This window comes from Quercus lobata, chromosome 12 (assembly GCF_001633185.2).
Source record: "Quercus lobata isolate SW786 chromosome 12, ValleyOak3.0 Primary Assembly, whole genome shotgun sequence".
Lineage (NCBI taxonomy): Eukaryota > Viridiplantae > Streptophyta > Magnoliopsida > Fagales > Fagaceae > Quercus > Quercus lobata.
This window is the reverse complement of record NC_044915.1, coordinates 20,794,962-20,867,050: the sequence shown is the minus strand read 5'-3', so window position 1 is coordinate 20,867,050 and position 72,089 is coordinate 20,794,962. Positions and strand designations below refer to the sequence as shown.

Below are 72,089 nucleotides of genomic sequence, written 5' to 3'. Positions count from 1 at the left end.
AGGGACTGAAATGGACCAAATTAAACAGAAGTAGACCGATGTGGACTGAATAGACTGATGTGAACCAAAATTGACAGCATGGACGGATGTAGACCGAATTAGACCAAAATTGATAGAATGGACCAAAGTAGACTGAAATCGACCAATCTAGACTAAATAGACCGATGTGGACCAAAATTAATAAAATGGACCAAAATAGAGCGAAATGTACTGATGTGGACCAAAATCGATAGAATAAACCAAAGTGGATCAAAATAGACCAAAATACTACGTTGATGTAGCTCACAAGAACGTAGCAATAATAAATGCTACACTTCTTCTTTTATATGATTTCAATGACAACTATGAATACAAAGGAACCTAGATACATTCATGAACAATTTTGTTAAGATAAAAAAGCCAATTGAGAACATAAATTTTATAATTTTTATTTTTGGCTATTTAATTGGATGCTATTTAATGAAAATTGTGAAAAGCATGTACCCTACCATTTTTAGTATTTTATCTAAAAGCTCTTTTGCTTACAATATATAGAAGAACAATGTGAATACTACAGTCGTGTCCTTCCTCCGTTTCCTTAGTATAGAAACAATACCATAACATATTAGTTATGATAATATATGTATAAATATTTGAAAGTTTTGAGCCATATATATATATATATATATTCCCATCTTAATTTTGCTGAATCCTCTATAAACCCATCTTATGCTATATATGCAACCAATTTCTTGCATGTTCAAAAGTATATCTCTGTGTTCAGTTTATTTATGTTTCAATTCGCTTAAACATTTTGTTTTTGTTTTTTTAACCTGTGACAGACACGTATTGTTCTATTGCCCACTACCTGATCTAGATAATGAAAAAGCTATCTGGGTTTCTCTTGTTAATATCCAAGTTTTTTGGGCTCAATCCTATTCACTTTCCTCATGGGCTGGGCTGGGTAGGAGCGCAACTTAATTCAACCAAATATATAGTCTCTATATATGACCCATAAACTAACTGATACGTACTACCAGTGATGCTGATGAATGATCAAAGTTGTGAAAATGTCATGTTGCCATGCTGATGCTGGTAATACTTATTGAATTAGTGTTGTATTTCAAATAGTATTCATCAGTATCTCTTTATTCCTTTTTCGAATCCAAAATTACTACAATAACTAACACCGAGGAATAATAGATGGATGACATTCTTTGATTCCAAATCTTTCTCTGAAAATTTGTTTTGTAAAAAACGAGGGGCTGACTATTAAAGTAATGCACGTGGAGATTCGTCACTATAACGCCAACAATGATATCACTCACAATATTAGTCAGTCAGACTCAGTCTAATGAGTCAGTTTAATCTCAGTGAATGAAGACTGAATTTATTTATTTATTTATTTATTTTAGAATGAGAATGAAGACTGAATTGAAGAAGAAGAAGAAGAAGAAGAAGAAGAAGAGGAGGACTTGTTTATTATTATTTGTTCTTTATTTATTTATGTAAAAATAAGCAACAAAACCCAAACCTCGTGTGCTTCTTGATCTCTCAGTGACTGACTCTGACACCTTATTGAACAAGCAAAAGCAGAGGCTTAATTAAGAAGAAGAATTGAGTAATTGTGACATCACCTTGTACATAAATTGAAGGCTTAATATGCTACTCTGTCAAAGCAACAAACAGATCGAGAGGGTCGAGATCACCAATGTAGTTGTATATAAACGAAAAATGAATGCTAAATATTGCTACCCCTAGCCTGTACACATTTTTAATGCAAAACCCAAGATCCTTAGCTGATACCATTATTATGTTTCTTTTGTACCATCCCTATCTTCAAGATATTGGTCCTTATTTTTTTGAGTGCATTGATAGCCAAGCTGGGACCTTTGCTATTTGCTTGTTTAGTACTTTTTTAACTTCTTTCACTACCTCCCTAGTGAATTACTGTAGGAACAATTTCTAGCCTGCACACGAGGCAAGGGGTGTCATACTTCATGGGAGTTTTTCCACGTGCCTTTCCAGTGGATTTTCTTTTTTTTTTTCATTTTCTATCTGCTTTTAGCATTACATATCATTTAATTTATGAAAAGACAATTCTGTGATGGCCTGAAAGTCTAAAGCTCTAATAATAGAGCATAACTCTTTTCATAATTGTTTATATAGTTTCTTATGATTGAAAATATCTTTTGCATTGAGGGGCACAATTTTTATTATACACCAATCACATTAAGATATGTTATTAAATATAATTATTGTGTCCTAGTCTTTGAGCAAAAAGTGTTGAAATTAATATTGGATCTTGTTATTGATTACCCTAAAGACACGAGTTAAGAAATAATAAATACTCAATTATGTACTGTAATGCAATTTTATGAAATCAAAAATACACTTGTCAATAGATTATTAGTTTGCACTCATAAACTCATTGTAACTGTGTGTACTTTTACAATTGTTGTGAACTTGATGATAATAAAAATTGTGTTAAATAATATTCCTCCAATCTCTTTCTTCTTATTATTAAAAAAAGGGCATCGGTAATGGCATCTATTGTCGCTCAAACTCTAAAGAAGTAATCAAACTTGTCTTCTTCTTTTTTTTTTATCTGATGACGATGTGGGATCATTAGGGAGTCGGGAATGAGGGATTCAAAATTGCAGAGCTTTTTAACACCTCCCAAAGCCAAAAGACTTTGATCATAGCCTCCTGTTATTTTCAAGCGTGCGGCAATGTCAGAACTCAGAACACTGTAATTTATGTGTGTGTGTGAACCTATAGAAAAAAAGAATCACCAGTCCCCATGGCTTCTTATATTTAAGGGGACCAACCAAACTTAGCCACTTAGGTCAACAATGCCGGGTGAAAATTTTTTGTCACCACAAACAGTCACACTCTTGCTTTATCCATGCAATGCAAGTACTTTTTAGTTTTTACCCACCTAGCAATGCTTTCAAACCTGAATGTGAAGCAGAAACATAATAATTTCTATGGCCACTCAATTGCAAACCAAACTTTGTGATTCAGTCTATAAATTATAAAGGGTTATGTTAACAAATGTCTTTAATACAGTTGTTAATAAATAATAATAATAAAATTTTGATATTACTATTATAGAAAATATAAAAAATTATCAACAAAATTTATTATTTTATCATTCTCCTAATAAAATGTCTCAAAAAATAACTCTTAAACATTACCTAATTATAAAAGCTCTAAAGCCATTTAATATTACCTTCCAAAAAGACCCACTTCATTTATTGTTTATAACTTATAACCTCCAAGAGTTAATAAGGTGTATCTTCAATTCATTCAATGCTTTTAACCAAAAAAAAAAAAAAAATTCAATGCTTGACTTGTCACTTGCCCCTATAACTGTTGGACAGGTAATTTTCTTTCTGTGCTAAGGCACATGCTTGCTTCATCTATGGCTACTATAGGGTAAGGATTGGAGTTGAAAATTGACCCACCTAGGACTAGGAGGCTAGGACACTATATGGATCTAGACCAGAATTTCATGGACCTCCAAGCCCATTCAAAAAGTAATCATATTTCCAATTCCTATGGTTTCCATGATAACGATGAAAAATATCTACAACTATCTCTTCCACCTCTTTTATATAATGAAAAATCTCATAGAATGTGATGAGTATTACTCTTTTTATCCATATCCACTAGGTTTGTACACGGTGCGCTATGGCCGGTTATGGGGGTATTTTTGCACCACACCTATAGGGTGCGGTTTTCCTTCGTGCTTGACCGCACCTCACCAATGGAGGGGTAGAACCAGTCTACAAAAGTTGCGGTGCACGATACCGATTTTGTGCGGTTAGTTCGGTGAACTCCTCAATTTTCTCATGATCCAAACAATGTAGTTAACACTCCCAAACCACAACATAATCATTAAATAACCCAAATATTCCACACACAGAAAAATAAATAAACAAATGAACAAACGCCACAGAAAACAAACAAAAAATATTTAATTTCAAATAAAATAAAATAAACTAAACTAAACCTAAGTCATAAAAGATGAAAATAAAAACTATCAAAAACAAAATACAGAAACAAACCAGTAGAAAGCATTGCAATGGGGAGCATTAAAAGTCAAAACCTTCTCTAAATAGCCATGACAAAAAAGGTGAGGGGAGAGAGGGTGAAACTCCAAGAACAATGGCATCAAGCAGTAGACTATGGTGACAACAAGTGGCGGAGGTGGAGGAGGGAGAGAGAGAGAGAGAGAGGCGGGGAATAGGGAAATGAACTCAACTAAGGATCTCATCTAATATATTTAGGGTTTATAATTGAAACAAAGTTGTTTCAGTTTTTTTTTTTTTTGATACCAAAGTGATGTCGTTTTGGTATTTTAGAGTTAAAACTTAAAATATTAAAACCCTATGTTTCCTATATCTCATTCTCTAGTGCCGTTTTGTACCCTTCTTCCTTCCTTGCCTCTTTCAAACTCTCACATTCACACCTTCTCTTTACTAAAACTTAGAGTAACTTTATATATAAATTGTGCGATATTTTAAATTATAGCATCTAGATATATATATACACCTCGGTGCAGTGCGGTTTCTCGTCAGAGTGCAAAATGACCTTCGATCACTGCACCGGCTACCTTTGGTATCCCCAAATCGCTATCGATCACTGCTCCGAGCACCTATGGTGGAGCTTTGAAATGGTCGGATTGGTTCGGCATAGGTCGATTTTATTGATATCGGTCAAACCCTGAATAGGCCTAATATCCACAATACGTAATTTCAATTTGATATTTTCATTTGAATCAAACATTCAAACATGTAAAAAAGCGTTTTTAATTTAAAATAATATTCTATGCCAAAACAAAAGGAAGCTAAGGTCAAATATCTAATACCATTCAATAAACATTACTAGTCTTAATACTTATATCCTATAAAACTATTTAGAGATGGATTTATTAAAGATAGTTGAATTTTAATAGCATATTAATACTTTCCCAGTTCCCTCACAAATTCTTCTTCTTCCTTCCTTCAAGTTCATACACACATTTATAAGTCTATTCTCACCTGCTCATCACATGTTAGAATGAAGGCGTAAATGCTCTTTTAGTCCCTACATTTTGGGGTCATTTCTATTTTGGTCCCTACATTTTCATTTTACCACTTTTAGTCCCTAAACCAATTAACGCATGACATTTAAGTCCTTACCGTCACCCAACTAATAGAAAAAGCTGACGTGACTGACGACACATTAAAATAATAATTAAAAAATCTATTTTGACATTAAAAATGCCACATCAGCATTTAAATTAAAAAAATTAATTTATTAATTTTAATTAAATTAAAAAAAATTAAAACAAAATTAAAATCAAGAACATCAAACTTAGAAATAAACCCAGCAATGACATCAAACCCAGAAGAATTAAAGAGCAAACCCAAAATAAAAGAACATGAACATCAAACCTACAGGAAAAAAAAGAGCAAACACAAAATAAAAGAACATGAACATCAAAGAACATAAACATCAAACCTACAGGGAAGGAAAAAAAAAAATGAACATCACCAAATTAAAGAGCATGAACAAGAGTAAAAGCTCAAGCTCAAGCTCAAGGACGATATTGAAGCTCGCCTCAAATGCCCTAACTAGCCCGACCAATTCGCCGACTTCAAAATCGACCTCCACGATGACCTCCACAAGCTCAGCATCCTCGCCGGAGCTCTCGAGCTATATTTGGATCTCGTCAATCTCAATGTGATTCCTTCGATTTTGAACCTCCTTGCTCACAATAACACCAATATTGTGGTCGATGTGGTTCAGTTGCTTCAAGATCTGACGAATCCTGATGTGTTTGAGGACGATGAGGAGAGTGATGAGCCGGCTAGGGTTTTGGTTGACGCGCTGGTGGAGAACAATGTGCTTGAGTTGCTTGTTCAGAATCTGCAACGGTTGAATGACCGATCCCGATGAGATGGCTTCCGATCCTGATGAGATGGCTGCGATGCATTGCATGCTCATAACAGTGGAGAATCTAGTGGAGGTGAAGCCTACGGTGGCAGAGATGGTGTGCAAGAGGACGAAGTTATTGAAGTGGTTGCTAGGTTCTGGGTTGCTAGGTTCTAGGTTCTGTGGTGATGAAGTTGTCCTGGTCGGGTTTTGGGTTCAATGTGAGTTTGGTGATTGAAGAAGTGTGGGTTGTGGCTTCTGGGATTTGATGATTTTTTGGTTTTGAACTTTCTGGGCTTATGGCTTGGGGATTTGATGATTTTGCTGGGGTTGAAAATGAGGACTTTGAGATTTATGATTTCTTTTTTGAGCTGAATTTTTTGGGTTTTTTTGTGTGTTTGTTTCTCAAGAAAATTCTTGGGGATGAACCCAAGGAACATGAACATGTTCTTCAGAAATAAATAATGAAAGAAATAAATTTTTTTAATTTAATTCTCTTATTTTATTTTAAAAGAATTAAAAAAAATGAAAATATCTTTTCTTATTATTATTTTATGCTGACTTGGCATTTATTAAATAATAAATAAATTTTTTATTATTATTTTATTGGTCACGTCAGTATTTACTGTGTTAATAGTGCACTTCGTTTGCCACGTCAGCTTTTTCTGTTAGTTAGGTGACGGTAAGAACTTAAATATCACGCGTTAATTGATTTAGGGACTAAAAATGATAAAATAAAAATGTAGAGATCAAAATAAAAATGACCCCAAAATATAGGAACTAAAAGAACATTTACGCCTAGAATGAACCTTGCCACGTCAAAAACCACTCATCACAAATGCCTCTAAGGTAATGTTTGGGTTCTCTGAGGCTGACGAGAACAAATTACCAATTAAAATTTGACATCTAGTGTAATGCCAAGAGTAAGAATGCCACCTGTTGGCTGTTGGGTATTAGGTCCAGCCAAGCTAAAGATGTTTCCTTGCATTATTTCATAATAAAGTTCCTAATTACTATATTATATTTGCTAACAAACAAAAACACACTCACACACACAATAGACATCCCTCCTACTAAGGGAAAAGTAAGAAAAAGACAAACAGTGAATTTATAACAATTGGAGGTTCAATATATATATATATTACTCTTTTTATAAGGATATAATATTGTGAGGTCATGTGGATGATGGTTGCTCTCTGAATACTAGCATGTAATCTCATACATATGTATGTATATATTTAAAAGATACATAGTATAATTTAAATATTATTATAGTCATTCTTATAGGTTTTTTTTAACTCTTTAAAAAGTCTTGTAAGAATGTTATTAGGCAGAAAATGTAAATTATCTATTTTTTAAATATTTTTATGTTCATTAATTCTAGAGTCATTAATTTTTATACACGATAACTCATTTGAATGGATATTTATGATATGGTTCCATTTGATTCCAAAATTAAGAAATAAGACTCTCTCTAAATATAAATATTTTAGGACACATGGTGCAAAATTAGACTTCAATTGTAGAATCTAATTGGATTTTCTCTAATTTTTACCTATATATATATATATATATAATGACTTATAAAATTTGAATTGTTTTTAGTTATACAAAAAAAAAAATGGCTCATAAATATAAAATCATTCAAACTCTCTCTTCCTCTAATTTTATATATAGTGTTAAATATATGATTATATTTTTTATGATTTATTTATATTGAACTCCTCGTTTTCTACATTAAATTAACTCATTTGACACAAAAATTTAAAAATTTCGATTAGATGGGACACGTGACGTAAAATTAAGTTCTAATTAAAATCCAATTTTTACATTGAATTAACTAACTTGGCACAAAATTTAAAAATTTTGATTAAATGGGACACGTGGTGCAAAATTAGACTATAATTGAATTCCAATTTCAAATCTAATTGAATTTTTTCTCAGTTTTACCTATTAATATATATATATATATATATATATGACTTATAAACTTGAATTGTTTTTAGTTCTACAAAAAAAAAGGCTCATAAATATAAAATCATTCAAAAATTAAGTTTTTTTATGGTTTACTTATACTGGACTTCTCATTTTTTTACACTAAATTAACTCATTTGGCACAAAAAATTAAATAAATAAATAAAAACTTAGATTAGATGGGACACATGTCGCAAAATTAAACTTAAATTGAAATCCAATTTTTACATTAAATTAACTCACTTGGCACAAAAACTAAAAAAATTTAGATTAGTTGGGACACGTGACGCAAAATTAGACTCTAATTGAATTTCAATTTGAAATCTAATTGGATTTTCTCTTAATTTTACCTATTATTACATATATAAATAAATTGGTCTCCCAAGAAAACTGAAGTCTGTAACATACTAACATTAATTGGATGCGAGATTTAAAAATAACTGATAAATAAATAAAATAGAATAATACAAAAAATTTATTAATTATTTTACAATGATTAAGTTAGTATATTTATATATATATATATATATATATATATATATATAATGTCCTGTCCTAAAGGCACAAGTTAAAGATCAATAAATATTCAATTATGATTAATATATATATATATATATATATATATATATATAAAAGTGTTTTTTTTTTTTGGCAGAAAGAAACACACTTATTAATGATTTTTATTTGCTTACAATCTTACGCCCACAAAATCATTGCAGTTGTGTTTCATATTTGTGTGCAATTTGACTTTATTTTTGAAAAATATATAAAAATATTATTTTATAAAACATTAAATGCCTTTTAACCATTACCATTAGAGTATTAGTTAACAAAAACATAAAAAGAGTTGTGTGGGTTCTAATTATTAGAACTCATAAAATCGTCTATTGTATATTACACAAGTTTTTTTTTTTTTTTTTTTTTAAGGAAAATATTACACAAGTTTGGTTCAAATATCAGATTGAGACCAAAATATAAAACCAAATTTGTTGTAACGCTGATCCACATTAGTTACAATTTTGTACTATTATATAAAAATTTTCGAATTCCAACGTCTAAGAGGTCAATACAAGGCAGTCAATCAAAACAATAAAATTAATTAAAGATTTTTTTCATTCGAAATTCTATTTGTATTAGCTTTTCATCAGTTATGAATTTCTATGAAATTGATATTACTCCACCGTCCAAACTTTTTTTTTTTTTTTTAGAAAGTACTCCGAAGTCCAAACATAACTTGTCACCCTTTACGCGTTGCAGAATAAATTATATCTATGACATTGATATTAAAAAAGGAAGATCTGATTATTCATGTGGATATTTCAAACTTGTTGTTTTTTAATGAAAGAGACATGATTGAACTAATATGATAAGTTAAGAAAGTTATTAGTTTATTATATAGCATTTGGGCATGTGGTCCAATAGTTTTTGAGCCATGTTAGGATGATTCTGTGTTGCAAGATTCCTTTTTTCTTTTCAAAGGGAAAAAAAATCATAGTATATATGGGTGGCACGATTGAAGATAAATTACAAAAAGAAAAATAAAGAAACAAAGAATAGGATAAAAATTATTATTATTATTTTGTGTGTGTGTGTGTTTTTTTTTTTTTTTTTTTTTTTTTTTTTTTTTTTTTTTTTAAAGAGATATCAAGAATGTCTAATTTGTTGTGCTATGCTATCCCTTAATTAAGTTCTAGCCAAAGTTTTAAAGTTTTCCTTTTTGGGCGGTTAAACCATTAAAGTGTAAAATGTAATATATAATTGTCCGACCTAGGCCTAATTGTAAACCTAAATCTAGCATCATGGATGCTTGTGATGCTTTAGATTGATAAGATAAGATATCTCATGAGCTAAAAGGGTTCAAGCTTTTTCCATCCGCTAGAAGATAAGATCAAAGGGGTGGTTTCCTTTTTATCTCACTATAAATGCCACCCCAAATCACAAGTAATATTTGTTGAGTCAAGGTAGTGAAAAGAATAATGGAAAGAATTGATTTGAAGTCTTTATTACAAAATTTACAATATCAATAGGGATTGCTTATATTCCAAAATTATAGATAGGTCTTCTTCACTTTGAGAAAGTTATTCAAGCAAAGCAATAGTGTATCATTGTATCATATCATATCTAATATTCCAATCTAGTTTTAGAAACTAAAGATAAGATATGGCAAAGCAAGGCTTAGAATTATCTAATCCACTGGCTTGCAAGGTCAATCAACGCAAGCTTTTGGGAAGTGTGCTAAAGCCTAAACTCCTAGTGATCGGGGTATCTCATAGCCTTTATGGCAACGATGTTTTGGCCAAGAGTAAGACACATTTTTGGCATGCTATAGTCTCCTCTTTTAATTTTAGGCACTTAGAAATTTTACTTTTATTTTAAGCATGATATAAAAATGTTAACATCACATCCTTGAGGGCAATTGATAGGAAAATCAAGTCTTGATTGATCAAGTTTCACATCATGTTATCTCTTAGAATCAAGCATTTGATGAAATCATTTTGCAAGCTTACAAGTATTAAGGTAATCATATAGAGAGTAGAGACACCAATTATGTGTGGATTATAAGATATAAGAAATAAAATTTCAATGATAAAATAACCCTCTTTATTTCATTTAAAGGAGATGACTCTCCCGTCAAAAAGAAAAAGAAGAAGAGAAAATCTTATTCCAACAAGCTTGCTATACTCTACTTGGATGAAGAAAATATCCAATTATTGTAAATCCTTGCCATCTATATTGTAGATGACATTTGAAACCAATTATAAATTGCCACATCCACAAGTATGTGTATAATTATGTATGTCTCATCAAAATTGATCAAGCTCGACCAAACAGGCCAGCCCTAGGCCTAGGCCACTTAGGCCACCACCTAGGGCCCCCTACTAGAGGAAGGCTCCAAATTTGGAGGCAAAAATTGATATATTTTAAATAAATAAAAAATCGAGATATATGGGAAAAAAATTAGTTTTATAATTTTTCTCTACTTTTAAGAAGTCCCAAAGTATTGAGTAATGCTAGAGATAATACAACTTTAAATATATGAGTCTTACAAATAGAGTAATGCTATAGTTTTACAAACTATTTTACAATATTTTTACAGATTGTTATTGTGACCAAACTTCTTATTGGTTCTCATTTGGGCCCACCGATAACATCACTTTTTTATTTATTTATAATCATTCACTATATCATCAGTTTGTAAAAGTTTTTGTAAAAGAATTTGTAAATCTATCATTTTTCCTTACAAATATATGTGTCACTAATCGCAAGAAATAATTCAGATAGGAAAATGCTAGAAATATTATTAATTTTACTTAAAAACTTTACAAATTGATGTGATAATTAATATGATATGTGGACGTCAATAACCTATTAGATGCATTTTTGAATTATTTTTTGTGATTAATGATACATCTTTGTAAGTCTTATATTGTAAAATTTATAATATCCCTAATATTATTCATTCAAATACTTGTTCATTATTTTCTTGATTCAAATACTTATTTATTATCTTCTTGAAGTGTCACTAATCGCATTTATTTTTACATCATTTGAATTTTTTTTTTTAAGTAAAATTTGTTATAGCTTTAGCATTTTTCCAAAAAAAAAAAAAATTACAAAATAAAAGGAATAGATTTTTTTATAAAGAAATTATGATATTAAATACTAGTTAAATATTATTTAAGTGATAACAAAAAATCCTCATTTAAATATTTCTCCTTAGGCTTTCAAAATTATTGGATTGCCCCTGCGACCAAATAAACTCAAAATGAATTGTTTTAAGAGCAAATTACAAATTACCACATGTATTCATGATCAATGACGACAACCCAAGACCAAGAAGTTAATATCATGTATAATATGTGTTCTTTGAATGGAAAAATTACTAAATACTACTCCAATTAAATTAAGAAACGTGTCACACCCATAATGCCCCCAAGTAAAAGAAGGAAAAGAAGAGACCATGGTCAAATAATTTGGTAGGTCACTCATCACTACAAATTTTAGGAAGGCGGGCCAAACCTTCTTCATTTCTTTTTAAGCTTCTTCTCATATCTGCTTAGAATGCTGTTTTGTTTTGTTTGATTATGTCCTTAAAAGCATATTATTTGCTTCAGAAAACAGAAACCAAGGTACCACCCCCCCATCCCCACTTGGATTTTCTGTCTCCTTCTTTACTGTTTCCTTAACCAAGGCTAAAGACTTTAAAGTCTATATATATGCACCCCAACCAAAAATTAATAATAATAATGTGATAGTGGAAACCATTCATGCATGATAAAATTATATTAAGGTCAGCCTCCTGGCAGAGAGTTCAGTCATATTTTGGGCAATAATGAAACTTTTCAAACTGTTCCCAAAAATTGTAAAGCAAATGTGTGGATTGTTTAGTAAGAACCTGATTAATTTTTTCCAACTTTAGTTCATGGGTGGCATAAAACTTTTTATTTTATTTTATAGATACGATAGCATTTTAAATTATAATGTCTTAGACATCAATTGATTTTTAGTCTCGGTGAGAGATTCAACTCCAAATATACCATACGATGTTGAAAACAAAAAGCTATACTAGAGTTTAACGAATTAGAACCCAAGACAGTAAGTAAAACTTGATTAGTTAAGATCATTATACTTTTCTAGTCATACTTAAATGGTAAAAGAATCATGATTTCATGTGCATTAAAAAAATTTCAGTCTTTCAAATAGCTTATTAGAACACGCCACGATACATGGTTGATTTATGTATGTAAATTCTTATTTGCTTATTACTTGTTATAGTCTAAATTATTTTCACAAGCATATGATTTATGTATGCAAGTTCTTATTTGCTTATTTTTTTAATGGGTTCGATTAATGTGTACTCTAAGGGCATAAATAAATCATCTATTTTAGAAAATATTTTGAAAAATTGAAAAAACTATTAAAAAGTAAATTACCTTTTTTATTTTTCAATAAAAGTTTCTCAAAATAATTTACTAATGTATGCCTTTAGGACAAAAATGAGTAAAACGTTACTGTCTAAATTATTTTGACGAGCGTAGCACACTCTAAATTTTACTGTTTTTATCTCATTGGACACGTGATCCTAATAATTAATGTCCGGTCAAGGAATAAGTTTTTTTTTTTTTTTTGAAGGAATGGAATAAGAATTTTCTATGTACATGATGGATTCAATGTCCTAATTAAAGCTGTTCCGTTGACATTCTCGGACTATAAGCCTAACCCAATGTTGAAATTTAATCATTATAAAATTATTGCCTTCAGTAAAATGCCATTAACATCAATCATATATAATGTGAAAGTTGAGACATTGTCACTTGACAATACCCTAAAAAGCTAGTTCAAACAGGCAACTAAATCTAAAATCTTTTAATGGATTTTTTTTTTCCTTCAATATAAAAAACAATATTCTTGACTATGAATTAAATTATTCTGCTTTAATTTATAATTTATTTTATTACATAGTCTAGAAAAGTAGAGCATCTGAATTGTACACACAAAACCAAAAAAGGAGGGACTGGGATGGCAAAGCAATCAAATCTGGTCGGTGACAGTGAGTGCCAAATAGGAGAGGAAATTCCAAATTCCAATTGTCAATTAAAACTTTAAAACTAAAACTAAACAATTGTAAAAAAATGTGAACCCCATTAAAAGCTTTTCAAACAAAGAGGCTGGTAAACGTGTTTAAATAATTTTTAATTTTTTTTAAAATATTGTGAATAAAAATACGTGTAATACTGTTTAAAAATTGAGAATATAAATTTAAATTTATATACTATACTATACCTATTTCTTGCTGGAATTCAAGAAACATGAGGAAATAATTAAAAAAAAAAAAATGAAAAGAAAAGGTAGAGAGGAGTATGGGAATTCCCGGGTACCTATACAAAAAAGTAGTGTTTGCCAAATGTCATCTCTGCCTAAGTCCAGGCTTTGTAGGATTCTCTTCAACCTGTAAACGTCCAAACATGTCATTTTCAATTTCTCACACACATGGTTATAAAGCCCTCCACTCCCATTGCTTTTCTTTTGTGCAGCGTATACATGTACATCTTTGATGTTACTATTCCAGTTACACTTTAATCCAGCCAAAAATTGAAAATGAAAAACTATATATTTAGCAACATTTTGTGTTTAATTAAAGACCTGGTCCCATAAGGCATCCTTCTTCTGTTTTATGATACAACATTATTAGGAATGAATATATGTCACCTACATTATCCACCGCAAGAGGGTCACCAAGTAATAATTATTAACCTTAAGTTTTATTAATTAATTATACTTCAAAGTTTAGAGAAAGGGTTGGTTTTCATTTAAAAATCAGATGGAGCTTTCAAAACCCATATTTTAGGTTGAAGCTTTGAATAAGCCCTTTTCCAGCTGGGTTACAAAACTTTCTTGTTGTCAGTTACCTTGATTCTGATTTTTTGAGAAGTAATGGCTAGATCGTTTTATACGAAAGTGTTTTTTTTAATAAACTTATGGTCATTGCTTAAAAGTTTATGTTGCTGTTAAGGTCCACTTAGACAAATATCACACAAGATCTTCTTTTATATATAATAGTCACATTTAGTGCACTGAATTTGGGTTTATACTAATTGGTTGATAGACAATCTTATCCCAAAATTTGAGGAAACTTGATTCTTGAACTCAGATTAACAAGTTTTATTTGCAATTTCATACTCTCTCTCTCTCTCTCTCTCTCTCTCTCTCTCTCTCTCAATATATATTCTTTCTATTTAAGTAGGGGAACATGTTTAGTCATATAAATAGCTTATAGTGGTTAACATTATATTCTTTCTACTAACTTTTAAGCAGAACATATATGTTAAATAATTCTCATAACTTATCTTAAGTAAACAACTAAACATAAATCGGGGATGCTTCATGGTTGGACCATTAATGATCATCGCAAGCCCCAATGGAAGAAGGTGTTGTCAAAGTTTCAAGAAAAATAGGGGTTGATGAAATTGGCAACAAGGACCTCATGATGTGATGGGCAACGTGCAAGGTGATGAAAGCCAGGAATTTGAAATGCCAATGAAGACAGTGACAAGATCTTTGCCAGGTCAATGAAATGGGAGAAATGAAGCCGAAATGTATAGGACTTTAGGTGAAAGCCTTCATTCTTAGCCCAAAGTAAAAGGCTTCACATCAATAAGAAAATGAAAGATCAAGATCCGTTTTCATAGTACCTTTTTCCCTTGGTGAATGTTGTTCTATAACCATAGGTTGTTCCCGGGTTTCAAACAACAAAATCAATCAACAAATAATGATTAAATTTTAATATTTGTTTCAAAATTCTTCAATTACTTTAAAATGTTTCATTTGGTCTTTATAATTTCAAAATTGTTAAAACATGTCTTTATTTTTATTTTAACAAAATGAAATTCATATACACATCATAGGTTCCATGTAATTAAACTGGCCTAGATTTTCATGAAGTTCATTTGTTATGTTAGTATTTTTCATCTATCATATATTATAATATTAGAGTATAACAAAAGTTTAAAGTTTAAACACAAATTATTCAATTTAATTATAATTATGTTTATTGGGGCTTAAGATGGAAATAAGTCACCACAACTTCTTTATTAACAAGCAAGGTATGTTTTATAATCTTTACATGTTCACATATTAGAATAGAAAAATGCTAGAATCATAATAAAATTTACAACTTTTGTTACAAGTTGTCATGTAATGAGTTATGAGTGATTAAAAAAAAAAAAAAGTGGTGAAAACATGTGAATTCACACCTCCACCACTTATAACTCACAGTTATGACAAAAATTGAGAACTTTGTTATGATTGAGCATTGTTCCTTAGAATAAGATAATGACTCATTTTAAACCTATACTCTTGTACTGTGTCAATGAGTCTTTACCATCTAATAGGTTTCTCTTTTTAGCCCCAAAAAAAACCCTATTAGGTTTCTTTCTTCAAGTAATCGCTTCTTTCTTTATTAGAAACGCCCGTGGTCCACGTTATTCCTTGAAAAGAAAATATTAACCCAAGCAAATTGAAGCCTTTATATATATATATATATACACGATAAATTGATTTGTTTGGAGGGATTCTTTCCTTTTTGTTTCTTTCATTCCCTTTTAATGAGACCCATTTACAATTTCTTTTTAGCAATTAGAGTGATGCATGGGTACATATGAATGCAGACCAAGCTCACGAATTGGCTCTTTGCCCAATTACAAGCCCATACTGAACCATGCAACCCTTCTCCCGTTATGTTAAAATGTTCGGCAAAATATGATTGATGAGTAAATCTTAATTGTGACACTTCATTTTCTTTTTGGGATACTCAGAGCATTTCCTAAAGGGCTAAAACCAAAATTATAGGCAAATTGGGAGTGAAGCCTTGAAAAGTTGAAAATCAAGTCCAACGGTATTTGCAAACTATACAACCATTCAGAGATTTTACTAGTTGAGCTAACTAGAACCCACTATATTAACTTAATGATTGTGAACAATTTTACGTCCTTACTCTTATTAATTATGTAGAACTTCCATTTTTAGATTCTCCTTTATTGTTTAATATTCCATTTATGATCCATCACCTGTAAACATAAGGTATACAAATACGTGCGTATATACATTACTTAGAGGACTGCTGTTTGGTAGGGTGTTTTGAATAACAGTTTTCAGTGTTTAAACAATATTACACATTTTTTCACACATTTTTTCACTCACAAATATTTCCAAAAAATACAAACAATATTATCAAAACAACGTTACCATATGGCCCTAAAATTACAGTGAGCCTACATCAGCAAGTACTAGAGGGCCAGAGGTGCCCTGGAAATTCCACTTCCTTTTGCCAAATGGTGAAGAAAATGACAAGAGAAGAGAAAGCCCATTGGCTAATTTCCTATGAGGAAAAAAAGAAAAGAAGCCCAAATTGACACCTTAAATAAAAACGATAATGAAAACTGTGAAGAAGATAGAGAAAAGAGTCTGGGGGTTGCTTAACAGGGGCTTTTAAAGCTGAAAAAAGCAAAAGAAACAGAAAGAAATTCGAATTCCCACCACCAAGAGAGAAGAAGATACTTTGCCCCAAGTACAAATTAAAGATCATCCTTTGACTGCCTCGTTAATCTATCTAATATCTATCACATCCAAACTAATTATTTGAACAATGACAGTTCTGGAAAAAGTCATATAGCATCATATCAATTTTACTTCTTAATACTTACTTGATTTCTTTAATTTCATATTAATCATTTGCAATTGCTAAAGTAATAATGGTTAAATGAATAAATTCAACATTTCATATTATATTAAAATAAGTAGTAATTTATCAATAAAAAATTGTTTATAATTCTGTTTCTTTGGTGTCAAATGTAGTGCATGTCCATTCAAGCAAATAGCTGTTTTTTTTTTTATATATAATAATTTTAATACTGAGTCCAAAATTTATTGAAAAATTTAAACAAAGTAAAAGAGCATATAATGTGGGATGGACCATTTCAACAGCTTCCAAAAAGATTTTTGTAACCGAAAAAATCAAGGGTCTGTTAAGATCATGTATTTGGGCTTTGATTTCACATTTGGTTGAGCTTGGTGAATAGAAACACAAATTTTAGCACCAAAGTACGTACTATTTTGACTTGACCAAAAGAAACACATATACATCCATGACCATAAATATGTATCAGAAGACAAACTGAAATTCACTCCATACATTTATGATTTATGTCACCTTCCTCTAACTTGTATTGTGGATCCAGAATTTATGAAAAGTGAACCAACAAGACCAACCAATCAGAGAGTATTGGTTTGCCACACATAAGGAAAGGGGGCAAGAGATTCCGTGTAGCTCACTGTGGAAATTATATGTTGCAACTACAACTGGTTATGCAGGATCTGTTTTCAGCAATAACTGAACAATCTCACAGCTACATTGCAAAGTCCATGTGAGACATAAACAAGAGGATAAGGTACACAAGTCATGCATGCATGAAAAAAGATTGGGGGAATCATAAATTCATTATTCCATTATTGAATCCAATAAGTCTAAGTTGTGTCCTCTCTTATAAGACACCATTTTCATGACAGTGGTGTGTATCAATTATCAAACAGCTTCTGACTAGGAAAGTGAAAGATTTCTTGTTGTAGGGAAATCCCTTCTTACCCTTTAGATAGAAATTTTACCAATTGGACCCATGAGTCTTAATTTGATTCAAATCTTTCTGTTTTAGTTTACATCAGTCGTACAATTATAAGCAATGCCAAAGGATGCTGAAGCTGTCAAATTCTATGGTCCTACATTCATTAAAAAGTGCATCTTATAGTGTTTACTCGAAGAAAATCATATTGGGGTAGTTTATACAATCATACCTTTATTTCTTTATTTAGTAAGACATGGTGAGCATTAGCATTTGTCTCTTCAAAACAATTTTTTTTCAGTCAAATTGAAGAGCATTGTAGCCAAGAATCAAGACATTGTAGCCAAGAATCACCAAAACAAAAAGAGCTCTCCAACATTGTTCTAATTTTTACAAAATGCTATAGTACTCAACAAATTTGGAGAGTTTTATTTTTATAGCATTTTGTAAAACTTGTCTTCTCTCTCTCTCTCTCTCTCTCTCTCTCTCTCTCTCTATATATATATATATATATATAGTATGTATTCTCTAATTTTTTTTCTTGACAGAAAATATGATGAAAAGTTTAATTAAATGTATAAGAAAAATGAAAATTGGAATGTAAGCTGTATTTGAAAAGTAGATAGCTTAAATACCAAAAAAAAAAAAAAAAAAAAGCTTTTTATTTTAAAATTTGGCTAAAGTTTGTAAAAACAAGATGTGAATGCTTATTAGAAGGCCATAGTTTTTCTCAGTCATACATACTTTTTTTTGGCCATATATTCTCAGTCATACCATTATTGCTTTAAAGTTTGTCGTCATATAAAATAAAATGTCTCAATAGGAAGAAGCAAACTAGAAAAAGTTTTTTTTTAAAAGTTCATATAAAAAAATAGTGGCATCACCAACTGCCTAATCAAGCTCAACAAATCATCTAATGTTTGATTAGATTGCCTTATGATAATGGAAGCCCACGATCAAAAACTCTATCTACATCATAATGGGGGTGCCACGTAAACATTAAAGCAGAGAGCTTTTTCATTGGGCAACTATGAGTTTGACAAGTCTTTGACAACCTAGAATTGGGACCAAATGGCTAATATAGTAGTGGAAGCTTCACTAGGGTACAGTGGGGTTTGTATGGGTTTTGTTAGGAATTCCCATTTGGAAGATGAAGAATAGGGTTCTTTGGAGTGTTTTGCCGTCAACTCCATTTATTTAATTCTTGAACATATAAACAAATGGGCTACTTGATTGCAAAGAAGCTAGAATTATGAAAAATTAAGACCAAGCTAAGGGAACCAGACACAGTCTCCCACATGTAGCATGTGTAATAAGATTAGTCAATTAAGAAATCTGGTTTGGAGAGCTTAAACCAAGAAATTACTTTGTTGTAGCTAGGCAAATCAAAAAAAGGATTAAAGATAGTTACACTAAACCCAAGGAGATCGCGTGGGTTGTGGGTGTTGAACTAGGATTAGGGTACCTAAATGGCCTAACAAGATCCTACATTCATGTAAACAAGTATTTTTCCATTGAGGGCTCTCCCAAAGCATAAAATTCACTTTAATGTAACACGAAAACAAGCTTATAAAAATTGAAAAATTTCAAGATAAAAACCCCCCAAAAATTGGGACAATTGCCTTGGTTCTCTTGGACACAAGTCTAAATTGAGTCAAAAGAGCCTCAAGTTTGCGTAGCAGACTAACATATTGTTTTTCTTAAAAGTAAAAAAAAAAAAAAAAAAAAAATGAGGATTTTGAGGAGATGCATTGCTTCTTGAGTTAAAACACAAAAATGCTACAAATGTCGCAAACCCCAATATTGTACATGCATAGGAGAACCCTTCTCCATACAAAAATTCCTTCAATCAAACCCTACAAACCTATAGATATCTTAAAAGCCCGAAAACCCACATTGGAGGAACAGTCTTGACTCTTGACCCATTAAAAAAAATAAAATAAAAAATCCTTCAAACATTCTTCCCCTCAATTGTGCAAACAATACTACACAGTAGACACCCCCAAGAAGTCAAGTCAGCTGAACCTAATCAATTGTGCAAACAACACTACACAGTAAAAGAATAAGTTTTTAAAATCAAATAACAAACATTTTTTGGGTTCAAATTTTGAATTAACTCAATTAATAAAGTTTTTTAATGTCAAATAATAGACCTAAGTTTGAATCAAACTTGCACCAAATTTTTTGGACTAATGATAAATAAGAATCATTATGGAATAGATATCATAAGTTCAAATTTTGTAATATCTATTTCTTTAAAAAAATTGTTGTATCTGAAAAAATTTATGTTTTATAAGTTTTTGTTTAATATCTGAACATTTCTCCCATTTAATAAAAAAGAAATTCAGATTAAAGAAGAAAGGGAAAACAAATTATCCATCAACATTCCCTTTATCTTTTTACTTCTTTAATTGCTTTGTTTCCCTTCGTAGAAGACCAAATAGAAAAAAAAGAAAAGAAATGGTTAGTAGCACTGGCACAGCTTGGACTATAGATCAAACCTAACTTTGCTGACCGTGGGCAGAGAAGTTAGAGAGAGAAAGACACAGTTGTAGAGAGAGAAAGAAGGGGGTCCGGGCAGTGTGGCTATGGTGGGTGACCAATATATCCAAAAGCCTCTATCCCCAAACCCAAGTCCCTATAAGTCCTCTCCAAAGCTTTTGTTTTTTGGGTTGGCCCTTGGATTTGGGGTAAAAAGCCTTGAGTGAGAGAGAGAGTGAGAGAGAGAGAGCCAACCAAGCTAATCTGCCTCTCCTCCAAACTCTCCACTTTATTCTCTCTTCAAATTCGATACTTTGCTCTGTACCCAAAACGAGGTTTTGTTTTGTTTTGTTTTTGTTTTTTTTTTTTTTTTGGTTGAGTTTCATGGGTTTGAGCTTAAAAAAAACTCTCTCTCACTCTCACTGTCTCTCTCTTTTATGTCTCCTGCTGCCTGCATTGTCTTGTTCTATCATCAGAATCTCATAGTCCTACTTCTACACATTTAGGCACTCTCTCTCTCTCTCTCTCTTTGGTTCCCTTTCAAAAATCCTCTGTTTTCTCTAGAGTCAAAACACTGAAAATAAGAAGTGAAACGCAGCAATACCACAATTGCTCATCTGGGTTTTGTTGGGTTTTATAGTTGTGTGTGGAAACCCAGGAAAGAAAATGCCAAGATACTGGGATTTTCCCTGTTCCCTTACTTTTTTTCTTCTCTTCATTACTTGAAGAAACAGAGTGCTCTGTTATATTCTATTGAAAATCAGTGAGTTTTCTCCCATTGTTTTGAGCACTAACTAGGGGGTTTGCTTTCATTTCTTGGTTGATTCTAGAGAGAAAATACAAACTCAGTTTCTGGATATTTCTTTTTGGTTCCTGAGAGTTTGATTTTGCTATATAGTCTTAGTTTTCATTTTTTTTTTCCCACATTCAAATTCCCTTTCCAAGTAATAGTTGAAATTAGGTTCTGTAAATCTGGATAGCTATATGAAGTTAGTGCAACAATGAGAGATGGGAATTCCAAGAAAAGCAAGGTTTATGAAATGCCATCACTTCTCTTTAATCTGTATGCTATTTTTTTTTTAATTTTTTTTTTTCAATTTATTTTGGAGGGTGCTGAGATTGTTAACTCTGTGTACTTGGTGAAGCTTTCATGGCCCAAGACATTAGTCAAGAAATGGTTCAACATCAAGAGCAAAGCTGAGGACTTTCACGCAGATGATGTCGTTGATGGAGGTCTGACTCTGATAATGGCCTATCATTTTTTGTCAATTTCTGCATGATTTGGATGCAATTTTTGGGCTATGGGATTGGGAATCTTTTAACTTTTATATTAACAACAAAAAAAATGTGATTTCCTCTGAAATAACTGACTTACTTCAAGATTCTTCTATACCCTGAAATCATTGTTGCATCACTGTTTGGTACTACAATAATTTTTTGGTTTATAATGGAGGGTCTGAAACTTCTATTTGCAGCTCAAAGATCTATTCTTTGTTTTCTTCTTCTTTCTGAAATCCAATTATTTTTTGTTTGCAACTGAAAATATCTTTGTTTTTTATGATGTTTGAATACATATGATGTTGATACATTCAGCTGAAAAGAGCACAACTTTAACAACTTTATGGTTTTTCTTTTTCAGGTGGTGATGAAGAGTGGAGGAATAACTATTCAGAGAGGGAAGCATGCACAATCAAGAAAAGCAAAACAGGTTCAGTATCAGACACCTCAGAATTGCTTTGGACCACACCAATCTTCAAACCCCCAGATAAAATTAAGCTAAAACAAAATTAAAAGATGCAATTTTGCTTAGAGTCTGATTATTTGTAGTTACCCTATTATTTTCACTAACCCCTCTAAAACCTCCACCTAAAAATGCACAGAGAGAATGAACAAAAGGAACTCTGATCGAGTCCGGCGTGGTAAGATTGACCTTGATGCTTCCCAAGTAACAGATGTGAATAATTATAGGTATGTTCTATTGCTTCTCATTGTTTTGTATTGATTAATTTCTTTTGTTAAAGTTTGGGTTTTATTGTGTTCCTCTTTCCATTTGGGTTGTAGGCTTTTTGTAGCTACATGGAATGTGGCTGGAAAATCTCCTCCTAGTTGTTTGAGTCTTGAAGATTGGCTTCACACCTCTCCTCCTGCTGACATTTATGTTCTTGGGTATGTCCAATTTATAAGATGTTGTTCTTTCTCTTTTATTTAAGTTAAGCAACTTTTCTGGTATTAACTGAAGTCTTCTTCTGATCCGTTTGGCTTTCAGGTTTCAAGAAATTGTTCCTTTGAATGCTGGCAATGTCTTAGGCACAGAAGATAATGGCCCGGCCAGAAAATGGCTAGCTCTTATTAGGAAGACCTTGAACAGTCTTCCGGGCACTAGTGGTGGATGCCACACACCTTCACCAATCCCTGATCCAATAGTGGAATTAGATGCTGACTTTGAAGGATCAACAAGGCAGAAGGCTTCATCTTTTTTCCATCGTCGATCTTTCCAATCCTTGAGCCGGAGCATGAGATTGGACAATGACATGGCAATGCCACAACCCCGACTTGATCGTCGATTTAGTGTTTGTGACAGGGTCTTTTTGGGTCACAGGCCAAGTGACTGTGACCTGAATTTCAGATATGGCTCCTCTGATGATGAGAATGGGCCAGGGGATTCACCAGTGGCAATGCATTATTCACCGGTATCCTACAGTGGTTCTTTTTCCATGGAGGAAAGAGATAGGCAGCCAGGCCATTCTAGGTACTGTTTGGTTGCCAGTAAGCAAATGGTTGGTATATTTCTAACAGTTTGGGTGAAGAGTGATCTCAGGGATGATGTTCGGAACATGAAAGTGTCTTGTGTGGGGAGGGGACTAATGGGTTATCTTGGAAACAAGGTACAGTTTTGCCTATGGAATTTTCCTGAATTTGAGAGTGAATTTATCATGAAAATTAGCATTCTCATTTGCTTGGTTTTCCAGGGTTCAATTTCAATTAGCATGTCTGTGCACCAAACAAGCTTTTGCTTCGTGTGTAGCCATTTGACCTCTGGCCAGAAGGAGGGCGATGAGCTAAGGAGAAACTCTGATGTCATGGAGATCCTTAGGAAGACAAGGTTTCCCAGGGTTCATGGCATGGGGGATTCAGGTTCCCCTCAAACAATTCTGGAACACGAGTAAGGCTAAGTCCCTTATTCAATGACTTTCCAATTGCTTCTTGTTTTCCTTACCTTCTCTTTAATGTTTTGAAATAGAAAATCTGAAAGAAACTCTTAGCTTATGATGCTGAATTGTGATTTTCTGGATGCAGTCGAATAATCTGGCTAGGGGATTTGAATTATCGCATTGCACTATCTTACCGTTCTGCAAAGGCTCTTGTTGAGATGCGCAATTGGAGAGCACTGTTAGAAAATGATCAGGCATGTTACACATCCTGTCAGATATAGTATTGATATCATTTACTTTTTATTAGGGGCTTGCTTTCTCATTCAGAATATCTCTTGATGCTTTCAGCTGCGAATAGAGCAGAGGCGAGGGCGTGTTTTTGAAGGATGGAATGAAGGAAGAATATACTTCCCTCCCACATACAAGTATTCAAACAACTCTGATAGATATGCAGGGGATGATAGGCACCCCAAGGAGAAGCGAAGAACTCCAGCATGGTACTATCTTTTTTCCTGATAAAGTAGGAATGAAACTTATGCACCAATGATAAGGAAGATGTCACTAGGCAACACATATTTAACATATAAGTGGAAATATTTTTGATAAGTGGAAATATATAAGTGAAAATTTGATATACAGAATAATGGAAATCTAATCTGGCTATTTTTATGTGAAGGTGTGATCGAATATTATGGTATGGCCGAGGCTTCCATCAATTATCATATGTTCGTGGGGAGTCAAAATTCTCGGATCATAGACCAGTTTATAGTGTGTTCTTGGCAGAGGTTGAGTCTTTAAACCGTAGTAGGATCAGAAAAAGCATGAGTTGTTCCAATGCCAGGATCGAGGTTGAAGAGCTGTTGCCATACCCACACGGATACACTGATGTCAATTTCTTTTGAGGGATGGATAACTTAATGCTTCATGTTTGAGTATTCTCAACTTGCAACAATTAAAACAGGACTAGAAACTCTTTGAGGTAGTTTAGTTTACCAAAACATGATTCTAATAATCCCATATGTTGCTTATATGTTATTGTGATTTTGCATTAGAATTGACTCAAGTTTGCACAGACTATAAACAGGATTTCCTCCATATGCAAAATCCAATGATCAAAATACATTTCTCAGATTTTCCAACCCAAGTACGTCTCATCAATCAGTCAGGTAATTGCTCACCTTATTTAGTTCTTTAGATCAATCTTACTTTATGTTTACAAAAATTAGAGGTCAGTTTTGTTGCATTGATAATAATCATCTAGCAAGGGATAGTTTACAGTCTACCTAAAGTAAGATTCTTACTGTTTGTTATGGACTAAGTGGCTTTCTCACCTTTTGGCCAAAAAAATGAGAGCTAGTTGACTGGAACTCCTACATAGAGTAGGATATGTATCTAGCATATTTCCTGAGAGGGTGTTGCAAATTCTGTCTTCTTTCCCACAAAAGTTTTTGGTTGAGATCTTGTGCTTATTCTTATTTGCTTAGTCTCCATTTTGCAGCTCTGTATGCTGCCAAGAACTCAACCTCAATGGTGATAGAGACATCTGTTGCCCCCACAATCCGAAAGAAGGTTGATCAATCCTTTCTTTCCTGTTCTTGGTTTGGCAGTAGTTCTTCTTCCATATACCTTCTGTCTAATTGTCCCACACTCATCCTTGTCACAACAGGTACCAGAATTTGTGATTTTGTCAAATGACCAACTCCACAAGTTCATGGCTCACAATTCCTTTCATTGCAAAGTCCTAACTGACAAGCTCAATGACTCCTTGAATTTAACCAGTACATACAATCTTGTTGATAATGTAAGTTAATTGCTACTGCATAATGCTTTTCTTATTGTAATAACTTTTACTGAAGCCTTACACAGTTGACGCTGCTAGGGCTTTTTATAAGTCAACAGAAATGGTCGACCCAGCTATTTTTATTTTTTTAATTTTAAATAAATTAAAAAAAAAAATATAGTGCAATGTTATATTATGTACTTTCTATACAAGCTATTGGTTTTTATAGCCATACTATTTTCTATCCAAAAACCTTTTAAAAGAACACAAACCGAGCAGCATAATTAACTATATTTTGCGTTTTTGCAGGATGAACTCACCCAGTTTAAATTCCAGAAGCACCAACTTTTTTTGGTGTCTAATTAACTTGTAACTCTTTATGTTGAAGAGGAAAGAAATAATCTCAGGGAGATATTTACGCCAAAGGAAAATGAAAGGAGGAAAATAATCATTTTGTCATTTTCTTTTTGTTTCTTTCTATGCTGAGAAGATAGAAGAATTAGAGATGTGATGTGTTAAAGCTTTATTAGCCCATTAGTATAGGCCCAAGCCTAATTCTACTTTGTGTGCAAGCCAAGTCTCCTACTTTTACTAGAAGTCTATTAGTTTAGGTTTTAGTCTACTATATATACACATGTTATGATTCATTATAATACAGGATTTGTACTACACTCTAATATATTATTAATGTAACCCTTTAGGGTTTCCTCCGTGGATGTAGGCCGTTAGGCTGAACCACGTAACTCTTATGTGTTACTATGTTCTATACTTTATGCTTTCGCTTCCACATCCATACTAGCATATTCAACATGGTGTATCAATGCTAATATTTAACATGGTATCAGAGCCACCTTCCTGTGGCCATGGTTTTCTGTCATTGTGGTATATTTAAGAGCAATCTTTGTCTTCCTCGGTGTTTTCTTCGCTGCGTTCATCTTCTTTGGCTTCCTACTGCTGCCGTCAAAACTCTCCGGTACAGTCAAGCCACCATTAGAAGTCGCATCAACACTGCAAGACTATTGCTTTCCTCAAACTACCGTCATAGAGCCAAACTCCATTCAAGGGATCTTCTCAACCTTATCAAATCTCAAGATTTCATCAAACTTCCATCTTGAGTTTGAGAGGGGGTGTTAAAGCTTTATTAGCCCATTAGTATAGGCCCAAGCCTAATTCTACTTTGTGTGCAAGCCAAGTCTCCTACTTTTACTAGAAGTCTATTAGTTTAGGTTTTAGTCTACTATATATACACATGTTATGATTCATTATAATACAGGATTTGTACTACACTCTAATATATTATTAATGTAACCCTTTAGGGTTTCCTCCGTGGATGTAGGCCGTTAGGCTGAACCACGTAACTCTTATGTGTTACTATGTTCTATACTTTATGCTTTCGCTTCCACATCCATACTAGCATATTCAACATGGTGTATCAATGCTAATATTTAACATGATGGTTACTCGTTACAAGAGAAAAAAGAGAAGTTGATGCTGTGATTGATATGAAGCTTTTTTTTTCTGTTGCTGCTAATGATTTTACTGATAAATAAATATAAAAGTTGACATGGTTATTGGTTGATTGTTTCCATTTTATATTTTTCTCTAAAAACAAAAAGCACGCAGCAGCCTACACTTTTTTAATAGATGTGTCAGGTAGTTACCAGTAAGTCATTATATACTACTACACTCTTTTACATATTCCTTTCCCTGCCATTTCTTTAAATTCATGGGCTTCAAAACTTTTGTGAACACAATGTTGCCACTTTCAGCTCCTCTGCCACTTTAATGCAATTTGCAAATCAAGGACACCCTCTTGTTTTGAAAACTTGCACGCCAAATTTTTATTTATTTTTTATATATTCTTGGTTGTGTTTATTTACAGTTGGGTGCATGTAATGGACCAACAACCCACTCTTCCTTGGGAACTATAGCCAATAAAGAATTTTATTAACTGCTATGTGTCTATTTCCTTTCCCTAAACATCAATTTCTGACACCTGTTTTTCATTAATAAGTTGGAAAAGTAGGGTGCAATTACTGTCTTAATTGCCCCCATTGTCAAATTTCTCCCAAGTTCGTGGCTTTTATAGCACGTTTGGAAAATTTAGGGCTTGTTTAGTAGAGGAGTTTAAGTAATGTTATTTGTAATTTTTTGAAATATTTGTAGGTGAAAAAATGTGTAGAAATATGTGTAATGTTATTTAAAAACTGAAAATATGTTGTTTAGATAGTCTATCAAATAGGGTCCTAATATTTTTCTTGAAATTTAGGAGTCTGTTTGGTACATGTGTTTAAACACATATTTCTAATTTTTAAATAATATATTATACATATTTCCACACTTTTTCATCCACATTTATTTCCAAAAAATACAAACGTTACTAGAACAACATTACCAAATGACTCCTAGATTTCCAAGAATGTAATAATGTATAAGAAACTTAGTAGGAGTTTGGTATTGCCTTAAAAAAAAATCAACTTTTTTCTTTTTCTGTTTAGCTTATTTTTACTACTATTAATGAGTTCTATTACACTTTTTGGTATTATTCATGAATCTCACTATACTATTTAAGTTATTTTTTAACTTTATTTACAGTATTTTTAGCAAAAAAATTTCAGTTTTAACTAAATAAGATGTTCACAAATGGACTCTTAGATGATTGAATTTTTAATTGTGGCCACATTTAATTGTAGCTCAATGATGGTCTTCTTTACCGGGAGAACCTAAGTTGAAATTCCTATTTTCTCATTGTAACAACTGAAATATACATATTAAAAGAAATTAAGAAAATTCTTGACATAGTACTTTAGTTTTGGTTTATTCATAAGAATCTTTTAAGATTTATACGTTCTGTTCAAAATATCTTTAGGTTTATAAATAGAGATTTACTAATCAGTGCCCTTAAGGCATATATTAGTAATCCATTTTAGGAAACATTTTTTGGAAAAACGAAAAAGTAATTTACTGTTTTGACAGCTTTTTCAATTTCCCAAACTTATTATCAATTTTGAAAAGGGTAGACATGTCTACAAAAGTAAGATTTCTGATTTGGTAGAAACGCAGAAACCCAGAGCATCTAGAGCTCCTCTTGAAGTATTTGTGCAATTAAATATCAGAAAAGTATTTTCTGGAATCTTTAAAAAACGACCTCAAACCAAACTACTAATAGTGTACATTTAAATTTTACGTTTACTTAGTTGCTCTGATTTGGGATTCATGTTTTTAACATCATCTTATTTAGTTATTTAACTAAAAAATTGCATTTGAATTGGACTCAGTAATTATTATCTTTAAAGTAAATGATATGATATGTATTGCTACATTGATTGTAAAGAACTTATTATATCATCATTATTATTTTTTTTTTTTTACCAAGTATCCTCAAAACTTTCATTTAAAAACTAATCACTGTTTGCAACGGGTGGATTCTAGTGGGATAAATCGCTGGCTCGGGGAGTTTTTTAAAAGTACAGGTACCCGAACTTGAACTGAAGAGCACACCTAGTTGAACCTGAGACAAACACTTTAAAACCAAATGTCCAACCACTTGACCAACCCACCAAGGTTTGTTTTTAGTTTCTCAACCTTAATAAAATGACACTAAAACTAATATGACCCTGTTGTCAAACAGTTGATGAATAGAACTTTCGGTTATCATAACCATAGTAAAAAATATGAATAATGATGGGTTTTAATAGTGGAATAATGGAGCTAAAAAATGTCCCAATGAGGACAACAATCTAGAAATAGTGAAGTAGCTTTTGATGTGGCACACTGATTAGTCAGATCAGTCTTAGATACAAACTTTTCTCAAAAAAAAAAAAAGTCTTAGATACAAACTCCAAGGAAAGGTACTACTATTTGTAACATCAAGTTTTTACGCGTTGAAAATTAATCGTACATTTTTTTTTTTTTTTACCTAATCAGATTAAAAAGGTTAAAATTTATCTGAAACTGAAAAAAAAAAAAAAAAAAAGAGGAAAAAAAAAGAAAAAGAAAAAGAAAAGAGCCCGCGGGAATGGCTTTTGTTCCCAAGACATGTCACCTTCGTCTCCTCTCACTCACTCACACCTCTTGCCTCTTGCTGCTGGATTTCTGTGCCCACTCCTGCCTTTTCTTATCCCATTTGTGCTCTTTCCACGTGCATTACACTCTCCTATCATACAATATATATGATTACATGCAATTATGTTCTCTAAGAATAATTGTGGACATACAAATTTCCTTAATTGCACACTTGGATTTGTTCTTGTCCATTGATGTATACTAAAATGATGTTAATTAAAATGAGGGCTGTTTGTTACTGTATTTAAATAACAGTTTTCAATATTTAAACAATATTACACGTATTTTTATATATATTTTTTTCACCCATACGTATTTTAAAAAAATATAAATAACGTTACTAGAAATCTCTTACTAAACAAATTCTAAAAATAATGTTACTCTAAATACAATATATTATGCAACAATTATGATTTAAAAAATAATAATAATAATAGTGTATAAAAATTATAAAAATAAAATCTCGTAGTTGAAGGTGAATAACTTTTTTATAAATTATCAAAATATGCAGTAATATTTATTTTATTGAGTAAAGTTGTAGTTTTAAGCAGGTTACAATCAATTTTGTAGCTAAACTTTGTCCAATTAAAAAATTATCAACAAAAATTTGAATATCTTATAAACATATTACATGAATTAAAAAAGAAGATAATATTGTTAATATTTTTAAATTTAAGATAAATTTCGTTATTTATTTTTAATAGTATATCATAAGAATTTTTTAAGTAATAAAAGTTGGCAGTACAAGTCATACTTGCATCATGTGTCTTGTGTTGTATAGCATAATTTTTCCATTACTTTTTTTTTTCTTTTGAAAATTCATATGACTCGTTATAAATAGATTAAAATTGGTAATATAGTTTAAATTTTTGGAAAATAATATTTTATTTCAAGAGTAAAAATTAATAAAAAAATACATATTTTTTAATATGTATTAATTTACATCCATTATAATTTGAGATTACTACATTTTTCAATCACAAAAAATACCTTGGGGTATGATGAGTGTTATGCTTTTGTTGGTGAAATAATGTTTGTTGAGGGAAAAATTTTGATGTTCCTAAATAGAATATGGGATAGCCAAGCCGAAACTCGACAATGGGCTCTTAAAATAAAGCCCAAAGGCTTTCGGTGTTGTGTAAGTTCGCCCAAGCAAGAGATAGAGGTTGTACCCTATCAAGAAAACAACAATAATGCACAATAAACATGTTACTGTTGTTAGTTTGTTATATTATTAGTCATTTTACAGTATCATAGTTCAAATAAGTCCTATAGCGGTACGGTATCATCTCCAGCGGTAGGGTAATTCTAGGTTAATAAGTATGTTTACATGGTAAAAATTATATGTTTTCTTTATTATTATTAAGTCAACATGAGGAAAAACTTCCATAATATTCAAAACATTATGACCATCATCATAATAATAATAAACAAGGATTAAAGGCTCCATAGTTACAAATAAAAAAGGAAAAATAGGATAAAATGAAGGAAGAGAGAGATCTCAGCTCAGTGCAGCAAGTATTAAACTAAAATTTTAGTGAGTATATGTTTATAAGGCATGAGCAAAGTAAATGTGGGCTGTTTTGAGTGAGTGGGGTAGGATTAATACTGAGATTGAAGCTTTTTATGAGTAATAGGCTGTTTGTGACTAGTTGGAGGACATTTTTGAGTTGTGATTGTGTAAAGGGGGGAGAAGAAAATCTGGGATTAGATGAGCGTAGACTAAAGATGATGAGTGGTGAGCTTAAGGAAAACTAAACCACCAGCAAAAATGGCAAATGAATCTCAAGTCTTAGGGATGGTAGCTAGTTGTTTTTTGGTTAGTTGCTTGTGTTTTTATAATGGAGCTTTAGAGAAGCATCAACTGACAAGAATCCAAAAATCGCAGGACTAATCAGAGGTGATGGATCAAGACTAATCTTCTTGAGATTTTTGGCCAGAAGTAGGAGATTTTGCTTTAAGGGTTGCCTTGCTTCTTTGGGTAATGATGGGATTTTAGAGTGCTTTGCATTTAACCATTTTGATAACAATAAGAATATATTCTTCAAGGTTAATTATGGTTCCACGATTTAATAACCTTGTACTATACGTGATTACATGCCATTTGTTTTTAGAGTAACTTACTGTGTGCATCATGAAATAACTAAACCTCTTACAACGCACCTTAATTTCACAGAAATTATATTCCGAACAATTTGTAAGCAAAATTCATAACATTGGCATACATAGGAACCAAAAATCATAAAATGATGTTACGACTATCGAAGAGAGAACAAGCTTTTTGACCCAGGATAAAAGAAGAAAGTTATTTGTGATGAGAGGCTACGTACAATCTCTCTTAGGAAGAAAGTCGGTGATTAAAAATATATAGTATACATACCTCCTGACAACTCACTTTGCTGTGAAATTTGAGCAATCCGAGGAATATGAGTTTGGGTATAGTTCAGAAAAAAGGATTGAGAGTGTTTTTTTCCCCTCTACAAGGCAGAGAAAGTTGAGCTCAGATGGAAAATTTCTGAAGGAATCAACTCCAGTTGTAACTAGTTAAGCCTACGCTTCTATGCAAAAGCCTCGTGTGCTCGGCCAGCCCTTAGGCAAGGCCACTAAACCTATTGTCTAGGGCCCCCAATAGAAAATAGGCCCAGAAAGTTTAATTTGATAATTATTTTATTTTATTTTTTGAATTAAGAAAAAGAAAAAAATTTGGTGACTTCCCTCACTTCAAGGTCATATTTTTAAAAACATTTTGTTAGGAGAATAATAAAACAATAAATGTTGTTGATAGTTTTTTTATATTTCCCAAAAAAGTAGTGTCAATTTTATTATTATTTTTTATTAATAATTGTCTTAAAGACATTCGTGAACATGATCCAAAAAAATTATGTGAATGTATCAAATTACCATTAATGATTAATTTCCTATAACTACTTGAAGTTTTAATTTATTATTTGTCTCTTTCCCACACAATAAATTTAATATTAGTCATCCAATATCTCACATGACCACCTAACAAATACTCTCTCTCTTCGATAACTTTTTTTTGCTGGGATAAAATGCACTTCAAAACAACAACCAATTACACCGTATCCTCATGGCTAACAAGACACCGCCAGGGAGGCAAACGATTGTACAAAGCCAAAGTGCAACATTCTCACTTGCTCATTTTGCAAGACAGTGGGCGACATCATTCTTATTAATTTCTACGAACCCATACAAAATTACCTTATGCTTGGTTTTATATATATCAAATCTTTGACATCTTCTAAAATTTGCATAATTTTCCACTTAACTTTGCCTAGTTTCAAGATTAATATTCTCAAAAACATATTTTGCATCCCTTTCAAATACTACCTGGTTAACATTTATGCAAGGTTGTTAGCTTTAGAGTCTTACCATTAGACTATACTGGAGTGTTGGTACTCTAAGTGGAAACTAAATATAGTTAATATAAACTTAATAGAATTCATACCAATAAATTAAATAAACTTTCATTACTACTTTTATTTTATATCATAACTAATATTCATAATATTTTATTATATTATATATATTTTAATTAACCATCTCCAAAAGGGAGTATATAAATATATTCATACTTTTATACTTCAAAAATTAATTATAACTTTTAAAGTATTTTTTCATGCTTTATTATTTTACTTTTATTAAATTTCTTTAAAATATGCTTCAAAATCATTTAATTTTACCCATATATATAATTTTATAAATATAATATCAATATTTGTATTTAATTAATTAATTAATAAGGTAATTATGACATCATTGCGGTTCGACCTCGGTCCGATCTTAAAAACCTTGAACCTCTCCCCTTATCAGTTCTATGAACAGTCCGAGTTTGAAAACTATACATTTACGGTAAACAAATGCATTGTGCGTAAGGATCATGCACTTGTAAATGTGTTGTAAGTCACATGATTCAAGTCACTAATTTCTATCTTTTCTATTAGATATTGTTATTATAGTATGGAATGAATTTTTTTTTTTTTCTCATGATGAAATTGATGGATAGATTTTAGTTTTATTAATACTCTGGATTTCAAATCACGAAATATAAGCAGTCATTTTAAAGCTATAAGCCTATAACACCACAAAAGTTTTTGTTTTTAAATCATATATCATTATCATGTGCTGTTAAATATGTATAAAACAAGTTATCCTAACAATTGTTTTTCTAGATTCCACCAATGCCTTAATTTTAAATCATCAAATCTTAAGGTAACCCAAATAAATTCTCCAATTTTTTTTTTTTTTTTTTTTTTTTTTTTTTTGAGAATACTAAATATTTTTGACACACACACACTGGGAGAGGGAAGAAAGTTTTTAAAGAAACTTACAGTGGAGTATATTCAAATGAGCCTAATTTCCCAATTCCTTGATAATTTACTTATGGATAATCAAACTGAATATTTGGACTGACTACTTAGTAAGAGTCACAAAACAAAGAGTTTATATTTTTATACGATACTTTACTTTTGTAGTATCAGATACTGTGTAATTTTTTTTCCCAAAAAAAAATTAAGTGCTTTTTTTTTTTTTTTTTTTTTTAAATTTATAAATATTCAATAGTTTGGGAGGGGATTTAATATTAGAGTTCTTTTTCTTAATTGTAAAATATTTTGTTCTTGCACATTTGGATTGTTTCAACCATATTGGATGGCTTTTATTTTTTTATTTTTTATGTTACATTTGTTTCAACATAAAATATTAAAAATTATTTTACAATGTTTGGTAATACATTTTGAAATTTAATGTAATTGGTTGCTAATGAATACACATTAAAACACACAAAATTTTCATAAACACAAAATTCATCGTACCAACAATATAATCCCACAAAATCCCCAATACTAACTGATGAGTCCAAGAAAATCAATACATCATCCACCATAATGGACAACATTAAGTCACCAGCAAGTCATCAAAGAAAGATAAGTAACCGCTCAATCACATTCAATATATTCATTGACGACCATTACTCAAAGCTCTTAAACTTCCATCAAGAAAATAACTGTTATACTCAAGGTAATAATTACCTACAATTATGTCCAACAGCTATCTAAGTCACTTATAAAATGGACAATTTGCTTCACTTGCTAAGGTAAGTCAAAACTACTACAAAACTACTATCTATATACGAAAGATATGGGTTGATATTGATTCAAGCATCAGATACTCCCCTACCAGGCACAACCCGGTGGTCTCTTCAATCAATTGTTTTTATCTTGCAGATTCTACAAGATTGTCAAAAGCTCTGAATTGAATGAGTGACCCAACTGACGATTTTTGGTATCATCACTAACAAATCCCCAACACCAAAATTCATTGTGATTTACAAAACGTAATCAAAACCTACTAATTTTTTTAAAAAATAATAAAATAAACAAGAGACAAGAGACAAAGATGGGTTCTAATGGGTTGTCAAATCAAGAGAAGGTCATTGGAAGGTCATGGTTTTGTCAAACGTGTCATGCCGGCAATGGGTTTGTCATCATCGCCAGTCCTAATCTGAGAGAGAGGCTCTCAGGTGCCGATTTTGTCCTAGGTGGGTCACAACAGCTTGCAATGTGTCTCAATAGGTTGACTAGGTTGTAGTGATGAAGGGTTTGTTGTGAGGCATAAATTGTTTTATGCCTTTGAGAAGGTTATTTATCGATCAATCTGAACATATTTTTCAATTTAACCTCTTCTAACCAACACCTAAAAATGGAGAAAATATCTTCCAAAAAATATTTTCAGTATACATGTATTTTGTATAACAAAGAAATTCCTAAATTTGTTGCACCTTGATTTGTTTCGGTAAATTTTATTTTATTTATTTATTTATTTATTTTTATACAAGATAGAAATTCTACTCTAGCCTAATCTAAGTGTATATGTGTGTAAAACTTCCTCCTAGAGACTTGAATCCCAGCCCTTATCCCCCACACTCCACAAACACTTATACTTATGGAGTGATCATCGCACCAAGGGCGTGCGGTGATATTTGTTCTATTATTGAAATTGCATTAATATGATTATTGTGTAATTAATTCTCTAATTCTATGATGTCCTCGTTATGTAGAATTAATACTAATCTTCTTCACAATTACATTATATAAGGCTTTTGTTAAATGACCACTTCTCATGCCAATTATCGATAATTAATCTCAAATTCTGAGACCATTGCTAAAAATAAGAAATTTATGCATGCTTTATATCATATCATGCTAGGCAATGGTATTTGCTACATTCCAAGCTTCTTAATAGTTTGACGATACTCACAATTGTTTGTGGTTTATTAATGACTTGAAAACTACCTTTTTCTCTTTGGTTGAGACTTGAAACTCATTCAAAGGTAACCATATGTGATATAATTAGATGCTGAGAAGAGATTAAGTAGACAAACCTCTTTAATATATGGAAGAAGAGTTTATACTTGATCACTCACAAATGCACGGGCACCAACGATCCCAACAGAGCATACATAGCATTCAAAAGAATCAACAGTTAACTTATCACCATAAATGAGGTTCTAATTGATATCCACTTTTTCATTTACAATATACTTGAGTTTGTCTTAGAAATGTGCTCACTTACATATGCTAATCAATTAGGTTAGCAAATGAAACCAAGACCATTCTAGCTTTCTGATCAAGGCATCTCAATAAATTATGGTGGTTGAAGTGTGAATTTCTCTCCAATAAAAAAGGGAATTAATAATCTAAAGGTGCACTTGAATGTAGTTTAACGCTGTGATTGGCTTTATGGACGGTGAAGCTTAGATTCATTCCATTAGGAAATGGGGTTTGAGGAAGAATAAGAAGCGGTTTGGGTGAGAAAGAGGAGGTAAAAAGACAAAAGCTTTACATGGGTATTGTAGAGTCGGTGATGCTGTTTTATAAGAGAGAAGCTTTTTTTTTTTTTTGGGTTTTAGATAGCTTTGATATAATTCTATAAAGCTTAACTTAGTTGTAGACACAAGCAATATGTGGAAATAAATAATTATTTTCTATTTAATATAATGTATAATTTTTTCTCTAAAATTTATCTTGGGTATTTATCTTGTAGTGGTGGATGGGTTCTCACGATGAGGCCGACTCTGCGATTTGGGAATAGCTGATTTGATGATATGAGAGAGAGAGAGAGAGAGAGAGTCTCAGGTACTGATTTTGTCCTAGGTTGGTCACAACAGCTCGTAGTGTGTCTCAGCGGGTTGACTAGGTCGTAGTGATGAGGGGTTTGTTGTGAGGCATAAATTTTTTACGCCTACGAGAAGGTTATGTATCGATCAATCTAAACACATTTTTCAAGTTAACCACTTCAAACCAAACACCCAAAAATGGAGAAAATATCTTCCAAAAAATATTTTCAGTATACGTGTATTTTGTCTAGCATAGATATTCCTAAATTTGTTGCACCTTGATTTTTTCCGTCACTGAAATTGCATTAATATGGTTATTGTGTAATTAATTATCTGTTTCTGTGATGTCCTCATAATGTAGAATTAATACTAATCTTATTCACAATTACATTATATAAGGCTTTTGTTAAATGACCACTTCTCATGCCAATTGTTGATAATTAATCTTAGATTTTGAGACCACTCCTCAAAATAAGAAATTTAAGCCTGCTTTATATCATATCATGCTAGGCAAGGGTATTTGCTACATTCCAAGCATCTTAATTGTTTGACGATACTCACAATTGTTTGTGATTTATTAATGACTTGAAAGCTCCTTCTTTTTCTCTTTGGATGGGACTTGAAACTCATTCAAAGGTTATCATAAGTGATATAATTGGATGCCGAGAAGAGATTAAGTAGACAAACCTTTTTTTTTCTAGAATAAGAGTTTATACTTGATCACTCATAAATGCACGGGCACTAGTGATCCAAAAAAAGCTTACATAGAGTACTTAACTCATCACCATAAATGAGGTTCTGATGGATAACCACTTTTTCATTTACAATATGCTTGAGTTTGTCAAAGAAATGTGCTCACTTAAATATGCAAATCAATTAGGTTAGTAAATGAAACCAAGATCATTCTAGCTTTTTGATCATGGCATCTCAGTAATTATCGTGGCTAAAGTGTGAATTTCTCTCCAATAACAAAGGGAATTAATAATCTAAGGGTGCACTTGAATATAGTTTAACATTATGATTGGGTTTATGGACGATGAAGCTTAGCTTCATTCCATTAGGAGGACACACCAATCATGCTATGAAGACCAGTAACATTTCCAAAAAAATATAAGTTGTTTCAAAAAATGGTTGTATGGTTCGAGGTCCCCAAGCCTGTGGGCCTTGGGCCTTGGCCTTGTAGTGCGACCCATAACCCCCAACCCCTTGTACGAGATAGAGCCCTAGGCCCACCAGGTCACAGACCCTGGCCTCATGCCACGATGCCCAACCCAAGGCCCATAGGGACAGTAATCTTGACTCGGACACACTTTGAGGCCTAACTTGGGCCTCTCCCTGTCAACTATAGCTTGGACGGCAGTATGGTTGCTCGGTGGTACCATATCTCGGCTGCTTGGTAGCCTTGGGTAATATTGTTGTAGAACAATCTTTTTGAGATGTGAACCAGTTCCAATGCCATTATTACCACTCCCAATGGAACATCCACTTAGAGATGATGGAATTGGACCTTTATTCGCACTAGTAAGGGGGAGTAATCGTAACACCTCCACTTATGTAAGGCTATAAATGAGAGGATTAAGGGAGAGGGGGGGGGGGAATTCTGGGAAGAAAACGAAGAAGAAAAAAGTGACTAAACCAAGAGAGAAAAGGAGTGACTCTGTGAGGTCAAGAAAAGGATCTAAGGAAATAGGAGTGCATTTGGGTCACCGAGCATTAGACCACCCATAGTAAGAAACCCAAAACCCACCACATAAATAGATTGTGAGCCCAAGTAAAGGTTGAGCCCAAGAACCATATTTTTGGTACGCACAATTGGCGCCGTCTGTGGGGATCTCTTACGAAGTTGTGGTTTTGCCAGGATGCACATGGGAAAATTTCTAGAGGACAATCAGGGAGCTATGCTGAAAGTGGCTCTGGGAGATCTTCTCGGGGATCCACCTGGGGGGAAAGAAGGCAGAAGGGACATGAAGATAGGGAGTACGAGGAGGAAGCGCAGTCTGGCCTTGGTGAAAGGTCGTTTCAAACATAGACAATGTCCGGTGCTTCAAGGCGCAATCGTTACGACAGAAGGGATGAAGAGCTTAAGCGGAGGGATGAGGAACTTGAGTGCCTACGTAGGTTGGTGAGGGATTTGGAGTTGGAGGCGAGAGGTAGACATCGGAGAAGGGAGCATGAGGAGCGAGGAGAAGGGTCGGCTAGTGTGGGGGGTCACCATGGAGTAGGGTCCCATCAATCCGGATCTCATCGGCACCAGAATCTCTCGCGAGAATATGTGAACCGGGATTCAATATCCTTGGAGGAGCAACAACCCCGAAATGTTGCCATGGACGCTATAAGCTGCGCATTATGCTGAGCTTCTCGATCACCATTCTCGAGGGACATTGAACGGGCCCCTATGCTGAGCAGATTTATACGGCCGCCGTTCAATTCTTACGATGGAAAGACGGACCCAATAGAACATGTAAGCCATTATATTCAAATGATGTCTTTGCACACTCATAATGATGCATTGATGTGTAAGGTATTTCCCTCGAGCCTCGGTCCCACTGCTTTAAGGTGGTTCAATGGGTTAAGGAAAGGCTTGATTCACAATTTTTTCGACTTGATTCAAGAGTTTGGTGTCCAGTTCATGACTTGCAATCGGGTTCCACAGCCCGTGGACGCGTTGCTATCAATGAAAATGGGGGCTAGGGAAACCCTCCACAACTACACTAACCGGTACTGAGAGCTGTACAATGAGATTGGCGGAGGTAACGAAAAAATCGTGGCTAGTACTTTTCGGATGGGGTTGCCCGAGGATTCTAAATTGTGAGACTCGTTGACAAGGAGGCCTCCCGAGGATATGAGGCAGTTAATATGGCGTATTGAAGAATATAAACGGTTGGAGGATGATTGGTTACAGAGCAAAGGCAAGGCCCCGTTCATAAATCATCCTCGGCAGAGCGGTTTATAGTTAAGGCCTCGAAAGGATTTGAGGATTCAAGAGCCAAGGCCACAGATGGGGGAAGTGAATGTAGCCTTTACGAAGCCGGTGCACAGGATTGTGGATTGAATCAAGAATGAGCCATACTTCTGGTGGCCAAACAAGATGTGGTGTGACCCTTTAAGAAGGAATTAGAACCTGTACTGTACTTACCATAGGGATAAGGGGCACACCACTGAACAGTGCAAAGTGTTAAAAGATCATCTGGAGCAATTAGTGAAGGTGGAGTATTTGAAAGAGTTTGTAGTGGACCCTAGGAATTAGTAAGTCGGGCAAGGTACTTGGCCCTGTGGGAATCCTTTCCCACCCCTATTGGGAATAATAGAAGTCATCCACGCAGCCCCAAGGAGCTCTTAGGTGTCCAAGAGGAGGGGGGTGTTGGCCGTGGTATCGGCAGAAAGTAGCGTGGGTGAGCAACCCTCTGAGAAGAAGCTGAAGTACACTCGGGAGCCCATTGCCTTCAATGATGATGATCTGGAGGGCACAATTCAACCACATGACGATGCTTTGGTGGTTACGACCCGAATAAATGATTTCATAGTAAAGAGAGTGTTGATAGATCAGGGGAGTGGTGCTGAGGTGATGTATCCCAACCTGTTTAAAGGGCTCAACCTGAAAAATGAAGATCTCTCCAAGTACAATACGCCTCTGATGGGGTTAGATGGTCGTATAGTGATCCTAGAAGGGTAGATCTCGCTTTCCATGAATATGGAAGGTAAGGTGGTGATGGTAATGTTCATAGTGGTTTCTTCCTTTTCTTCGTACACAGCGATCCTTGGAAAGCTGTGGATTCATGCAATGGGGGCTATACTGTCCACCCTACATGTAAAGGTAAAAATCCACACCGAGCAAGGTCTTGTCGTAGTAAGGGGTAACTAGCAAGTGGCCAGGCAGTGCTTGGCAGCCACAATTGACCGAGGAATCAAGTAGCAGGAGTCAACCGAGAAGACTCCCTTATAGCAATTATAGGGACCCTAAGAGGAAGCGGGGGCTAGCTGTGCTGAGGACTTGGTAAGAATAAGGATATTACTGGATGATGACAAGAGTTTTCTGATAGGAGCAAGTGTGAGGGACAAAGAGAGAGTAGAGATGTTGCTATTTCTTGTGCAGAATGTAGACATGTTCACTTGGAGCCCGTATGAGGTGCCCGGGGTGGACCCTGAGTTCATAGTTCACAAGCTCAACGTGGATCCCTTATACCCTCCCAAGAAGTAGAAGCCAAGGAGATCGGCTAAGGAGCACGTCGAGGCTGTCAGGCAAGAGGTTAAGAGATTGAAGGAAGCCGGGGCTATAAAGGAGACATTCTTCTTGGAGTAGCTTGCGAATACCGTGGTGGTAAAAAAGAAGAACGACAAAAGGAGAGTTTGTGTTGACTTTACTGACTTGAATTGAGCATGTCCGAAGGATCCATTTCCCATACTGAAAATTGACTACTTGGTGGACGCCGACAATAGGCACCCAAGGATGAGCTTTTTATACGCTTTTCAGGATTATCATCAGATTGCCCTGGCTATTGAGGATTAGGAAAAGACAGCATTCATATCCCCTGATACTACTTATCATTATACCATGATGCCATTTAGGTTAAAGAATGCCGGGGCCACATATCAATGGATGATGACGAGAATGTTTAGAAACAAGATTGGGCGCACAATTGAAATGTACATTGATGACATGGTGGTAAAAAGCAAACAGGAGATGCAGCACATTGATGATCTCAAAGGGGTGTTTGAAGTACTTCGACGATACAAGCTGTGCCTCAATGCCGATAAGTGTGCTTTCGGAGTGGGGGATGGTAAATTCCTGGGGTATTTGATCACTAACTGAGGAATAAAAGTCAATCTCGATCAAATTGAAGCCGTGAAGTGCCTCAAGCCGCCAAGTAATCCGAAGGAAGTCCAAGTGCTAACCGGTATGTTAGCTGCCCTTAACCGGTTTATTTCCAAGTTCGCCAACTACTGCCATCCATTTTACCAGCTTTTGAAGAAGTGGAAGGGATTCCAGTGGAGTGAAGAGTGTGAAAGGACCTTTCAGGATTTGAAGGAAAATTTGGTGCGGGCACCTATGTTGATAGCCCTAGAACTCAGAGAGGATCTATTCATGTATCTTTCGGTGTCAGAGCATGCCGTAAGTTCCGTGCTTTTGAGAAACCAAGGAGTACAACAGCCAGTATACTATGTCAACAAGACCCTGGTTAACACCGAGACGAGGTACTTGCCCCTAGAGAAGTTGGTGTTAGCCCTCGTGCACGCTACACAGAAGCTGCCCCACTATTTCCAAGCCCACACCGTCTATGTGCTGACTGAATATCCTTTGCAATCCTTGATAAAGAGATTTGATTTCACGGGCCAAATAGCTAAATGGGGGATTCAGCTCGATTCTTTCCACATTAGGTATAGACCAAGAAGTTCAGTGAAGGGCCAAGTTCTCATCGATTTTGTTGCAGAATTTTCCCCAAGGAGAGACGTGGAAGTGGTTTGTCATGTGGATATCCAAACGTGGAAGGTATTTGTGGACGACGCATCTAGTGTAATGGGGGCTGGGGCTGGGATTGTTATCATCACTCCAAAGGGGATAAGGTTGGACATTTTTTCAGGTTGGGGTTTAGGGCCTTCAACAATGAAGCTGAGTATGAAGCCTTGCTTGTCAAATTGAGAGCCGTTCTAGATATGGGTGCACGGGAAGTTGAGATTTATTTAGATTCCCGATTGGTGGTTAGTCAGGTGCTGGGCAGTTTTGAAGCCCGAGATTCTCGAATGAAGGAGTACTTACGAATGGTAAGGCAGGTTATGAATCAGTTTCTAAAGGCAAAGGTGATCCAAGTGTCCCGGGGGCAGTATCGACATGCGGACTCTCTGGCCACATTGGCGTCGTCAATGATAGAGGAGGTACCTCGAATAATCAAGGTGGAGCTCATAGCGGAACCAAGTATTAATGCTGTGGTAAGTGTCTCGGTGGTAACAGCATCCAGGCCATGTTAGATGGACCCAATCGTTGACTTTTTAGCCGAAGACTAATTACCGAATGATGAAAAGGAGGCCAACAGGGTATGTTGGATATTTGCTCGGTACTGGTTATCGGTAGACTGCAAAATGTACTAGAGGTCTTTTAGGGGCCATATCTTTTATGCTTGCGCCTCGAGAAAGTTAATGAGCTATTGACCGAACTACATGAGGGGTGTGTGGAAGTCATGTAGGGGGACGTTCATTGGCACACCAAGTGATGACCTAGGGGTTCTAGTGGCCATAGATGCAGAAGGATGTTGCTGAATACGTGCGGAAGTGCGAGCAGTGCCAAAAGCACGCCCCACTGATCCACCAACCAATAAGCTGTCTAAACTCGGTCAGCAACCCCTGGCCCTTCGCACAGTGGGGGCTAGACATTCTCGACCCGTTTCCCCGGGCCATGGGCAATCGGAGGTTTATTCTAGTAGCTATGGATTACTTCACCAAATGAGTAGAGGCTGAGGCATTGGCTAATATTCGGGACATAGATGTTAAAAAGTTTGTGTGGAGAAACAAAGTTATGAGATTTGGGTGCTGGACTCTCTCATATCTGATAATGGGCTGTAGTTTGATAGTAAAGCCTTTCGCGAGTTTTGCGGTGATCTTGGTATCAAGAACAAATATTCCACCTCGGCCTACCTTTAGAGCAACAACTAGGCTAAAGCCATTAACAAAGCGATTATGAACGGATTGAAGAAAAGATTGGATGGTACGAAGGGCAAGTGGGCTAAGAAGCTGTGGAATGTTCTACGGGCATACCGAACAACCCCTAGAAGGTCCACGGGAGAAACTTCATTCTCCCTAATGTACGGGGCGGAGGCCGTCATACCACCCGAGATAAACCTATGTAGCACATGGGTTGCAGGATTTGCCCTTAGCCAAAATGACAAATTGATGGCGAAGCATTTAGATTTGTTAGAAGAGTGCTGAGAGTCAGCAACTATACGATTAGCTGAGTATACGCAGAAGCTTGCCCGTCGGTATAACCGGGATGTGAAGACATGGGAATTCGGCATTGGGGACTTCGTGTTACGAAAAGCAATAGGAAATATGTGAGACACTAATGCGGGGAAGTTAGCCCCGACCTAGGAAGGGCCTTATAGAGTTACTGCCATCGTAGGCGTGGGAGCATACTATTTGGAGAACTTAGGCGAAAGACCGCTTCCCTTGCCATGGAACGTCCATAATCTAAAGAAGTTTTATCATTGAGTCATCGGTGCACATGAATAGGGGTTCAATGTAATGGCATATGTGTGTAATGTCAAGTAATGCAAGGGTGATGTTTATTCATGCAGATATGCCCACACTTCTAGTTTCATTACTGTTAACTTACTAACCATGGCTAACAAACGCAGAGAAAACCTAATTTTAAACAATTTTAAGGGCAGAAACCTGTCTCCGGTTCGATTTTCATCACCGAATAGGTGGAAACCTTGCTCTAAATTATCCTAAGGACAGAAATCTGCCTCTCGGTTCGATCTCAATCACCGGACAGGTGAAAACCTTATATCAAATTACTTTAAGGACAAAAACCTGCTTCTCGATTTGATCTCAATCACCGGACAAGTGAAAACCTTATATCAAATTTTATATAAGGATAGAAACCTGCTTCTCGATTTGATCTCAATCACCGGACAGGTGAAAACCTTATATCAAATTTTATGTAAAGACAGAAACCTGCTTCTCGGTTCAATCTCAATCACCGGTAGGTGAAAACCTTATATCAAATTATTTGAACAGAAACTTGCTTCTCGGTTTGATCTCAATCACCAGGCAGGTGAAAACCTTATATCAAATTTTAACTAAGGGTACAAACTTGTCTCCGATTCAATCCTCGTCACCGGATAGGTGGAAACTAGGTCTTAAATTTATCTAAGGATAGGAACCTGTTCTTGGTTCGATCTTAATCACTGGATGGGGGAAAACCTTACACTGATTTATTCCAAGAATGCAAACTCGCTTCCCAGCTCTATCCTAATCATCAGGTACACGATGCTTACGTTGAATTATTCATATTACTGAAACCGATCTCTCGGATTCAATCTGGATCATGGGGTAGGTAATTTCCTAACACTAAATTTTCCTCGAAAAGTCAACATATGTCAAATTCAGTTCTTATTGTCGGGGAGCCAATTCTTTCTAGATACTGGCAATCTCTTCTAGACCAATCCTAGTCGCTATACATGCATAGATATAATCTATCCTTTTGAAGACAAATGAGAAATCAGTATCAGTCACCATTCAGGGGAAAATTGTGATTAGATTGCCCGGTCATGAGGAATAATAAAAAAAATGGGGGAAGGAAAAGAAAAACAAACAGGCAGAGCATGACATAAAGAATAACTTAGTAACAGTTGGATAAACATTCATAAACATAGTTAAACTAGATGTTTGTTCACCAAAGAAAACCAAACAGAGATAAATCATTGTTTTGTCACCACAACTTGGTGACTGCAGGCAAACCAAACAAATAAAATTAAAAATTAAAAATTAAACATGAACAGAAAATAAAAGCAAGCTAAAAACATAAGTGTCAAATTGAAGGATCGGTGGGCGGGAGATGGACTGCATCATCAGCTTGCCGGTTTGGGACATCCTCGGCTGGTGGTTGTTGGACTTTTGTGTCTTCGACGGCATTGAGGTTACTAGTGACCTTGAGATCAACAGTCTCCACATGGGTGTCAATCACTTGCACTAGCTCCCTCATTCTGGGGGTTATCTTCTTCGTCGGCAGCACTAGCTTGACTCTGAACGGGGGGAGGAGGAGCCAGGTATGGGATTTGCTCTGAGTTCCTCAGTGGGGAATCTTTGGGCACTCCCATTGCTTGAAGGGCCGCCAACCACCCCTCCTCAAACCCATGAAACCGAGCTTGGTGGACAATAGGCTTTATAGAGTTCTTAGCATCCACGAAGCCCTTGTTATACCACTTATTCTCGCAGGCTTCAAGGGCCGCCTTCAGGTCAGCTATCTCATTAACATAGGCCAGGTTTAAGCTTTTTGCCTCCGCCAATTTAAGCTCTATACCCCCCAACTTGGCCTCCATCTCGGCCAGTTTCTTCTCAGCCAACAACCGGGCTTTCTCCGAGGACTAAGCCTTCTTTTCGGTGGCCTCAGTAGCCTTGCCCTTCTTCTTTGTCATGGGGTTAGCGACATCCTTAAGCGCCTTCTCCCGTTTAGCAACCTCGGTGAGCTCCTTCAGCCTCTCGCCGAGGATATGGGTTAGTTGCGTGGCCTAGTAACACAACAATAACAAATATAAGGGTGAGGAGGTTACTCATGCATCAAAACAAATGAAAAAGGGAAGGAGAGGAAGCTACCGCTATGTTGTGCCACTGTAGTCGCTTTGCTATCGAATACTCGGTGCTAGCCGAGAAGAATTGGATGTCCTCGGGTAGTAGAAGACCTTGCACTAGGCTTTGGGCGACCCGCCCTCCTTCTCCCTGAGCCCACATCCTCACGCTAGCAGATGCTGGTAAGGGCTCGTTGCCAAGTCTGAAAGCAGTCTGCCTGCCCTCCACAGGCCGGGAAGAGGATGCGACGTTTGTCCTGGCCTGGGCAGTTGGTCGAGAGGTGCCAGCCGGTTCCTGGATTGTGATCCCGCCATACACTCGAGGAGGGGTCTTGGCTAGAGTGTTGCCCGGAACCCTAGGGGGCTAATCGACGAGGTGTTGTTTCTTTTTTGCACGGCCGGCAGGAGGAGGAGAAGGAGTCCGGTCTTTGCCTTGAGGTTGTTGAGGTTGAGCCGTAGACTGCGTCTCGGGCAAGAACCAGTCAACAGTCATCGTTCAATTGGTCACCATTTCTTCCCCTTGGTCAAACTCTGCTTCAGAGGAGTTGATCGGCTCTTCTGTTTCTGGCTCAACAACCCAAATCGGAGTGTCAAGCTCCCTGACAGGCATGTGTACTCTACGGTTTTGAGACACTTGTTCAACCGAGGCGTCCCTTACTGGCGCAAGATCTTCGACAGTTGTGTATCGGGGGCCAAGATCCTTGGCTTCACCAACAGTTAGATTGGAAGGAAGAAAATGTGGATGCTGCATGTTAATGTATGACAGCAAGGCTTATGAAAAAGGCTGCCACGGTGTATATACCATGTTAAAACTGAGAATGAGATGAGAGGTGCGGAGCTGACTGACGGTATGCACAAAAATCTCTGATCGGAGCACGAAGTTTAAGTCCCTCACATGCACGACCCGGATGTCCGGCTTAAATCTCTTACCCTCTGTGCAGAATGAAACAAAAAATTATTAGACAATCACAAAGTAGAAAAAATGCAGTACAAATACTTAGTTGCTCAGTACTGACCAACGTCCCGATGCGAGGTTGGACAGGTGAGCTTGTTGGCATGCCAATTGCTGCTCACCCGAACATATTCTCCTACTGAATTTCTATTAAAATCAGGTAGGCGTGATATCAGCCGTACCCGTACATCTCTAACCTTCAAATAGTAATTTGTCCTAATATTACTGCAAAGACTGTACATGAAGTTGATGTTATGGTGATCTAACTACAACCCGTACAATTGGTTTAACCGGCTTACACAACTCACTACCCGGTAAAAGTTAGGTGGGAGTTGGTTGGGACTTAACCCATAGAACCTAAGTGTCCTAAGTGTTAGGGGATCCACAGGAACCTAACACTACCTTCTAGAATGGCCATTAGGGGGAAAAAGACTACTTGAGGGCATCGCTCAAGGGCGATGTTACCCTCATGACAATAGGACACTTCTACATCTTCAGGGACATTATAGCTCGCTCTAAAATTAACTAAAGACGCCTTAGTATTTAGAAGGTGAGAATACCCCATTTCTAAATCTAGAGTTAGAGAAGGAATATATAAACAAAGACTATAAAATAGAAGTGGAATGCGAGTAGGAACTTATTGTTGGCTCTAGGAGTTGGAAATCTTGGTTGAGAATGTATGCTCGGTAGAGGATAGATTGCAAGAAGTAGGGGTGTAAAAAGTAACGAGAAGGATCAAAAAGCACTATTTATAGGAGGAAGGCATTTAATGAAAAGAAGCAGGAAAAATCTCTTTGGCTCCTTTTTGTAACCCTCACACCCTCGGTTTATGAACCGTCTGGTAATGATGACAGTTGAGCCTGACAGTTTGGCAAAACGCCCCTTTTAAGATCATATTAACGGCCATCCTATCCGTTTGGCTATTGATAGTTGGGTTTCCCGAGAGGTTTCTGGCACTTGTTTTCCTTGATTCGTTCTCGGTAGCCAGACACAAGTCAAGGGGGGGCTAATGTTCGGTTCGAGGTCCCCAAACCTGTGGACCTTGGGGCCCGGCCTTGTAGCACGGCCCATAACCCCTAATCCCTTGTACGAGACAGGGCCCTCGGCCCACCAGGTCGTGGACCCTGGCCTTATGCCACGATGACCGACCTAAGGCCCATAAGGACAGTAATCTTGACCCAGACACACTTTGAGGCCTAACTTGGGCCTCTCCCTGTCAACTACAACTTGGACGGCAATATGGTTGCTCGGAGGTACCATATCTCGGCTACTCGGTATTGCCTTAGGCAATATCGCTGCCGAACAATCTTTTCAAGATGGGAACTAGTTCCAAGGCTATAAATGAGAGGATTAAGGGGGAAGGGGGGGCAATTTTGGGAAGAAAACGAAGAAGAAAAGAGTGACTAAACCAGGAGAGAAAAGGAGTGACTCTGTGAGGTCAAGAAAAGGATCTAAGGAAACAAGAGTGCGTTTGGGTCACCGAGCATAGGACCACCCATAGTAGGAAACCCAAAGCCCACCACACAAATAGATTGTGAGCCCAAGTAAAGGTTGAGCCCAAGAACCATATTTTGGGTACGCATAATGACCATTTTGGGTGCTTCACTAAAACAGCAGCAAAGGCAAGTCTTGTTTGATGTTTCATGTTGGAACATGAAGTACTATCACGAAAGAACCATGATAGACTAACTTGGAAGCCATTCTTGACTGTGTCAAGTTGCCTAATAGAAAACAACCACTCATTTTAAATAATAATAATAATAATATATAATTACTCTTCGGTCCAATTAAGTTCATTTTCGTCCAGTCTAATCCAGTCTGGACTGAATAGTAAGTTCTAAATATATATATATTTTAAATATAAATAATTACTCTTTGGTCCATTTCAAACTTTTCAGTCCAGTCCGGTTTAGTCTGGACCGAATTGGACCATATAGTAAGTTCTAAATATATAATCACCCTTCGGTCCATTTTGTAGGATCTCTTCAATCTTATGAGTTGGATCTACCCAAAACTACCAAATCCAAATCAATGGCTCTTAAGTGAGTTGATGATGATGAAGGTAGTGGATTTTATGATGAGCTTTCTGCTATAGAGATTGCTTACCTTGCCAAGAACTTTAGAAACTTTCTCAGGAACAGTAACAAAAAGGCAAGAGGCACAAACACTGCTGAACCTAGAAACTTTAGGAAGCATGATCCCACTAAGGTTAACAATAATGATAAACCTAGAGAAAAAGTAGGTCAATCTTCCAATAATTCTTTGGGCTCTTAGTGTTTTGGATGTCAAGGGTATGGACACATGAAATCTGAATTTCCTACCTATTTGAAGTCTAAGGGTAAGGCTATGGCTGTAACTTTTAGTGATGGTGAAGTTTCTAATAATGAGCCTGATTGTGATGAGGATGGAAATTGCATTATTTTCACTGCTACTGCTGTAGTCGATGAGAGCATATCTATTGAAGATAACTCTTCTGATGGGGAACTCTCTGAAGATGCAGATCTTCAAGAGGCCTATAATAAACTTTGCAAAGTTGCTGCAAAGGATGCTATGAATGTTGAACTTGGCCTGAAGAAAATTGAATCTCTTGAGCTTGATAAGAAGAATTTGCTTGTTAAACTGTTTGATGCTAATGAACTTTTGAACAATGTGAAAACTGAGAATATGCTTTTGCTGGATAAAGTTAAATCTTTGGAACTCGATTTATCTGTTGCTAGATCTGCTAGTTCTAAACTTGATCAAATGTTGAGTGTTCAAAAGTCTTCTTCTGACAAAACTAGATTAGGTTATGTTAAAAACATCTCTGTGTCTGCTCCCCATTCCACAAAGTTTGTTCCTTCATCTTCTTCTTCTGAACCTTCTGTGAGTGAGATAGTGAGTGAAACTGTCAAACCCCCTGTTAGTGAGGTTGTCAAACCCATAGAAGTTTCACCATCTAGGAATATTAGGGTTGATCTGAAAAAGTCTAAGTCTAAGAAGCCTATCCTATCTAAGGACAAGACACATGATAAGCCTGCATGGGTTTGTCACTTTTGTGGAAAGTCTAGACACATTCGTCCAAACTGTTACAAGCTACAAGCTGCAAAGAGAGCAAACAAACCAAAAGTACCTGTGCCTCAAGCACAAAATCCTATGGTACTTATTGGTGAATTAGTAAAGGTTTTAAACCTTTATTCAATCCTGGAGTTAGTAATCATTCCCATGTGAATAAGAACTCCAATGCTCATGGTGCATCTAAAAGGTTTTGGATGTAAAAAACTCGAACTAACTGAGTCTTTCTGACATGGTCCTTGTGCTTCATTGCTCTACCCTTTGTGATCATTATTCTTTGGTTTTGTTTTGTTTTTTGTTTTCTAGGATTTGCATTGCATAACATTCACGCATTTCATTCTAGGTGTTTTTTTTTTAATTAAAAAAAAAAAGGGAAGAAAAAGGAAAAAAATTTTGTTTTGTACTATTCTTCTTGGTTTTTGAGAACAAGGTTGGTCAATTTATTTTCACACAACATGTCATTTGTACCCTTTTTAGCTTTGATGAGCTTACTTATTGCACTTTACTAGTTGAAACTTTGTAGTGCATGTTGTGTAGGAAAGATGTTTATGGTTTTTGATTACTCTGTCTTAATCTTGAAGTCACATGTTTTTGAATGTTGGACTTGAACTTTTAGAGAAAGGCATAAATAACCATCTCACCACTGTTCACTAGCCAATCATGAACACCTTAGTGTATATCGTAAGATTTTGTGCTCGAGAAAGTGTAGCACATGCACAAAAAGAACATAAGGTGTAGCCTCGGTTTAATTGTTTAATACTTAAAATTGGTGTGTTCTATTAGGCTTGATGCCAAATCACATAATTAAAATTGGTGTGTATATTATGAGGCATAAAATCAAGAAACTTACATGATTGCAAGCTTATAATATAGGAGATGTGGGAGTTATATCATGTAACTCTTTAGGTGATAATCTCTTTCGAATTCTATGTGATGAATTTTGTAGACTTTGTGATTGATTTCTATTTATATATCACCTCACATGTATCTTAAGTTTTTGCTAGTTGCACACACTACACAAGTTACTCTTTGCTAAACTTGGTATATTATATTGTGTGTGATCTTGTTGTGGCCATCTAAGATTACATGTTCCTGGATTTTTATGCAAAATGTGCTTAATGTTTGAGTTTTTGAGGACAATTGGTTGAAAAACTTGTTTTTGGAAGATTTGGGTTGAATTCAAGTGTTTTTGAAAAACTTTTAATCTCATACTCATGCATTTCATTCTTGAAATATTGAGCTTTGAGGAGTTTCTGCATTAAATTGCTCTGTTTTTCAAAATTTTGATTTTTTTTCATGCATCATTTGTGTTTAGGATTCACATGCATTGCATTGTTTTTGTATCCATCTTGCAGTTTTGTAAGTCATATCTCTCATTGTTTTCACACATAACATGCATACACTTTATTGAATTGGGTACTCAACTTGATTTAAAAATTGATTGATTAATTTTTGAGTTATGTACTTTTTAGTATATGCTATTTTTATATGTGAATTGTAGAAAATTATTTTCTTAAGAGTTATGATGGATAATCAATGTGCAAATATTTTCTCTACTCATGCAACTATTTATGGGTCATATAGTGTCATGTTTGCATTTTATTGAAAGAGAGAATATTTTTTCTTCATGTGTATCCTCAACTTAGTTTTTTTTTTTAAACTTGGTTTGTGTCTTTTTATTTATCCCCTCCCCCTTTATTTTTCCCCAAAACTGTTTTTCCTATTTTTATAGGGGGAGAAATTTTTTTCACCTTTGTGGTTCTTAGAGGGAGTTGTTGCTCTTCATAGGGGGAGTTGTCTCTATTTTCTCTTACTCTGTTGCGTATGTTTTCTGTCTACCTTCTGATTAGGTAGACTTTGTCAATACGTGACAAAAAGAGGGAGATGAAATGTGAGAATCTGTGGGAATCCTGTTTGTTTTGTTTAGGCGGAGTTGAAATTGTTTTTTGAAAGGGGGAGAATATAAAAACTTTTTGATGTATCTAACTTAGGGGAAGAGTTCGTTTACTTTTGTTTTTTTATATTCTGTTTCATATTATTGTTCAGGAAAGACAGGTGCATTCTGATCAAGACCTTCTACCTCTTCTTGCAACTTCTAGGTTAGGAGTCTTAGATTGGGATTTGTGATGTAATTGGGCTTTTTATTGTATTGGGTTGTTCTTGTATTTGAGCATTTCACTTTGTATGAAAGTTTTGTCATGAATTGCCAAAGGGGGAGTTTGTTAGGTTCTAAATGTTTAGAACAATTGGCAAATCGTGAACACAAACTTGTCTAGATATAGATCTTAGAGTCTATAGGTATTATTAGACAATGCTCAAGGTGATTCAAGTCAAGATTCAAGAACATACAAGCTGCAAGAAGAAGATTTCATAATCTGTCTGGTTCGATCAATCGAAAGACAGGCTCGATCGATCGAAAGTCGTATCTGTAGAATTTTTAATTAAACCCAAACAGCAGTTCAAGCCCATTAAGGATTAGGGTTTCTAATCTACTTCTCCCAGTATATAAAGGAAACCCTAAGCACATTTTTATGTGGTTTTTCAGAGAGAAAAGAGTGTGCCTCTTTTGTATTTAGGGTTTTGTTCCTAAAAAGCTCTCTTATGTCTTTTACCGGTGCTATTCCTTGAAGAATCTCAAGATTCGGTATTGTAGAAGTTGCTGCCTTCTCTTGTCATCAAAGGTGTTGATGATCTAAACCTTCAAGGGTGGTCTTGGAGTCACAAACAGGAGAGTTTATGTTGCTAAACTTTTGAATGAGATCTCAAAGTCACAAACGGGGGTGTTTGTGTTTTGCAAAAGCCAAAGAAAGAAGGAGTTCGTGGATTAGGAGTTCGTGGATTCGGAGCTTGCACGTGGTCGTGTCAGTAAGTTCTATTGGTGGGTAGCAATAAGAAGTTGAGCGTGGGGGCTTGTAAGTCTTATTATATGAACTTCGATTCTTTCTAGTGGATTTGCTTTTTACCTTGAGGATAGTTAGGTTAAATCCTCCCTAGGTTTTTTACCGATTTGGTTTTCCTAGGTTATCATATCGTTATGTTTTTATTTTTCGTTGCAATACATTGATATGATATATTTGTGTCAACCTAGATTTGTTAATTTGACTAAGTAATCACTTGGCTAATTACCTAGGTTAATCTGATTGTGGTTTTAAAGGGTCTAAAAATTATCACCACAGACTACTTCTTTCCTTGGCCTTCGCAACAACACAAGCTCACCTTCTTTTGACTTTGAGACTCCACTAAAAGGTTTTGGATCTCCTTAAATGTTGATCTTGTATGCAGCAACTTCTACAACACCGGATCTTAAGATTCTTCAAGGAATAACACCGGTAGTAGACATAAGAGAGCTTTTGGGTACAAAACCCTAGATTTACAAAAGAGGCACAAGATGCACTCTAATCTCTCTAAAAAACTTTGAAAACCCCACCTAGGTTTAGCTCATAATGTCCTTTAAATACTGGAAAAAACGGCTCCCGATTTGGGCTTCAAACGGATAAGTTATGTCATTTTTACGTTTGCTGATTTTGCTAATATGCAATTTTCGATCGATCAAAAATCACTAGTACCAATCAAACGAAACAACTTGTAACTCATTTTTTCATCCCAAACTTGAGTTTTTTGTCTTGGGCTTCAATGTAGACCATTCTAAACTAATGAGACTTAGTTTTTGTCATGTTTTGTCATGGTTTGCCAACATTACAAACTCAAAACCTAACAATCTCCCCCTTTGGCAATCCATGACAAAACACACATACAACACAATGCCCATATACAATAAAATGCTCAAATACATCACAAATCTCAATCTAAGACTCCTAACCTAGAAGTTGCAAGAAGATGTAGAAGGTCTTGATCAGAATGTACTTGTCTTTCCTAAAAACACTCAAAAAAACACATCAATGCATGTGTGGAAAGAAAGACATATAAACAATAATATGAAGCAGAATATAAAAACAAAAATAAATTCTAACTCTCCCCCTAAGTTAGATACATCAAAAGGTTTTTATATTCTCCCTCTTTGAAAAACAATTTTATCTCCCCCTAAACAAAACAAACAGAATTCCCACATATTCTCACATTTCATCAAAATCTCCCCCTTTTTGTCACGTATTGACAAAGACAACTCAAAAGAGTAAACATACGCAATAAAGGATAAGAGAAAATAGAGAATCAAGGGAACACAAAACAATTCAACTCTATAGAAAATAGAGACAACTCCCCCTATGAAGCGCAACAACTCCCCCTATGAACAACAAAGGTAAAAAAACTTTTCTCCCCCTATAAAAATAGGGGAAAAAAACAAAACAAGTTTTGGGAAAAAATAAAAAGACACAAACCAAACTCAAAAACTAAGTTGAGGATACACATGAAAAAAAAAAAAATTCTCTCTTTCAATAAATGCAAACTTGACACTATGTGACCCATAAATAGTTGCATGAGTAGAGAAAATATTTGCACATTGATTATCCATCATATCTCTTAAGAAAAATATTTTCTGTAGTTCACAAATAAAAATAGCAAATACTAAACAGTACAAAACTCAAAAATTAATCAATCAGTTTTTAAATCAAGTTGAGTACCCAATGTAGCAAAGTGTATGCATGTTATGTGTGAAAACAATGACAGATATGATTGCAAAAACTACAAGATGGATACGGAAAACAATGCAATGTATGTGAATCCTAAACACAAATGATGCATGAAAAAATAGATTGGTCAAATACTTAAAAACTGAAAATTTTCAGTTTCGATCGATCGAGCATCGATCGAATACCAATCGAGCCAGGCAGATTCAAACCAAAATTTTTATCACAATTTCGATCAGTCAAGCAACAGGTTTGATAAATCAAAAATCTAGAAAAATCAATTTTTTGAAAAACAGAGCATTTTAATGCAGAAACTCCTCAAAGCACAATGTTTTATGAATAAAATGCATGAGTATGAGATGAAAAGTTTTTCAAAAACCCTTAAATTTAACCCAGATCTTCCAAAAACAAGATTTTCAATCAATTCTCCTGAAATTCTCAAGTTTTAAACACATTTTGCATCAAAATCAAGGAACATATAATCTTGGATGGCCACAACAAGATCACACACATTAACATGTACAAAGTTTAGCAAAGAGTAACTTGTGTAGTGTGTGCAACTAGCAAAAGTTTGAGATACATGTGAGGTGATATGTGAATAGCAATTAATTACAATTTCTACAAAATTCATCACATAGAATTTGAAAGAGACTATCACCTAAAGAGTTACATCATATAACTCTCACATCTCCTAGAAAACAAGCTTGCAATCATGTAAGTTTCTTAATTTGCCTCATAATATACACACCAATTTTATTTGATTGTGAAGTTATTAAAACCCAATAATGTACATACCACTTTTAGCATTTAAACCAATGTTACACCTTATGTTCTTTTTGTGCATGTGCTACACTTTCTCGAGTACAAAATCTTACGATATGCACTAAGGTGTTCATGATTGGCTAGTAAACAATGGTGAGATGGTTATTTATGCCTTTCTCAATAAGTTCAAGTCCAACAATCAAAAGCATGTGACTTCAAGATCAAGATCAAGTGATCAAAAACTATAAATATCTTCCCACACAACATGCACTATAAAGCTCAAACTAGTAAAATGCAATAAAATAAACTCATCCAAGCTAAACAAGGTACATAAACATGTTATGTATAGATAATATGGCCAATCCTTGATTATAAATCCAAGATGTGAAATACAAAATGTTGGTTTTTAGACCCCTTAAAACCACAAACAAATTAACCTAGGTAATTAGCCAAGTGATTACTTAGTCAAATTAACAGATCTAGGATAACACAAATATATCATATTAATGTATAGCAATGGAAAAATAAATAACACAACGATATGATAACCCAGGAAAACCAAGCCGATAAAAAACCTGGGAGGATTTAACCTAGCTATCCTCAAGGTAAAAAACAAATCCACTAGAAAGAATCGAAGTTCATACAATAAGACTTACAAGCCCCCATACTCGACTTCTTATTGCTACCCACCAGTAGAACTTACTGACACGACCATGTGCAAGCTCCGAATCCACGGACTCCTTCTTTCTTTGGCCTTTGCAAAACACAAACACCCCCGTTTGTGACTTTAAGATCCCACTCAAAGGTTTAGCAACACAAACTCTCCTGTTTGTGACTCCAAGACCACCCTTGAAGGTTTAGATCATCAGCACCTTTGATGACTAGAGAAGGGAGCAACTTCTACAATATCGGATCTTGAGATTCTTCAAGGAATAGCACCGGTAGAAGACATAAAAGAGCTTTTTAGGAACAAAACCCTAAATACAAAAGAGGCACCCTCTTTTCTCTCTGAAAAGCCACACAAAAACGTGCTTAGGGTTTCCTTTATATACTGGGAGAAGTAAAATAGAAACCCTAATCCTTAATGGGCTTAAACTGCTGTTTGGGCTTAATTAAAATTCTACAGATACGACTTTCGATCGATCAAGCCTGTCTTTTGATCGATCGAATCAGACAGATTATGAAATCTTCTTCCTGCAGCTTGTATGTTATTGAATCTTGACTTGAATCACCTTGAGTATTGTCTAATAAAACCTATAGACTCTAAGATCTATATCTAGACAAGTTTGTGTTCACGATTTGCCAATTGTTCTAAACATTTAGAACCTAACACAAAACACAAAAATCTTTTTGGTAAAAAAAATTATGACCAAAAACAAAAAGCACACATTATGCTAAATGAACAATACATGACAGTGCTTAACTAAGCTATAGAGGGTACACAAACAAGAAATATCAATTTCTTAATTAACCCTTGCGTACATGTACAAATTAGTACATACTCACATAAAATCAAAAATAGCTTAGCACTTATATAACACATACTATTCAAGTTTCTCCACAATGTCAAGCATGTTCTAAATCAAGAGAGAGATATCATAATTCGTGTAATCCTAAAAAAAAATAAAACTAGACACAAAATAAAATATTTTTGTCTTTTTGAAATTTTCAATGTTTTTGGATTTTTTTTTTTTTTTTAAAAACAACCAAAAACAAAAAACAAAACATGTCCACAAACAATTGAAAGAATTAAATCAAGGACAATTCTCACCCATTGGAGAATCTTTTCTCACCCATATAGCACGAGTCTTCGGCTTTGTAGGTGAAAATCCATGAGAAGCAAAGTGTATTTGAGGGATTACACCAATCTTCTAAAAAAGACTAAAATCCTGCAAATTCCTTTCACAAGCCAACAAGCTCAAATTTTTCAAAAAAATAAGAAACAATTTATATGGACTTATGGCAGGAGAATATCATCACAAATCCTAGACTGAAACAAAGAATGCTTAAATTTCAGTTTATGACAATTAGGAAGAATGTGACCGGAGACATCATAAAAGTGACAAACAGGAACAAATTTAGGAACATCAGTATTCCTAACAGCAAATCTAGTCTCAGATTTTGGTTTTTGCCTCAACAAAGAACAATTTGGTCTAATATGACCACAACACCACAAAGGTGACAAGTAGGCACAAAAACAGATTTATTATGCTCTCTAATAGTAGGTTTAGACATAGGTTTAGAAACTTCAACGTCTATATCAGAACTTTTACCTTTGTCTAACCTAGAAAAATAAGCCTTTTTCTTTATTATTCCTCTTGAAAGGAGGGATATAAACTTTCTCAGTTTTAGGATTACGAGAAACAGAAACACTTCTGTTATCAACAGCAGGCTTGGTACTAGTCAAATTTTCAATTTTAGTTTTAGATTCAACTAACTATTGTTCCAAGCTTTTCATCTTCTCATCTTGAGAGGAAATTTGATTTCTCAAAAATTCATTCTTTTTATTAGATTCATCTAATCTAACAATCAATTCCTGTTTTTCAAGATTAGCCAATTTTAACTCTTCCTTGAATTTCTTAGCTACTTTTATAGATTTCAATAATTCCTTACAGAGAGTTTTACAGGCATTAATAAGATCAACAGAAACATGAGCAAAAACATGATCAGAAAGACACTTCAAATTATCCATGACAATAGGGGTCAAGGATCAGCTCTTAGATCAAAAGATCTAACACAAAAGAGCTACCCGCTCTGATACCACTTGTTTGTTTTTAGACCCCTTAAAACATAACCAGATTAATCTAGTTAATTACCCAAGTGATTACTTAGTCAAATTAATCAGATCTAGGTTAACACAAATATATCATATCATTGTAAAGTGCGGAAAATAAAGAACACAACGACATGATAACTTAGGAAAACCAAACCGTAAAAAACCTGGGGAGGATTTAACCTAGCTATCCTCAAGGTAAAAGGCAAATCCACTATGAAAGAATTGAAGTTTGTACAATAGAATTTAGACCACTAACATTCCATTACTACCCACCAATAGAAAACTTACTACCATGACCCATGATAGCTCCGAGTCCATGGACTACTTCTTTCCTTGGCCTTTGCAACAACACAAGCTCACCTGCTTGTGACTTTGAGACTCCACTCAAAGGTTTTGAATCTCCTTAAATGTCGACCTTGTATGCAGCAACTTCTACAACACCGGATCTTGAGATTCTTCAAGGAATAACACCGGTAGAAAACATAAGAGAGTTTTTGGGTACAAAACCCTAGATTTACAAAAGAGACACAAGATGCACTCTAATCTCTCTAAAAAACTCTAAAAACCCCACCTAGGGTTAGCTCATAATTTCCTTTAAATACTAGAAAAAACGACTCGCGATTTGGGCTTCAAACGGATAAGTTATGGCCTTTTTACGTTTGCTGATTTTGCTAATTTGCGATTCTCAATCGATTGAAAATCACAAGTACCAATCGAGTACCAATCGAACAAAACAGCTTGTAACTCATTTTTTTTTTCATCCCGAACTTGAGTTTTTTGTCTTGGGCTTCAATGTAGACCATTCTAAACTAATGAGACTTAGTTTTTGTCATGGTTTGCCAACATTACAAATTCAAAACTTAACAAATTTGTTTAGGGTTGCAACTTTCCTTGTCAAGCTCTATACCTCCTTTATTGTTTTTGGTGATTTGACCTCAATTATTGCTTTTACTTTGTTTGGATTTGCCTCTATTCCCCGTTGGGACACCATGAATCCTAAGAATTTTTCGGAAGCAACAGCAAAATCACACTTTGCAAGATTTAATTTCATATTGTACTTACGTAGTGTGTTGAAGGTTTCTTTGAGATCGTCCAAGTGGTTAGCTTCATCTTTGTTTTTCCCCAACATATCATCCATGTATTCCTCCACGTTCCTTCCAATCTAGTGAGAGAACATACGGTTCACCAATCTTTGGTAGGTGGCTCCTGCGTTCTTCAGTCCAAAGGGCATAACCTTGTAGCAGTATAACCCTTGGCTAGTGACGAACGAGGTCTTCTCTTGATTGTATTCATCCATAAGAATCTGTTTGTAACCAAAGAATGCATCTATGAAGCTCAATAGCTTGTGTCCAGCAATTAAGTCTACCAGCTGGTTAATCCTTAGCAAAGGGAAGCTGTCTTTTGGGCAGGCCTTACTCAGGTCTGTGAAATCGACGCACATTCTCCACTTACTATTGCTCTTTTTTTACCATGACCACATTTGCTAGCCAATCTGGATAGAAGACTTCCCTGATGAAATCAGCTTCCAGTAGCTTCTCTACCTCTACAGTTATAGCTTTGTTACGTTCTGGTGCAAATATTCTTTGTTTCTGCAGTTCAGGTTTACATTCTAGGTTGATGTTGAGATGATGTTGTATAACCTTCCTATCAATCCCGAGCATATCCTTGTATTTCCAAGCAAAGACATCTTGGTTTGCTCTTAAGAAGGAGATCATTTTCTCTTTCTCTAAGGCTGGGAGTATTGTTTCGATCTTCAATACCTTCGACGAAACTCCTGGGACGATCTTAACTTCTTGTGGCATTTTTTACGGTTCGAATGGGTTCTGGTTCATTGATCACCCATGTGTGGTTCTCTCCCGATGCTAGGGCAACTTGATAGCACTCTCTCACTAGAACTTGCTCTCCTCTGATTTCTCCTACTCCATGGGCTGTTGGAAACTTCATCTTCAAGTGATATGTTTACGTCACTTCTTTTAGTTTGTTGAGTACAGGTCTTCCCAAGATGATGTTGTATGTTGAAGGGCAATCAACTATGAGGAAATCAATTTCCTTGGTGACTTGTGCTGGGTAAGTTCTGTTGATAAGCCAAAAACATATTAACCATGAATTAATTGATTAATTAGCCAAGTATATTAATTAATCAAATTAACATGCAAATGCGTGGTAGCACAAACAAATCACCAATAAACTAAGTATGTAGCGGAAAATAAATTGACACGGTGATTTGTTTACGAATGGGGAAAACCAACACGACAAAGACCCCACTGAGTGATTTTAAGGTCACCATTTCCAAAATTCCCCTACTATCACAACAAGCGGTTACAAGTAAAGGAATCTCAGTACCTTATACCAACCTATAGTTGAACCCTTACCCCAATACTCAATTGGACTTGTTCCGTAGTGACAATTTCTCCTTTCAATGCACGGCTCTCAGTATGTGACTAACCAATTGCGCGAATCCTAGTACGCAACTTCAATCACCAACTAGAGAAGGTTGTTGGCTGCAAAGTTCTTCAGTTCATCCCAACGATGAAGATCAAGAAGATGCTTGGTCACAAAACCCTATGATGCACAAACACAACAACTTCTTTATAAGAATGATGAACTAGGGCAAAACTATGTCTCCAATCATAATTTGCTTGAACAAAGTTTGCTCAACACTTGTGCAACTTGTGAACACTTTGACTGCCCTTAAAATAATCCTTTTATATGTTTAGAGTTGTGAGAAAAGAAAGCCTAAACACATAATCAGAGATTAGAGTCAAAACAGAACTAAAACTCTGTTTTTCGTAAACCTCGACTGATGCCTATCTTTCAAGATGCTATCAAGTAGCTGTCGAGCCACGGGGTTGGAACAACTTCTTAAGCTTGATAGATGGCTAGCTATCAAGCTTTAATGACAAGCACTTCTTCAACTTGTTTCTTGGAATGACTTGCATGTCTTCAACACTTGATCTTGAAACACAGTTTCTTGAAGTATTAATCACATCCTAGATCTACCCAAATACAAGTAAAGTGCGTTTTGTCAAAAGATTAACCAATTACATAAAATAGTGACATATGTTCCCAACAAGTGAATCACATATGTCCTAACAATCCCCCCCTTTGGTAATTCATGACAAAACCATAACAAACAAATGAGATATGAGAGACGTCATAAATAAATCAACTCATACTCACTTGTTGAATACAATAAAATCTATCCTAACACAAACTCTTGAAAAATTTTGCAAGAAGAGGGATTAGAGTCAAAACAGAACTAAAACTCTGTTTTTCGTAAACCTCGACAGATGCCTATCTTTCGAGATATTGTCGAGTAGCTGTCGAGCCAAGGGGTTGGAACAACTTCTTAAGCTTGATAGATGGCTAGCTATCGAGCTTTAATGACAAGCACTTCTTCAACTTGTTTCTTGGAATGACTTGCACGTCTTCAACACTTGATCTTGAAATACAGTTTCTTGAAATATTAATCACATCCTAGATCTACCCAAATACAAGTAAAATAGTGACATATGTTCCCAATAAGTGAATCACATATGTCCTAACAATGCCCCCCTTTGGTAATTCGTGACAAAACCACAACAAACAAATGAGATATGAGAGAAGTCATAAATAAATCAACTCATACTCACTTGTTGAATACAATAAAATCTATCCTAACACAAACTCTTGAAAAATTTTGCAAGAAGAGAGTTTATGGTAAGTAGACTTTGACAACTTGTATTTCTGAAACACTTTAAACAAAATTCATCAAGGCATCTTTGTGTGAAACAGAAACAATAGATTGCATACAAGTATAAGAAACATGTACATAAAGAGAGAAAAGAAACAACACATGTAAAGGTAGGTGAAAGAAACATACATCAACATATATAAAAAACGATAAGTACAATGTATGTCAATAATGGTCACAAGACCCATGTACAAGAATAAATGTATCTAAAGTAGAGAAAAGAAAAAGATACAAATAATCCTCACTACATCCCTCAAATATCAACACTCCCACTAACAAAAATGTCCTATACTAACTCTCCCCCTAAGAATGACTACTCTCATATTCAAAACTACTCCCTATTTTTGTCACGAGTGACAAAGGGTAAAAGTGTCAAGTAGACATCTCATCGGTAGAGCTAGCATCTCCATCATCACCATCATTAGAAGCATCATCGTCATCACCATCATCATCATCCTCATCCTCAGAATTAGAAGCCACTAGAAGAGGTGGAGGAGAAGCCTCAAGAGCAAAGCCACCCATAACCGCCTGCCATCGAGCAACATGGCCAACACGAATGTTCACCTGATACAACTCAGTGGAGAGTGTATCAAGGCGAGCATCCATGCACTATAACTGCGCCATGATGTCCTCGAGTGACACATCGCTCGTAGAAGAGGAGGGAGTGGATGTGGATGGAGCAGATCGAGATGCAGCCGAACAGGAGGGAAAAGCTGCTGAATCCGACTGTCGTGACCTAAATTGCGCCTTGCTACGTTTAACGGTAGTTGCGTCTATGGCACACATGACAGAGAAGTGATTGGAAGAGGGAAAAGGAACAGAAAAATGGCATAAAATCCACGTGATAGCCGAAGGGAAAATGAGCTTATCACGGGTAGCCGTATCCCTATGCACATCTATAATAGAAAGAATAAAATGTGAAGGAAAATCTATAGTGAGGTGCTCTAACAAAGAAAGCAAAAATCGAGCACGAGCCTCTGTGATAGAGTTATAGTGAGAGAGTAGGTGCAAAACAAAAGTCATCACCATGTTCATGAATCTAGGACCTTTAGCAAAGGCCTTACATGGTGTTAACTGACAATCACCCCAATTAGAAGGGCGCTCGCAAAAAGCAGAAATCATCTCATCTTTGGACACAGTCCTCAATCACTCACATTCGAGGTAGTCAGGATGTTCTACCCTCGAAACACGGAGCACATCGGATACCAACTCCGGTGTGACAATAATGCGCGTACCTCAAACGTGAGTATGAAAGGGAGGTACTAAAGAATCGAGTCCATGCATGTTGGAGTAAAACTTTTGAATCAGCATGGATGGACATGTGACCGGGATGTCACACAGTGACTCCCAACCCCGACTATGAATGACATCGGGTAGGTCAGTGTCGGCGAAGTCTGCCAAAATGACTCGGCGTTTCGAATGAACACCTTGTCGAGAAAAGTTCTCCAAGAAGTCCTTTCGAGCATCCTCATCACGGAACCGAATAGAAGAGGCAGTAGGATCAGACGAAGACGATGCCCTGGAATGAAGAGGGTTCCGAGATGGAGCTGACTTACGTTTAGGTGTCATAGACATGACTAACGTAAACAAAAAAGAGAGGGAGAGGGAGAGAGACAATCAGAAAAGTCCCAACACATTTCAAATAGCAAGTATATTGAAAATAGAGAACATATGCATAGGGAATGCATGAACATGTGACATGCAAAAGAAATTGCATCATGGGCTCAACCCAATCCAATCACCAGCACACAATCAATTTGCACACATCTAAATGCATGATAATGCTGTTATAATGCTTATATAATGCAATGCATGAGATTTTAAACTCATTTAAGCAAAAATCCATCCCAAAATTTAAACAATAACTCATCAATTTTGAAAAACCCCAAAATTTTTTAAAAACCCCAAAACCTAGGTTTCAAAACATGAAATGCATGTAAAAGAGAGATTAGAAACATACCAAGTGAAGAAAAAAACTTGAGAAAGCTTGAAGAACACTTGGAATAGAGGTTTGGAGTGAGAAAAAGTGTTTAGGGAGGAGAGAAGACAAAGCTATCGAGAGAGAGATTGAGAGAAATGAAGGCCAGATCGCACAAAACCTACATATAGAGGTTCAGTAAATCTCGACAAATTGAGGCGTCGAAAGGTGTCGAGATAAGTGTCGAGACAAGTGTTGAGAAAACAAAACATCGACAAATGTAGCTGTCAAGAGGTGTCGAGGAAGAATTCATCAAACACGATTAAAGAATCTCGATCAATCCACCAACTGTCGAGAAGCTATCGAGGATCCAAGAACTTTCTCGATTGATCAACCAACTGTCGAGAATGTGTCAAGATTGCAATAAGAAACAGCTTAAGAGCTCGACAGATAACCAGGTGTCGAGAAGGTGTCGAGGAAGTGTCGAGATTGCTTAAAAATAGTTTTTCAAGAAGGCAAAAACACAGATATGAATGCAATCAAGCATGTAACTCAACCAAGGATCCAAACAGCATTTTAAGTTCTTAAAATCATCTCTCAACAACAATTTTAAGCACATAGATCCCAAAAACACAACACACACACTAAACAAGTCTAACCAATTTTATATTTCAAAAATAAATCAAGACAGTTTAGTGAGCATACATTAACACATGTAAAACCTTGTGATGACCAAATCACATTATACCTACACATGTATCAAGAGTAGCAAAGAATATTGCTTGTTGTGTGTGAAAAATATCGCAAGATTACATTAGTGTATTCATGTTATGACGATTTGAGAAATAAGAAAATCACTTTAACTCACACACAATCATAACTGTTTGATGGGGACTATCACTTTCGAGGTACACCCTATAACTCTCACATCACCTAGAATACACGCTTGCAATCATATTTAAAGCATTTTGATCTTTTTGTTTTTTATTTTTCTTTGCATATTTTTCTTTTTAAGCAAATCAAGCATGGGCATGTAAGAGAGAGAAAAGAAATACCCAATGATGTTAAGCATTTTACATTCCAATTTTGCTATGCCGAAGCACACAAATGTCATTGACATTGCACTTTTGCTACGCCAAAGCATACAGATGCCATTCAATGATTGGCGGGCAACAATGGTAAGATGGTTATTTATGCATTTCTCTTAGGATTTTCTGGTCCTTCTAGTCAAAAAGAGTGATACAAGTGTCAAATACAAGAGATCACTTAACCTTACTCATCACAAACACGAGCCACAAAGCTCACTTGCTTAATTGTGCATAGAGATGCTCATCTAACCTACAAAAGATACAAAGTTTGGAAAACTTTGTTTCAATGGCCATCCAAGGTACACAAGTACCAATGTACACAAAACACATATTGTTTTTGTATTTTTCAAATTTTTTTTTTATATGAAAAAAAAGATGAAACAAAACTGAAAATAAGCAAACAAAAACATATTATGCAAAGCAAAGCATAAAAACTAGACTAACTCAAAATGAAAGCAAAAACACACAAGTTATGCAAACACAAACAAGAAGGGAGAAAGAGAAAAAGTGATAGAATCACTTGGAGCCCTTTTCCTTCCACACCTTGGAAGAACCTTTCCTTTGATTAAACCTTTAAACCAACATTAATGGGGAAGAATTAAAACCATTCAAGTTCGAAAGGAACATGAGGCCTTTGAGAAGATCTCCAAGGGGAGCAAGAGAGGATTGAAGCTAATTCTGGCTTTCAAATGCTATCATGCCGTTGCTCTGTTGAGTGGCTAACCACTTATAGCAATTTGGTTGAGTATGACCGACAACTCCACAATGATGACATAGATGTTGCTTCTTTTGTTTAGGCTTTTGAGAGTTATCCTTCTTAGCCCTAGGGTTTTTAGCTTCCTTCTTATCTTGCTTAGAGGGTGCTCCTAAGATAGATTTACCTTTGTCTATGTTCTCACTAGCTATATCAGTTTTAACATCATTGTTCTCAATAACATTATTACTAGGAGGAACAAAAACAGTAGTACTAGTAGAAGCAATATTAGAAGAAGAGAAACCATACCCTAAACCTATTTGATCAGAAGCAAATTTTTGAAGGCTGAACATCTCATCAAGCTTTGTACTTGAAGTCCTCTCCAATTGAGCTCTGACTTGAAACAACTCTACTTCAAGGTTCTTGGTCTTCTCAGCCAAGAAATTATTTTCAAACCTCAATGCTCTAATAGTCTGATTAGCTTCATCAAACTTTGTGAAAAGCTCTTCACGATCAAGTTCCACATCACTGAGCTTCTTGGTGGCCAGCCTATAAAGTTTCTCATGTTTCTCAGAAAGCTTGTATAGTTTCTCATGTTTCTCAGAAAGTTTGTATAGTTTCTCATAAGCTATATAGATATCATCTTGATCATCCATCTTCTCAAACTTGGACTCCACCAATTCCTCTTCTTCATCCACATCTTCAAAAATTCCCTTAGTAGGATTGACAGTGGCAGTGAAAGCATTTAGGATTCTGTCATCCTCATTGTCGGAATCATCCTCAAGCTCGGTGTCGCTCAAAGTAGCAGCAAGTGCCTTGCTCTTCTCGATGCTCTTGAGATATGTAGAACACTCCTATTTCATGTGACCGAAGCCTTGACACCCAAAGCACTTAGGTCATGCAGGAACAGTGTACTAACCGCCATCCCTAGCATCCTTCTTCCCTTTGTCTTGGCTCTTGAACTGAGAAGAACTGGATTGCCTATGGTCCTTGTCGAAGCCCTTCCCATTGGCATTCTTCATGAACTTCTTGAATTTCCTGGTGATGTAGGACTTCATCTTAGAATTTCATCGTCTGAAGACTCATCCGTGTCACTGCTCTTGGCCTTCAGTGCCATGCTCTTGCCTTTACCCGATTTGCCAATTCTAGTTAACCCTAACTCATAGGTCTGAATTGCCAACCAACTCTGTCAAAAGAATCTTGTCAATATCCTTTGATTCCTCGAATACTGTGATCTTTGCATGAAATCTCTCGGGTAGAGATCTGAGCACTTTCCTCACAATCTTGGGTTCAGAAATGGTTTCCCCAAGATTGAAAGCTGAGTTCACTATGTCCTTGAGCTTAGCATAGAACTCATCGAACAACTCATCCTCCTCCATCTTGATTTCTTCAAAACTTGTAATGAGCCTTTGAAGCCTTGAAGCTTTGACAGCCTTGGTTCCCTCATAGGTTATCTGGATAATAGTCCATACCTCCTTAGCAGTTTTAGTAGAGGATGTCTTCTTGAACTCCTCATTAGTGACTGCATTGAATAAAGCATTCAATGCCCTGCTGTTGAAGTTTGCCACCTTAATCTTGGCATCATCCCAATTAGTCGATGCTTCCTTTGGCTTGGTCGAGCCAATCTCTACAGCTTGCCACACCTTCTCATCTAGAGACTGCAAGAAAGCTCTTATGCGTACTTTCTAGTATGCATAGTTAGTGCCATCAAATAAAAGAGGTATAATTAATGACTGTCCTCTATCCATGACAAACAGGGTTCAATAAATCAACACAGCAAAGATTAACCCTAATCAAAGTGAACCTAGCTCTGATACCACTTGATAGGCCAAAAACATATTAACCCCTTGTGATGAATTAATTGATCAATTAGCCAAGTTTATTAATTAATCAACATAACATGCAAACGCGTGGTAGTACAAACAAATCACCAATAAACTACGTATGCAGCGGAAAATAAATTGACATGGTGATTTGTTTACAAATGGGGAAAACCAACACGGCAAAAACCCCATCGGGTGATTTTAAAGTCACCACTCCCGAAATTTCACTATTATCACAACAAGCAGTTACAAGTAAAGGAACCCAGTATCTTATACCAACCTACAGTTGAACCCTTACCCCAATACGCAATTGCACTTGTTCTATAGTGACAATTTCTTCTTTTCATGCACGGTTCCCAATACGTGACTAACCAATTGCACGGATCCCAGTACACGACTTCAATCACCAACTAGAGAAAGTTGTTGGCTGCAAAGTTTTTCAATTCATCCCAACGATGAAGATCAAGAAGATGCTTGGTCACAAAACCCTATGGTGTACAAACACAACAACTTCTTCACAAGAAAGATGAACTAAGGCAAAACTGTGTCTCCGATCATAATTTGCTTGAACAAAGTTTACTCAACACTTGTGCAACTTGTGAACACTTTGACGGCCCTTAAAATAATCCTTTTATATGTTTAGGGTTGTGAGAAAAGAAAGCTCAAACACATAATCATGGATTGAAGTCAAAACAGAACTAAAACTCTATTTTTCATAAACCTTGACAGATGCCTATCTGTCAAGATGCTGTCGAGCCAGGGGGTTGGAATAGCTTCTTAAGCTCGATAGATGGCTAGCTGTCAAGCTTTAATGACAGGCACTTCTTCAGCTTGTTTCTTGGACAAACTTGCATGTCTTCAAAACTTGATCTTGAAACACAGTTTCTTGAAGTATCAAACACATCCTAGATCTACCCAAATACAAGTAAAAGTGCGTTTTGTCAAAAGATTAGCCAATTACATAAAATAGTGACATATGCTCCTAACAAGTGAATCACATATGTCCTAACACTTGCAATCACAATTAGAGTGACAATGCCTCTAGGGACAATTCTATCCCTTGTGAAGCTTACCAGAGGCGAGGTGAAAAGCCTGATCCTTTTCTTATCCAACTTCATCTGCTGAAATGCGGGCAATTAGATGATATCTGCTGAGCTTCCGTTGTCAATGAGCACTCAATGGATGTTGAATTATTCTACTCTGAGCATGATTACTAGCGAATCATCATGGGGTTGCCTGATGCCGTGACTATCTCTCTTAGAGAAGACAATATTAGGCTCGTCATTCTTTGGCATCTTCATTGAAGGGACCCACTTATGGACGTTGCTTATTTCTCTTCCCTGTGCTTTTTTCTGGGACTTCAGCATTCCACCTGTTGTCAATCCTGCCAAGATCGTCTTTATTTCTCCTATAGGGGGTTTGTTATCCTTTACCTCTAGAGTTCTGTCTTGGTCGTCCTTCCGTTGGTATCTGTATGGCTCCATCTTTCTGATGTATTTCTACAACTTCCCTTGTTAGATTAAAGTTTCCACCTAGTCTTTCAAATGCCTACACTTATCAATATGATGCCCATGGTCCTGGTGAAATCTACAGTACTTGCTCTTGTCCCTCATTTCTATTGGAGTGTTAATTAGCTTCGGCCATTGCAGGGAAGGATCGTCTCTTATCTACATAAGGACCTACTCAATTGGCATTAGTAGAGGAGTGAACTTGGTGAACTTGGGTTTCCTATCTGGAAGCTCCTTATTTTTCCCAATTATCTGTCCACCACTTCGTGTCTCCTTCTTCTTATCCCAATTGCTGGTTATTCCTTCGCCTCTCTTCCTTTTCCCTTTCATCTCATTTGCGAGCACTGCATCTTCCGCTACTGTTTTTAGTGGACTTTTAGTGATTGAGAAAAAGAAATCTCCTAGTAGTAATCCAGCTTGGAAGGTTGTTAGGATGACTTGATCTTCAGTTTCATCTACCTGCAGCAACTCCTTATTGAACCGACTGACGTACTGCCTTAGTGATTCTCCTTCGGCTTATTGAATGTTGAGAAGATGGTTAGTTTCCTTTTTGTTCCTTTGCCCCCCAATGAAATGACGAACAAAACCCTTGCTGAGTTGTTCAATATCTGCAATGGTTCCTGGGGGTATCTTGTTGAACCATACTCTAGTTGCTCCCTTCAGCGTTGTTGGGAATGCCCTAAACACCACTTCGTCTACGGTCATTTGCAATAGCATCAACGTCCTGAATGATTCAATATGATCCAAGGGATCTTTGGAACCGTCATATGACTCCAACTGCAGGAGATGGAATTTTGGCCGGAGGGGACAATTCAGTACTTCAGTGGTGAAAGGTGAGTCTGTCCTTCGAATCATCTTATCCAGATTCTCTCCACCTTTGTCCTTCATAGCACTTTTTAGTTCTTCCACCTCCTTCCTCATGTTGCGGAGCTCATTCTCCATTCAAGTGGAATCTTCTCCTGAAGTTCTGTCTTGCCTATTGGCTTAAGAATTCAATTCTTCTTCATTTTGGTTTTCACCTATTCGCCATCGTTCTGCATTTTAAGACTCCACCGTCTTTCGTAGCTCTTCATTCTGGCAAGTCAAATCTTCCACATTAGCTAAGAGGGCTTGGATTTGTTGTTGTTACACAGCATCTGGCTAAGGTCCAGTTTCTACTTCCATCTCGTACTTCGAGGAACTCTTTTGTCATTGGGAAAGATGGCTTGAATGATTAGTGTTCCCTACAGACGATGCCAAACTAATGATGCAAAAAATCAACAGTTGAGCTCCTCGAAGTAGCAGATGGACGATGGTGTGAATGGGGTCGTCTCTGGAGACAAGAATCCTGCAAAATGAACTGAGGGGAAGAGTAACATGCCAGTGTGGCATCAGCCAAACCACCTTCGATGGTTAAGTCAGTAAGGGAGAATGATTTTGGAGAGAAAATGGGTTGAGAGTGATTTCGTAGAGTATTTGTGTGTACCTTTAACTTCTGTTGTCTTCTCTTTTATAGTCATGTGCCTCATTAATGGACAATGATATACTGCATTTATGCTCAATGGCTAGTGCATTACAGAATCTTTGTCTAGAGATCACAGCTCATTCTGTGACCGTTACTCCATCTATTACGTTTCATCATTAATGTGCGTAATAAATGCATAACATGTTCTCTAGGTGAAAGAAGATCTTCGTGTAATGACAACCATAAATTTCTAGTTCATCAATAGGTACGCAGGAAATCCCTAACTCTCTCACTATAGAGTTCTTAGATATTTCTCATTCACTAACTTGACCTTCGAAGGGTTCTTATCCAACACCACACCGGTGCTTTCTGTTTGGTCCATTTGTTCTTCTTCCATAGTTACCAAAATGAGTAATTTGGAGCCTACAACTCACTGATGATTTCAACACATCATCACTCTCTAAGTTGTATTAAAATATTAAGAGAAAGTTTATGACAATATTAAATTAGGATTTGATAACCACTATTAGAAATTATATTTTCTATTGTGCTATCAATCCATAGGTAGTTTTAGATATTAACAAAGTCTTTAATTTTAGCTTTAGCTTTATTTTGGCATTGGATGTTAGTTTGTTCCTTGATTTTAGTTTTTGAGCATTGCTGTCATCTCTATTTATAAATGATCAAGTTAAAATAATTAGAGTCATTTATGTGAATTTAATGGTGTTTACTGACCTCCTATAAAAAATAATAATAATAAATTTGGTGTTTACTGACATGTAAATTAATGGTGTTTAACATTTCCCACATTTAAAGAGTCCACAAATTCTCAAACTTCACAATTTGCATAACTGCCACACACCAAGCCACATGAGGATAGGATAGCTGTTGTATGATTAAGATATTGGGTAGTGCGCGCTTTTGGGAAAGTCAGCTTTATGACTATGAGCCAGTAACAAGGCTAGTAGAAGAGGCCAAAATTATTTTGTGTTAGGGACATATTTTATGTAAATTGACTAATCCTTTGATAAAACGCACTTTACTTGTAATTGGGTAAATCTAGGATGAGTTTAGTACTTCAAGAAACAAGTGTTCAAGTTAAGTATTAAGCCATGCAAATTTGACCAAGAAACAAGTGAAGAAGAGTTGTTCATTAAATCTCGACAGAAACAATATCTATCGATATTTAAGGATGAAGCTCAACAGAAGCTTGACAGAAGCTGAATCTGTAGAGATCTACGAAATCAGAATTTCCAAATCTGATTTTTGGCCCTAGCTAACATGTATGTGTAGGGTTTCTTTTCTCACAACCCTAAACATATATAAGGCTTATTTTAAAGGCCACCATACAAGGAGAACTTATGCAAAAAGTGACCTAATTCATCATTCTCTCTAAAGAAGCAACTGCGTCTTTACGCCAAGGGTTTTGTGACCAAGGAGCTTCCTGTTCTTCATTGTTGATGAAGTGAACTTTGCAGCCAACATCTTCCTCAAGTTGCTGGTGTTAGTCACATACTTGGATCGTGCATCATTGGTTAGTCACGTACTGAGATTCGTGCATTGATCTGGAAGATTGCCACTACAATACAAGTCCAATTGGGTATTGGAGTAAGGGTTCAACTGTAGGTTAGTATTTCGGGATAGGCCAAAGGGTTTTGGTAAGATTTCTTATACTTATAACCGCTTATGATTGATAATAGTAGATTATTGTAAATGGTGACCTGAAATTCACCCAATGTGGTCTTGCCTCAGTGGTTTTCTCCATTCGTAAACAAATCACCTATATCAAATTTATTTTCCACTGCATTTAAAATAATTGGTGATTTGTTTGTGCTGCCACGATATTGCATGTAATTTGATCTAATTA

General features: G+C 35.5%; 1 protein-coding gene across 4 annotated transcripts; it reads left to right on the top strand.

Annotated features, from left to right (window-relative positions):
- The first annotated feature begins 20,535 nt into the window (after positions 1-20,535).
- Positions 20,536-25,918, top strand: LOC115971917 (type I inositol polyphosphate 5-phosphatase 4). Of its 4 annotated transcripts, none has more exons than XM_031092021.1 (14): positions 20,536-21,505; positions 21,620-21,707; positions 22,114-22,182; positions 22,355-22,442; positions 22,536-22,640; positions 22,741-23,359; positions 23,444-23,637; positions 23,772-23,880; positions 23,975-24,123; positions 24,303-24,605; positions 24,711-24,792; positions 25,125-25,195; positions 25,293-25,427; positions 25,716-25,918. In XM_031092021.1, the coding sequence occupies exons 1-10, from the start codon at positions 21,476-21,478 to the stop codon at positions 24,526-24,528; spliced, it is 1,677 nt and encodes a 558-aa protein (XP_030947881.1). In that variant the 5' UTR covers positions 20,536-21,475; the 3' UTR covers positions 24,529-24,605; positions 24,711-24,792; positions 25,125-25,195; positions 25,293-25,427; positions 25,716-25,918. The 4 variants fall into 4 exon arrangements, with proteins under 4 accessions (XP_030947881.1, XP_030947879.1, XP_030947880.1 ...); XM_031092019.1 differs by having other exon boundaries at positions 20,537-21,505; positions 24,700-24,792; XM_031092020.1 differs by having other exon boundaries at positions 20,537-21,505; positions 24,700-24,792; positions 25,111-25,195.
- The last annotated feature ends 46,171 nt before the right edge of the window (positions 25,919-72,089 follow it).

Excerpts from the sequence above, each read along its gene's own strand:
- LOC115971917 (XM_031092021.1), top strand. The coding sequence starts at position 21,476 with ATGAGAGATGGGAATTCCAAGAAAAGCAAG. Across the intron at positions 23,360-23,443 it reads TGGGTTATCTTGGAAACAAG|GGTTCAATTTCAATTAGCAT; the intron begins GTACAGTTTTGC and ends TTGGTTTTCCAG. Across the intron at positions 24,124-24,302 it reads AAGCGAAGAACTCCAGCATG|GTGTGATCGAATATTATGGT; the intron begins GTACTATCTTTT and ends TTTTATGTGAAG.